The sequence below is a fragment of the Triticum aestivum genome, chromosome 1A (assembly GCF_018294505.1).
Source record: "Triticum aestivum cultivar Chinese Spring chromosome 1A, IWGSC CS RefSeq v2.1, whole genome shotgun sequence".
In the NCBI taxonomy this organism is placed as follows: Eukaryota; Viridiplantae; Streptophyta; class Magnoliopsida; order Poales; family Poaceae; genus Triticum; species Triticum aestivum.
Genome location: NC_057794.1, coordinates 16683446 through 16755534, shown reverse-complemented (window position 1 = coordinate 16755534; position 72089 = coordinate 16683446). Strand labels below are relative to the sequence as shown.

The 72089-nt window shown below is 46.4% G+C and overlaps 3 protein-coding genes across 3 annotated transcripts; all 3 read right to left on the bottom strand.

Annotated features, from left to right (window-relative positions):
* Positions 1–30421: 30421 nt before the first annotated feature.
* LOC123186983 (replication protein A 70 kDa DNA-binding subunit C) lies at positions 30422–35410 on the bottom strand. Its single transcript, XM_044598728.1, has 2 exons — positions 34951–35410; positions 30422–33680 (listed from the first exon to the last, which is right to left on the bottom strand). Exons 1-2 carry the CDS (start codon positions 35241–35243, stop codon positions 30890–30892), a joined length of 3084 nt encoding a protein of 1027 aa, XP_044454663.1. The 5' UTR covers positions 35244–35410; the 3' UTR covers positions 30422–30889.
* A 2349-nt stretch (positions 35411–37759) lies between these two features.
* LOC123186991 (uncharacterized) lies at positions 37760–39647 on the bottom strand. The gene is made up of 2 exons (XM_044598739.1): positions 39341–39647; positions 37760–39205 (listed from the first exon to the last, which is right to left on the bottom strand). Exons 1-2 carry the CDS (start codon positions 39617–39619, stop codon positions 38066–38068), a joined length of 1419 nt encoding a protein of 472 aa, XP_044454674.1. The 5' UTR covers positions 39620–39647; the 3' UTR covers positions 37760–38065.
* A 2958-nt stretch (positions 39648–42605) lies between these two features.
* On the bottom strand, positions 42606–49395 carry LOC123187002 (uncharacterized). Its single transcript, XM_044598749.1, has 2 exons — positions 48783–49395; positions 42606–44280 (listed from the first exon to the last, which is right to left on the bottom strand). Exons 1-2 carry the CDS (start codon positions 49082–49084, stop codon positions 43719–43721), a joined length of 864 nt encoding a protein of 287 aa, XP_044454684.1. The 5' UTR covers positions 49085–49395; the 3' UTR covers positions 42606–43718.
* Between the last annotated feature and the right edge of the window lie 22694 nt (positions 49396–72089).

Below are 72089 nucleotides of genomic sequence, written 5' to 3'. Positions count from 1 at the left end.
CGAAGTGGCTTCACGCATGTACTGGTGGCAGTCGACAAGTTCACCAAGTGGATTGAGGCTAAACCAATAAAGAACCTTGACGCCGGTACTGCTGTTAGCTTCATCAGGGAACTAATATTCAGATATGGAGTCCCGCACAGCATCATTACGGATAATGGGTCGAACTTTGACTCGGAAGAATTCAGAGATTTCTGTAACTCTCAAGGCACACCGGTCGACTACGCTTCAGTCGCCCATCCGCAGTCGAATGGACAAGAAGAGCGAGCCAATGGCCTGATTCTCAAGGGATTGAAACCCCGACTGATGCGTGATCTCAAGCATGCAGCTGGAGTTTGGGTCGACGAACTTCCCTCAGTGCTTTGGGGACTTCGGACCACACCTAATCGGTCGACCGGAAGAACTCCATTCTTCTTGGTCTACGGAGCTGAAGCAATCTTGCCGAGTGATCTTCTCCACAATGCTCCTCGAGTTGAAATCTACAACGAAGCAGAAGCTGAACAAGCACGGCAGGACGCAGTCGACCTTTTAGAGGAAGAAAGGGAGATGGCTCTGATCCGGTCGACCATCTACCAACAAGATTTGCGTCGTTTCCACGCCAGAAATGTGAGAGGTCGAGCCTTCCAGGAAGGAGATTTGGTTCTCCGAGTGGATAAGCACAAACCACACAAGCTTGCTCCTTCTTGGGAAGGTCCCTTCATCGTCACCAAGGTTCTCCACAATGGGGCGTACCGTCTTTACAACATCGAGCATAATATCGACGAGCCCCGAGCTTGGAACGCGGAACTACTCCGCCCATTTTACACTTAAGTTTTATCACTCGAATGAGTTGCAATCAAGTACTTCTGTAGTTCATGGACCTCAAAATAATAGTGTCATAGTTCCTCCATAATTTTTGTCACTTTTTATTTTGTCTAATAAAATTCCCCCTCAGTGGGTGACTTAGCTGCGAATCCGTTTCGCCTAAGTTATGAAAATCCTACCGAGTGAAGAACAAACCTCTCACTCGGAGGCTTAGCTGCGAATCCGTTTCGCCTAAGTTATGAAAATCCTACCGAGTGAAGAGCAAACCTCTCACTCAGAGGCTTAGCTGCGAATCCGTTTCGCCTAAGTTATGAAAATCCTACCGAGTGGTAAGCCAGACTTCCACTCGGAGGCTTAGCTGCAGTCCAAGTACTCGCCTAAGTTATCAAAAAACCTACCGAGTGAAGAGCAAACCTCTCACTCGGAGGCTTAGCTGCAGTCCAAGTACTCTCCTAAGTTATCAAAAAACCTACCGAGTGAAGAGCAAACCTCTCACTCGGGGGCTTAGCTGCAGCCCAGTGCTCGCCTAAGATATAAAAAACCTACCGAGTGAAGAGCAAACCTCTCACTCGGAGGCTTAGCTGCAGTCCAAGTACTCGCCTAAGTTATCGAAATCCTACCGAGTGAAGAGCAAACCTCCCACTCGGGGGCTTAGCTGCAGCCCAGTGCTCGCCTAAGATATAAAAATCCTACCGAGTGGTAAGCCGGACTTCCACTCGGAGGCTTAGCTGCAGTCCAAGTACTCGCCTAAGTTATCGAAATCCTACCGAGTGAAGAGCAAACCTCCCACTCGGGGGCTTAGCTGCAGCCCAGTGCTCGCCTAATATATAAAAATCCTACCGAGTGGTAAGCCGGACTTCCACTCGGAGGCTTAGCTGCAGACCAAGTACTCGCCTAAGTTATCGAAATCCTGCCGAGTGAAGAGCAAGCCTCTCACTCGGGGCTTAGCTGCAGCTCAGTGCTCGCCTAAGATATAAAACCCTACCGAGTGAAGAGCAAACCTCTCACTCGGGGGCTTAGCTACAGCCCAGTGCTCGCCTAAGTTATCAGAAATCCTACTGAGTGAAAAGTAAACCTCTCACTCGGGGGCTTGGCTGTAGCCCAGCGCTCACCCAAGTGGACTAAGGAATAAGTCGATTGCAGTAAGTGCCCTGCTTTGAACCTGCAAAAGACATTTCGAGCCAAAAGCAATCACATTCAAACGACAAATTCAAGTTCGGATAGATACCTAAAGGGACCGAAAGTGCTCGGGTGCTAAGCCCGTTAAGGTTTATCGGTTACAACTCCACTCGGCATACCGAGGCAAATTTAAAGCGTCGAGCTTAGAAGAGGTTTTTTACCCCTCCAGTGGAGGGCTGGAAGGTGCAACAAACTCATCAAGATCAATTCCATCGGCGATCCGAGTGGCAGCCGCAAGGAAAGTTTCCATAAAGGACCTGAAGTCGTGTTTTTTGGTGTTGGCCACCCGAAGGGCCGCCAGCTTCTCTTCTCGCGCATCTTTGTAGTGGACTCGAGCCATACAGAGAGCAACATCTGCACCGCACCGAGCCGAGGACTTCTTCCACTCCTGCACTCGACCAGGAATCGTGTTCAAGCGAGCCATCAGCGACTCAAGGTCATTCTGAAGTGTCTCCCCGGGCCAGCGTGTCGAGTCGATGCAAGATGTGGCGACCTTCAGCCTTGCAAGATAGTCCACGGCAGCTGCAACACGGGACTCCAGTCGGAAAATGTTCATGGCAACTTCGTCGTTCACCGGAGAATTGACGGGGTCGAGGTTTGGTTCCAGCCGGCTAGTTTCTTCTTCAAAGTTTTGACAAAATTCTGCAAGGACGATCACCGAGTCAAGGTGATGGTCGAATGGAAAAACCACGATTGGAAATAATTGCCGAGCATAGAGGTTTACCTTCAAGCATAAGAAACAGCTTCTTGGCAAGACCACTCAGGAAGGCCTCCAGATCATTTTTCTTCCCAGTCAACTTACTGACTTGATCGGTCAGGGCAGCTTTATCAGTTTTCAGCCGACTGACCTCCTTGTTGGCGATCCCAAGAGCAGCTTTCAGATTGGTATTGTCTTGTTCAAGCTTGGTGACTGAAGCTAACTTCTCGTCAGCAAGCTTGATCTTCTCAGCTAGTTCAAGGTCTTTCTTCTGTTGGGCCTCCCTTACCTTACCTGCAAGTTACAGCAAGATCAGATCTTGAAACAAACAAAGGGAAAAGCAGTCGTCAAGGTCTCACCAAACATACCTTCGGTCTCCTCCTTTGCCTTCGTCAGTTTCTCCTGAACCAGCTTCAAGTTCAGCTCGAGCTGAGTGTGCTTGTTTTCCAGCTCAAAGTAGCGAGCCACAAGATCACAGGAGTTCTATGAAGAACCAATCGACTAGATGTCAAATATAATTCACTTCCGAGTGAAAAAGGAAAAATCACACATTTCTAAGACTACAGCCGAATACAAGCATTCGACCGTAGTCTCGGGGACTACACCCAGTGGGTGCACTCAGCGTGCCCCCACTAATCCTATCAAAGATAGAGTCGACCAGTCGACCTAAAAAAAAGAGAGAGGGATGTATTCTTTAAGACTGTAATCGACTGCAAGCAGTCGACCACAGTCTCGGGGACTACACCCAGTGGGTGCACTCAGCGTGCCCCCACCGGTTTGCGAAATCCATTCGACATAGTTGAATGACGCAAAGACTGAAATTATAAAGCCTAAGGCCGACTGCCAGCAGTCGACCTTAGCCTCGGGGACTACACCCAGTGGGTGCACTCAGCGTGCCCCCACCGGTTTGCGAAATCCATTCGACATAGTCGAATGACGCAAAGACTGAAATTATAAAACCTAAAGCCGACTGCCAGCAGTCGACCTTAGCCTTGGAGACTACACCCAGTGGGTGCACTCAGCGTGCCCCCACTGATCCTATTGAAGACAGAGTCGACCAGTCGACCAGTTTGCGAAATCCAGTCGACATAGTCGAATGACGCAAAGACTGAAATTATAAAGCCTAAGGCCGACTGCCAGCAGTCGACCTTAGCCTTGGGGACTACACCCAGCGGGTGCACTCAGCATGCCCCCGCTAACACGGAGTCTAAGTCGACACACCCAGTGGGTGACTACTATAAATTCTGGAAAGAAAAGTTTTTGATAGCATATCTTAACAGAACAGGCGGTGGCCGACTGACCTGAACATTGCTTTGAAGGGCGGAACTAGCGTCGTAAGCTGCCTGGCTCGCATCCCGGATGGTCCTTAACTGCTCCATCATGATCCCTGCCTGGCGTATCGCCTCCTTCGCGGTGCCAGCTTGATCCTCTGGGACATGGTGCGTCGTGAAGAAGGAGGGCTGCTGAGCACTCGTCAGTGGATCTGCGAAGGACACAGTGTGTCGAGTGGTGTTCTCCTCCTCCGCAACCAGAGTCTCAGGCACCGTCACATCCTGGGGCACCCTGCTGGCAGACGCTTTCCTACTTCTTCTGTGCTTCAGCGGTTCCTCATCTTCATCATCAGGGAGAGTGATAACAACATTCGGTGGAGCTACAGAAAAGAATCAGAATTAGAGATCATGAGTCAGTCGACTAAAAATGGCGTTAAGAGTATAGTACCTGGTTTTGAGGTTGCTGCGTCCTCCATCTCATGGTCATCAGCCCGGGCTGAGGTCTCAGAAGTAGCAGCACTGCAACTCCAAAGAATCAGTCGACTAACTCCAGAGCCAACCAGAGACAAAGTTCACACAAAATAGGAAGCCTTAAGCAACATGATTACCCTGATATGGTGGGGATGGACACCTTCATCTTCGGCAGGAGCTTGGTCGGCTTTGACGAAGCCGCCCTGGGATGCTTCGACGCCTTTTCAGTCGGCGCCGGAGAGGTGGTCCGAGGGCGTTTGGTCGACTGAGCAACGGACGCAACCCCCTTGCCACGTTCAGTCGCAGGGTCGTGGACAAGCTTCGACCGCCTTTCCGAGCGCGGTGGTACGACCTCCTCCTCCTCTTCTTCTTCGTCTTCAGCATCATCTTCATCACCGTCATCGTCGTCATCGTCATCATCATCCTCAGCAACGTCCGAGTCCCACTCCTTCTCCTGGCTCTCGCCCCCACTCGCCTCACCCTCCTCAGTCGGAGCCTGTGCTCCATTGGGCATCGAGTACAGCTCGGTGAGGGCCTGGTAGACATCAAGACAAGGATCAATCGACCAATTGGCAGAATAAATAGAAATGAATATGACAAGAACACAGTGGAGAGCAGAGCAGACATACCTTGTTTGGGTCACTGTGGTGGTCGAGTGGAGGAATGCTTCTGGCTCCGCGTGGGTTATCCTTGTTTCCGGTAATGGCGGCCATCCATCTTTCCAGAGTGACATCGTCGACTGCTTCTGGATGGACCCGAGTCTCGTCCTCAGTCCCACAGTACAACCACATGAAGTGGCTCCGGAACTGAAGGGGCTGGATACGACGCCTAAGGAAAACCTCCAGGAGATCCATGCCCGTCACTCCCTCCCGAACCAACTGTACTACGCGCTCCATCAACATCTTCACGTCAGCTTTCTCCTCCGGAATCAACTTCAGAGAGGAGGGCTTGTTCACTCGGTCCATGGTAAACTGAGGGAGACCACTCGACTGCCCCGGCGTCGACTGATCCTGGCAGTAGAACCAGGTCGACTGCCAGCCTCTGACTGACTCGGGAAAAGTCATGGCTGGGAAGGTGCTCTTATTCCTCACCTGGATCCCCAGGCCCCCACACATTTGGACGACTCAGGTTCTTTCGTCGCCTGGGCTCGCCTTCTTCACGGTCTGAGAGCGACACGTGAATATATGCTTGAACAAGCCCCAGTGCGGTCAACAGCCCAGAAAACCCTCACACATGGACACGAACGCGGCAAGATAGGCGATAGAATTTTGGGTAAAGTGGTGGAGCTGCGCTCCAAAGAAGTTCAAGAAACCACGGAAGAAAATACTCGGCGGCAAAGAAAATCCACGGTCGACATGGGTAGCCAGGAGCACGCACTCACCCTCTTCTGGCTGGGGCTGCCACTCCTTCCCCAGAAGCCTCGCAGCTCCATGAGGGATCAGACCCTCGTTGGCCATGTCGAGGAGATCTTTCTCCGTGATGGTCGACTGGATCCAATCTCCTTGGACCCAGCCCTTCGGCAGGCGGGATCTAGACGAAGACCCGCCGCGGCTGGTGGATCTCCCCTTCGCCTTCTCCGTCGCCGACGCCTTCTTCGCGCGTTCCAGCGCCGTCGTCTTCTCCTTGGCCATGGTTGCCGGTGAGACGCGCGAGGAGAAGTTGTGCGGAGGCGAGAGCGAGCGCGCTGGACGGAGACGAAGGGAGCAAAGAAAGAGAATGCTGAGGCACTGTACAAAAAACCCTCGCCAGGCGTATTTATAAGGTCCCTTCCGAGTGAATGACAGGTGGGCCCGGTCGATCTAATCATATCCAGGAACAGTTATGCAGGCGAGATACGTGGCGAAGAAAGCGGCGCGGGGATCGAGGCGTCTATGTCCCGTCCCATCTGAACGCCGCGGTCCGCTCCGCTTCGCGCGCTTCCCCAAATTTCGCATCCCGCGGAATCCGCGAACGGCAGATCGGTCTGTCAGACGCGGGATTTCCTGCGATCCGTCGCTCGGAAACCGTCGAAGCCCGAAAGATCACTCGACGAAAGAAGAGAATGGATCGAGTCGACTGAAGACAAGTTGCTCACTACCAACGAAGAGATTCTTTGGTCCAGAACAACGCACGACCAGTGTGCAAAAGTTAATCGAAAACAACATCAACTCCTTCCTCACTCGAAGCCTCAATCCATTCGGGGGCTAATGATGGGGTCATGTACCTAGGGTAGGGCCACAGACCTGATCTAAGTACCCTGCCCAAGGACACCCTTAGAAGAGGTCACCTTCCAGTCGACCAACGAGAGACACACTTGACTGCCTTGAAGGACTCGACCACGAAGACTCACTCGACCACCAGAAGGTCAAGAGGCACTCTGCACTGCAACGGCCTGTAATTAAGTAGACTTTATGATAGTAAAGACACTTTATGTGGGGCGTTACCAGTAACGCCCTGGACTTAACTCACCTTAAACCCTCTCCTACGTGGGCTGGCGGGGGTCCTGGCGCACTCTATATAAGCCACCCCCCTCCACAGGTAGAGGGGTTCGGCACCCTGTAACTCATATACATATAATCCACTCGACCGCCTCCGGGCTCCGAGACGTAGGGCTTTTACTTCCTCCGAGAAGGGCCTGAACTCGTACATCTCTTGTGTTTACAACCTCTCCATAGCTAGGACCTTGCCTCTCCATACCTACCCCCCACTCTACTGTCAGGCTTAGGACCACGACACCGGGGAGTTACGGGAATACGAGGAAGAAGAAATGGGCCTTAATGGGCCTTAGTGGGAAGGACCCGGAGGTGGCGCGCGCCCCTCCCAGGCCCAGTCCGAATTGGCAAGGGGTTTGGGGTGCGGCCGCTCTCTCCCTTCCTTCCCCTCTTCCCCCCTTTCCCCCCTTCTCCTAGTTGGACTAGGAAAGGAGGAAACCTACTCCAACTAGGAGTAGGAATCCTACTCCCCTGGCGCGCCCCTCCTAGGGCCGGCCTCCTCCCCCCTTACTCCTTTATATACGGGGGCAGGGGGCACCTCTAGACACACAAGTTGATCCTCGTGATCGTTTTCTTGGCCGTGTGCGGTGCCCCCCTCCACCATACTCCTCGATAATATTGTAGCGATGCTTAGGCAAAGCCCTGCGACGGTAGTGTTGGGGAACGTAGTAATTTCAAAAAAAATCCTACGCACACGCAAGATCATGGTGATGCATAGAAACGAGAGGGGAGAGTGTGATCTACGTACCCTTGTAGACCGACAGTGGAAGCGTTAGCACAACGCGGTTGATGTAGTCGTACGTATTCACGGCCCGACCGATCAACCACCAAAACTACGGCACCTCCGAGTTTTAGCACACGTTCAGCTCGATGATGATCCCCGGACTCCGATCCAGCAAAGTGTCGGGGAAAAGTTCCGTCAGCACGACGGCGTGGTGACGATCTTGATGTTCTACCGTCGCAGGGCTTCGCCTAAGCACCGCTACAATATTATCGAGGATTATGGTGGAAGGGGGCACCGCACACGGCTAAGAATATGATCACGTGGATCAACTTGTGTGTCTAGGGGTGCCCCCTGCCCCTGTATATAAAGGAGCAGGGGAAGGTGCGGCCGGCCAGGAGGAGGGCGCGCCAGGAGGAGTCCTACTCCTACAGGGAGTAGGATTCCCCCCCCCCCCTTTCCTAGTTGGAATAGGATTCGGGAGGGGGAAAGAGGAGAGAGAGAAGGAAGGGGGGGGGGCGCCGCCCCCCTCTCCTTGTCCTATTCGGACTAGGGGGAGGGGCGCGCGGCCCAGCCCTGGCCACCTCTCCTCTCTTCCACTAAAGCCCACTAAGGCCCATATACCTCCCGGGGGGTTCCGGTAACCTCCCGGTACTCCGGTAAAATCCCGATTTCACCCGGAACACTTCCGATATCCAAATATAGGCTTCCAATATATCAATCTTTATGTCTCGACCATTTCGAGACTCCTCGTCATGTCCCCGATCTCATCCGGGACTCCGAACTCCTTCGGTAAATCAAAGCTCATAAACTCATAATATAACTGTCATTGAAACCTTAAGCGTGCGGACCCTATGGGTTCGAGAACAATGTAGACATGACCGCGACATGTCTCCGGTCAATAACCAATAGCGGAACCTGGATGCTCATATTGGCTCCCACATATTCTACGAAGATCTTTATCGGTCAGACCGCATAACAACATACGTTGTTCCCTTTGTCATCGGTATGTTACTTGCCCGAGATTCGATCATCGGTATCTTAATACCTAGTTCAATCTCGTTACCGGCAAGTCTCTTTACTCGTTTCGTAATACATCATCTCGCAAATAACTCATTAGTTGCAATGCTTGCAAGGCTTATGTGATGTGCATTACCGAGAGGGCCCAGAGATACCTCTCCGACAATCGGAGTGACAAATCCTAATCTCGAAATACGCCAACCCAACATGTACCTTTGGAGACACCTGTAGAGCTCCTTTATAATCACCCAGTTACGTTGTGACATTTGGTAGCACACAAAGTGTTCCTCCGGTAAACGGGTGTTGCATAATCTCATAGTCATAGGAACATGTATAAGTCATGAAGAAAGCAATAGCAACATACTAAACGATCGGGTGCTAAACTAATGGAATGGGTCATGTCAATCACATCATTCTTCTAATGATGTGATCCTGTTAATCAAATAACAACTCTTTTGTTCATGGTTAGGAAACATAACCATCTTCGATTAACGAGCTAGTCAAGTAGAGGCATACTAGTGACACTTTGTCTATGTATTCACACATGTATTATGTTTCCGGTTAATACAATTCTAGCATAAATAATAAACATTTATCTTGATATAAGGAAATAAATAATAACTTTATTATTTCTTCTAGGGCATATTTCCTTCAGGTAGAACATCAAGATTGTCACCACGCCGTCGTGCTGACGGAACTCTTCCCCGACACTTTGCTGAATCGGAGTCCGGGGATCGTCATCGAGCTGAACGTGTGCTAAAACTCGGAGGTGCCGTAGTTTCGGTGCTTGATCGGTCGGGCCATGAAGACGTACGACTACATCAACCGCGTTGTCATAACGCTTCCGCTGTCGGTCTACGATGGTACGTAGACAACACTCTCCCCTCTTGTTGCTATCCATCACCATGATCTTGCGTGTGCGTAGGAATTTTTTTGAAATTACTACGTTCCCCAACAGTGGCATCCGAGCCTAGGTTTTATGCGTTGATGTTGTGCACGAGTAGAACACAAGTGAGTTGTGGGCGATATAAGTCATACTGCCTACTAGCATGTCATATTTTGGTTCGGCAGTATTGTTGGACGAAGCGGCCCGGACCGACATTACGCGTACGCTTACGCGAGACCAGTTCTCCCGACGTGCTTTGCACAAAGGTGGCTAGCGGGTGACAGTTTCTCCAACTTTAGTTGAACTGAGTGTGGCTACGCCCGGTCCTTGCGAAGGTTAAAACAGCACCAACTTGACAAACTATCGTTGTGGTTTTGATGCGTAGGTAAGATTGGTTCTTGCTTAAGCCCGTAGCAGCCACGTAAAACTTGCAACAACAAAGTAGAGGACGTCTAACTTGTTTTTGCAGGGCATGTTGTGATGTGATATGGTCAAGACATGATGCTAAATTTTATTGTATGAGATGATCATGTTTTGTAACCAAGTTATCGGCAACTGGCAGGAGCCATATGGTTGTCGCTTTATTGTATGCAATGCAATCGCGCTGTAATGCTTTACTTTATCACTAAGCGGTAGCGATAGTCGTGGAAGCGTAAGATTGGTGAGACGACAACGATGCTACGATGGTGATCAAGGTGTCGCGCCAGTGACGATGGTGATCATGACGATGTTTCGAAGATGGAGATCACAAGCACATGATGATGATGGTCATATCATATCACTTATATTGATTGCATGTGATGTTTATCTTTTATGCATCTTATATTGCTTTGATTGACGGTAGCATTATAAGATGATACCTCACTAAATTATCAAAGTATAAGTGTTCTCCCTGAGTATGCACCGTTGCGAAAGTTCTTCGTGATGAGACACCACGTGATGATCGGGTGTGATAGGCTCTACGTTCAAATACAACGGGTGCAAAACAGTTGCACACGTAGAATACTCAGGTTAAACTTGACGAGCCTAGCATGAAGGAAATATGCCCTAGAGGCAATAATAAAGTTATTATTTATTTCCTTATTTCATGATAAATGTTTATTATTCATGCTAGAATTGTATTAACCGGAAACATAATACATGTGTGAATACATAGACAAACATAGTGTCACTAGTATGCCTCTACTTGACTAGCTCGTTTATCAGAGATGGTTATGTTTCCTAGCCATGGACAAAAGAGTTGTCATTTGATTAACGGGGTCACATCATTAGGAGAATGATGTGATTGACTTGACCCATTCCGTTAGCCTAGCACTTGATCGTTTAGTATGTTGCTATTGCTTTCTTCATGACTTATATATGTTCCTGGAACTATGAGAATTGTGTAACTCCCGTTTACCGGAGGAACACTTTGGGTACTACCAAACATCACAACGTAACTGGGTGATTATAAAGGAGTACTACAGGTGTCTCCAAAGGTACATGTTGAGTTAGCATAATTTAAGATTAGGTTTTGTCACTCCGATTGTCGGAGAGGTATCTCTGGGCCCTCTCGGTAATGCTCATCACCTAAGCCTTGCAAGCATGTAACTAATGAGTTAGTTATGAGATGAAGTATTACAGAACGAGTAAAGAGACTTGTCGGTAACGAGATTGAACTAGGTATTGGATACCGACGATCGAATCTCGGACAAGTAACATACCAATGACAAAGGGAACAACATATGTTGTTATGCGGTTTGACCGATAAAGGTCTTCGTAGAATATGTAGGAACCAATATGGGCATCCAGGTCCCGCTATTGGTTATTGACCAGAGATGTGTCTCAGTCATGTCTACATCGTTCTCGAACCGTAGGGTCCGCACGCTTAAGGTTTCGATGACAGTTATATTATGAGTTTATGTATTTTGATGTACCGAAGGTTGTTCGGAGTCCCGGATATGATTACGGACATGACGAGGAGTCTCGAAATGGTCGAGACATAAAGATTGATATATTGGACGGATATATTTGGACACCGGAAAGGTTCCGGAGAAGTTTGGAGCCCCGGGAGGTTACCGGAACCCCCCGGGAGGTATATGGGCCTTATTGGGCCCATGTAGGAGGAAGAGAGAAGGAGCAAGGGAGGGGGGCGCCCCCCCCAAGCCCAATTTGGGGAGGGGGCCGGCCCCCCCTTTCCTTTCTCCTTCCCCCTCTTCCTATTACTACTACTAGTACTACTTCCTAATACTAGTACTCTTTCCTTCCCCCTCCAAATAAGATAAGGAAAAGAGAGGGAAACCTACTTGGAGTAGGTTTCCCCCTCCTCATGGCGCGCCCCCCCTAGGGCCGGCCACCTCCTCCCTCCCTCCTTTATATACGGGGGTAGGGGGGCACCCTAGGACACACAAGTTGATCATTGATCGTTCCTTAGCCGTGTGCGGTGCCCCCCTCCACGATATTACACCTCGGTCATATTGTAGCGGTGCTTAGGCGAAGCCCTGCGATAGGAGAACATCAAGATCTTCACCACGCCGTCGTGCTGACGGAACTCCCCCTCGGCACCTCTGCTGGATCGGAGATCGAGGGTGCGTCATCAAGCTGTACGCGTGTCAAGAACTCGGAGGTGCCGGAGTAACGGTACTTGGATCGGTTGAACCGGAGGACGTACGACTACTTCCTCTACGTTACATCAACGCTTCCACTTCGGTCTACGACGGTACGTAGACAACACTCTCCCCTCGTTGCTATATCATCACCATGATCTTGCGTGTGCGTAGGAAACTTTTTGAAATTACTACGTTTCCCAACAGTGGCATCAGAGCCTAGGTTTTATGCGTTGATGTTATTTGCACGAGTAGAACACAAGTGAGTTGTGGACGATATAAGTCATACTGCCTACCAGCATGTCATACTTTGGTTCAGCGGTATTGTGAGATGAAGCGGCCCGGACCGACATTACGCGTACGCTTACGCGAGACTGGTTTCACCGTTACGAGCACTCGTACTTAAAGGTGGCTGGCGGGTGTCTGTCTCTCTCACTTTAGTTGAACCGAGTGTGGCTACGCCCAGTCCTTGTGAAGGTTAAAACGGAGTCTATTTGACAAACTATCGTTGTGGTTTTGATGCGTAGGTGAGATTGGTTCTTGCTTAAGCCCGTAGCAGCCACGTAAAATTTGCAACAACAAAGTAGAGGACGTCTAACTTGTTTTTGCAGGGCATGTTGTGATGTGATATGGCCAAGACATGATGCTATATTTTATTGTATGAGATGATCATGTTTTGTAACCGTAGTTATCGGCAACTGGCAGGAGCCATATGGTTGTCGCTTTATTGTATGAAATGCAAACGCCCTGTAATTGCTTTACTTTATCACTAAGCGGTAGCGATAGTCGTAGAAGCAATAGATGGCATAACGACAACGATGCTACGATGGAGATCAAGGTGTCGCGACGGTGACGATGGTGATCATGATGGTGCTTCGAAGATGGAGATCACAAGCACAAGATGATGGCCATATCATATCACTTATATTGATTGCATGTGATGTTTATCCTTTATGCATCTTATCTTGCTTTGATTGACGGTAGCATTTTAAGATGATCTCTCACTAATTATCAAGAAGTGTTCTCCCTGAGTATGCACCGTTGTGAAAGTTCTTCATGCTGAGACACCACGTGATGATCGGGTGTGATAGGCTCTACGTTCAAATACAACGGGTGCAAAACAGTTGCACACGCGGAATACTCAGGTTATACTTGACGAGCCTAGCATATACAGATATGGCCTCGGAACACGGAGACCGAAAGGTCGAGCGTGAATCATATAGTAGATATGATCAACATAGCGATGTTCACCATTGAAACTACTCCATCTCACGTGATGATCGGACATGGTTTAGTTGATTTGGATCACGTGATCACTTAGATGACTAGAGAGATGTCTGTCTAAGTGGGAGTTCTTAAGTAATATGATTAATTGAACTTAAATTTATCATGAACTTAGTCCTGGTAGTATTTTGCAAATTATGTTGTAGATCAATAGCTCGCGTTGTTGCTTTCATATGTTTATTTTGATATGTTCCTAGAGAAAACTGTGTTGAAAAATGTTAGTAGCAATGTCGCGGATTTGATCCGTGATCTGAGGTTAATCCTCATTGCTGCACAGAAGAATTATGTCCTTGATGCACCGCTAGGTGACAGACCTATTGCAAGAGCAGATGTAGACGTTATGAACGTTTGGCTAGCTCAATATGATGACTACTTGATAGTTTAGTGCACCATGCTTAACGGCTTAGAATCGGGACTTCAAAGACGTTTTGAACGTCATGGACCATATGAGATGTTCCAGGAATTGAAGTTAATATTTCAAGCAAATACCCGAGTTGAGAGATATGAAGTCTTCAACAAGTTCTATAGCTAAAAGATGGAGGAGAATCGCTCAACTAGTGAGCAAGTGCTCAGATTGTCTGGGTACTACAATCGCTTGAATCAAGTGGGAGTTAATCTTCCAGATAAGATAGTGATTGACAGAGTTCTTTAGTCACCATCACCAAGTTAGTAGAACTTCGTGATGAACTATAGTATGCAAGGGATGACGAAAATGATTCCCGAGCTCTTCGTGATGTTGAAATCGACGAAGGTAGAAATCAAGAAAGAGCATCAAGTGTTGATGGTTAACAAGACCACTAGTTTCAAGAAAAGGGCAAAGGGATAGAAGGGAACTTCAAGAAGAACGGCAAGCAAGTTGCTGCTCAAGTGAAGAAGCCCAAGTCTGGACCTAAGCCTGAGACTAAGTGCTTCTACTGCAAAGGGACTGGTCACTGGAAGCAGAACTACCCCAAGTATTTGGCGGATAAGAAGGATGGCAAAGTGAACAAAGGTATATTTGATATACTTGTTATTGATGTGCACTTTACTAGTGTTTATAGCAACCCCTCGGTATTTGGTACTGGTTCAGTTGCTAAGAGTAGTAACTCGAAACGGGAGTTGCAGAATAAACAGAAACTAGTTAAGAGTGAAGTGACGATGTATGTTGAAAGTAGTTTCAAGATTGATATGATCATCATCGCACACTCCCTAAACTTTCGGGATAAGTGTTAAACCTAAATAAATGTTATTTAGCATTTGCGTTGAGCATGAATATGATTTGATCGTGTTTATTGCAATACGGTTATTCATTTAAGTAAGAGAATAAACTGTTGTTCTGTTTACATGAATAAAACCTTATATGGTTACACACCCAATGAAAATGGTTCATTGGATCTCGATTTTAGTGATACACATATTCATAATATTGAAACCAAAAGATGCAAAGTTAATAATGATAGTGCAACTTATTTGTAGCACTGCCGTTTAGGTCATATTGGTGTAAAGCGCATGAAGAAACTCCATACTGATGGACTTTTGGAACCACTTGATTATGAATCACTTGGTACTTGCGAACCGTGCCTTTTGGGCAAGATGACTAAAACACCGTTCTCCGGAACAATGGAACGAGCTACTAACTTATTGGAAATAATACATACCGACGTATGCGATCCAATGAGTGTTGATGCTCGTGGCAAGTATCGTTATTTTCTGACCTTCACAAGATGATTTGAGCAGATATGGGTATATCTACTTGATGAAACATAAGTTTGAAATAGTTGAAAGGTTCAAAGAATTTCAGAGTGAAGTAAAAAAAATCATCGTAACAAGAAAATAAAGTTTCTGCGATCTGATCGCGGAGACGAATATTTGAGTTACGAGTTTGGTCTTCAACTAAAACAATGTGAAATAGTTTCACAGTTCACGCCAACGGAACACCACAACATTATGGTGTGTCCGAACGTCGTAATCGTACTTTATTGGATATGGTGCGATCTATGATGTTTCTTGCTGATTTACCATTGTCGTTTTGGGGTTATGCATTAGAGACAGCTGCATTCAGGTTTAAAATAGGGCACCATCTAAATCCGTTGAGACGACACCGCATGAACTATGGTTTAGCAGTAAACCTAAGCTGTTGTTTCTTAAAGTTTGGAGTTGCGATGCTTATATGAAAAAGGGGTTTTCAACTTGATAAGCTCGAACCCAAATCGGAGAAGTGCGTCTTCATAGAATACCCAAAGGAAATTGTTGGGTACACCTTCTATCACAGATTCGAAGGCAAATTTGTTGCTGATAATAGATCCTTTCTAGAGAAGGAGTTTCTCTCGAAAGAAGTGAGTGGGAGGAAAGTAGAGCTTGATAAGGTAATTTGTACCTTCTCCCGAATTGGAAAATAGTTCATCACTTAAATCAGTTCCAGTGATTCCTACACCAATTAGTGAGGAAGCTAATGATGATGATCATGAAACTTCAGATCAAGTTACTACAGAACCTCATAGGTCTTCCAAAGTACGGTCCGCACCAGTGTGGTACGGTAATCCTGTTCTGAAAGTCATGTTACTAGACCATGATAAACCTACGAACTATGAGGAAGCGATGATGAGCCCAGATTCCGCGAAATGGCTTAAGGCCATAAAATCTGAGATATGATCCATGTATGAAAACAAAGTATGGACTTTGATTGACTTGCTCGATGATCAGCAAGCCATGTTAAATAAATGGATCTTCAAGAGGAAGACGGACACTGATAGTAGTGTTACTATCCACTAAGCTCGACTTGTTGCAAAAGGTTTTTCAACAAGTTCAAGGGGTTGAATACGATGAGATTTTCTCACTCGTATCGATGCTTAAGTCTGTCTGAATCATGTTAGCAATTGCCACATTTTATGAAATCTGGCAAATGGATGTCAAAACTGCATTCCTTAATGGATTTACTAAAGAAGAGTTGTATATGATACAACCAAAAAGGTTTTGTCAATCCTAAAGGTGCTAACAAAATGTGCAAGCTCCAGCGATCCATCTATGGACTGGTGCAAGCATCTCGGAGTTGGAATATACGCTTTGATAAATTGATCAAAGCATATAGTTTTATATGGACTTACGATGAAGCCTGTATTTACAATAAAGTGAGTGGGAGCACTATAGCCTTTCTGATTAGTATATGTGAGTGACATATTGTTGATCAGAAATGATGTAGAATTTTTCTGCAAAGCATAAAGGAGTGTTTTAAAGGAGTTCTTTAAAAAGAAAAGACCTCAGTAAAAGCTACTTACATATTGAGCATCAAGATCTATTGAGATAGATCAAGACGCTTGATAAGATTTTCAATGAGTACATACCTTGGCAAGATTTTGAAATAGTTCAAAATGGAACAGTCAAAGAAAGAGTTCTTGCCTGTGTTGCAAAGGTATTGAGTAAGACTCAAATCCCGACCACAGCAGAAAATAGAAAGAGAATGAAAAGTCATTCCCTATGCCTCAGTCATAGGTTCTATAAAGTATGCTATGTACCAGACCTATTGTATACCTTGCTCTGAATTTGGCAAGGGAGTACAATAGTGATCTAGAAGTAGATCACTGGACATTGGTCAAGAATATCCTTAGTAAGGACTAAGGAGATGTTTCTCGATTATGGAGGTGATAAAAGAGTTTATTGTAAAAGTTACATCAGTGCAAACTTTTACACTGATCCAGATGACTCTAAGTCTCAACCTGAATACATATTAAAAGTGGGAGCAATTAGCTAGAGTAGCTCCGTGCAGAGCATTGTGGACATAAAATATTTGCAAAATACATACGGCTCTGAATGTGACAGACCCGTTGACTAAGCTTCTCTCACGAGCAAAACATGATCACACCTTAGTACTCTTTGGGTGATAATCACATAGCGATGTGAACTAGATTATTGACTCTAGTAAACCCTTTGGGTATTGGTCACATGATGATGTGAACTATGGGTGTTAATCATATACAGATATGAATATTGGTGTTAAATCACATGGTGATGTGAACTAGATTATTGACTCTAGTGCAAGTGGGAGACTGAAGGAAATATGCCCTAGAGGCAATAATAAAGTTATTATTTATTTCCTTATTTCATGATAAATGTTTATTATTCATGCTAGAATTGTATTAACCGGAAACATAATACATGTGTGAATACATAGACAAACATAGTGTCACTAGTATGCATCTACTTGACTAGCTCGTTTATCAGAGATGGTTATGTGTCCTAGCCATGGACAAAAGAGTTGTCATTTGATTAACGGGGTCACATCATTAGGAGAATGATGTGATTGACTTGACCCATTCCGTTAGCCTAGCACTTGATCGTTTAGTATGTTGCTATTGCTTTCTTCATGACTTATACATGTTCCTGTAACTATGAGAATTGTGTAACTCCCGTTTACCGGAGGAACACTTTGGGTACTACCAAACGTCACAACGTAACTGGGTGATTATAAAGGAGTACTACAGGTGTCTCCAAAGGTACTTGTTGAGTTAGCATAATTTAAGATTAGGTTTTGTCACTCCGATTGTCGGAGAGGTATCTCTGGGCCCTCTCGGTAATGCTCATCACCTAAGCCTTGCAAGCATGTAACTAATGAGTTAGTTATGAGATGAAGTATTACAGAACGAGTAAAGAGACTTGTCGGTAACGAGATTGAACTAGGTATTGGATACCGACGATCGAATCTCGGACAAGTAACATACCAATGACAAAGGGAACAACATATGTTGTTATGCGGTTTGACCGATAAAGATCTTCGTAGAATATGTAGGAACCAATATGGGCATCCAGGTCCCGCTATTGGTTATTGACCAGAGATGTGTCTCAGTCATGTCTACATCGTTCTCGAACCGTAGGGTCCGCACGCTTAAGGTTTCGATGACAGTTATATTATGAGTTTATGTATTTTGATGTACCGAAGGTTGTTCGGAGTCCCGGATATGATTACGGACATGACGAGGAGTCTCGAAATGGTCGAGACATAAAGATTGATATATTGGACGGATATATTTGGACACCGGAAAGGTTCCGGAGAAGTTTGGAGCCCCGGGAGGTTACCGGAACCCCCCGGGAGGTATATGGGCCTTATTGGGCCCATGTAGGAGGAAGAGAGAAGGAGCAAGGGAGGGGGGGCGCCCCCCCAAGCCCAATCCGAATTGGGGAGGGGGGCCGGCCCCCCCTTTCCTTTCTCCTTCCCCCTCTTCCTATTACTACTACTAGTACTACTTCCTAATACTAGTACTCTTTCCTTCCCCCTCCAAATAAGATAAGGAAAAGAGAGGGAAACCTACTTGGAGTAGGTTTCCCCCTCCTCATGGCGCGCCCCCCCTAGGGCCGGCCACCTCCTCCCTCCCTCCTTTATATACGGGGGTAGGGGGCACCCTAGGACACACAAGTTGATCATTGATCGTTCCTTAGTCGTGTGCGGTGCCCCCCTCCACGATATTACACCTCGGTCATATTGTAGCGGTGCTTAGGCGAAGCCCTGTAATAGGAGAACATCAAGATCGTCACCACGCCGTCGTGCTGACGGAACTCCCCCTCGGCACCTCTGCTGGATCGGAGATCGAGGGTGCGTCATCAAGCTGTATGCGTGTCAAGAACTCGGAGGTGCCGGAGTAACGGTACTTGGATCGGTTGAACCGGAGGACGTACGACTACTTCCTCTACGTTACGTCAACGCTTCCGCTTCGGTCTACGAGGGTACGTAGACAACACTCTCCCCTCGTTGCTATATCATCACCATGATCTTGCGTGTGCGTAGGAAATTTTTTGAAATTACTACGTTTCCCAACATAGCATATAACAGATATGGCCTCAGAACACGGAGACCGAAAGGTCAAGCGTGAATCATATAGTAGATATGATCAACATAGTGATGTTCACCATTGAAACTACTCCATCTCACGTGATGATCGGACATGGTTTAGTTGATTTGGATCACGTGATCACTTAGAGGATTAGAGGGATGTCTATCTAAGTGGGAGTTCTTAAGTAATATGATTAATTGAACTTTAATTTATCATGAACTTAGTCCTGGTAGTATTAGCATATCTATGTTGTAGATCAATAGCTCGCGTTGTTGCTTTCATATGTTTATTTTGATATGTTCCTAGAGAAAATTGTGTTGAAAGATGTTAGTAGCAATGATGCGGATTGGATCTGTGATCTGAGGTTTATCCACATTGCTGCACAGAAGAATTATGTCCTTGATGCACCGCTAGGTGATAGACCTATTGCAAGAGCAGATGTAGACGTTATGAACGTTTGGCTAGCTCAATATGATGACTACTTGATAGTTTACTGCACCATGCTTAACGGCTTAGAATCGGGACTTCAAAGACGTTTTGAACGTCATGGACCATATGAGATGTTCCAGGAGTTGAAGTTAATATTTCAAGCAAATACCCGAGTTGAGAGAAATGAAGTCTCCAACAAGTTCTATAGCTAAAAGATGGAGGAGAATCGCTCAACTAGTGAGCATGTGCTCAGATTGTCTGGGTACTACAATTGCTTGAATCAAGTGGGAGTTAATCTTCCAGATAAAATAGTGATTGACAGAATTCTCTAGTCACCATCACCAAGTTAGTAGAACTTCGTGATGAACTATGATATGCAAGGGATAACGGAAAAGATTCCCAAGCTCTTCGTAATGCTGAAATTGATGAAGGTAGAAATCGAGAAAAACATCAAGTGTTGATGGTAGACAAGACCACTAGTTTCAAGAAAAGGGCAGAGGGAAGAAGGGGAACTTCAAGAAGAACAGCAAGCAAGTTGCTGCTCAAGTGAAGAAGCCCAAGTCTGGTCCTAAGCCTGAGACTAAGTGCTTCTACTGCAAAGGGACTGGTCACTGGAAGCGGAACTATCCCAAGTGATTGGCGGATAAGAAGGATGGCAAAGTGAACATAAGTATATTTGATATACATGTTATTGATGTGTACTTTACTAGTGTTTATAGCAACCCCTCAGTATTTGATACTAGTTCAGTTGCTATGATTAGTAACTCGAAACGGGAGTTGCAGAATAAACAGAGACTAGTTAAGGGTGAAGTGACGATGTGTGTTGGAAGTGGTTCCAAGATTGATATGATCATCATCCAACACTCCCTATACTTTCGGGATTAATGTTGAACCTAAATAAGTGTTATTTGGTGTTTGCGTTGAGCATGAATATGATTTGATCATGTTTATTGTAATACGGTTATTCATTTAAGTAAGAGAATAAATTGTTGTTCTGTTTACATGAATAAAACCTTATATGGTTACACACCCAATGAAAATAGTTCATTGGATCTCGATCGTAGTGATACACATATTCATAATATTGAAACCAAAAGATGCGAAGTTAATAATGATAGTGCAACTTATTTGTGGCACTGCCGTTTAGGTCATATTGGTGTAAAGCGCATGAAGAAACTCCATGCTGATGGGATTTTGGAATCACTTGATTATGAATCACTTGGTGCTTGCGAACCATGCCTTATGGGCAAGATGACTAAAGACTCCGTTCTCTGGAACAATGGAGCGAGCAACGGACTTATTGGAAATAATACATACTGATGTATGCGATCCGATGAGTGTTGAAGCTCGTGGCGGGTATCGTTATTTTCTGACCTTCACATATGATTTTCTGACCTTCACATATGATTTGAGCAGATATGGGTATATCTACTTGATGAAACATAAGTCTGAAACATTTGAAAAGTTCAAAGAATTTTAGAGTGAAGTGGAAAATCATCGTAAAAAGAAAAATATGGTTTCTACGATCTGATCGCACAGACAAATATTTGAGTTACGAGTTTGGTCTTCAATTAAAACTATGTGGAATAGTTTCAAAAATTCGTGCCACCTGGAACACCACAGCATAATGGTGTGTCCGAATGTCATAACAGTACTTTATTGGATATAGTGCAATCTATGATGTTTCTTACAGATTTACCAACATCGTTTTGGGGTTATGCATTAAAGACAGCTGCATTCACGTTTAAAAGGGCACCATCTAAGTCACCATCTAAGTCCGTTGAGACGACACAATCTGAACTGTGGTTTGGCAAGAAACCAAAGTTGTCATTTCTTAAAGTTTGGGGTTGTGATGCTTATATGAAAAAGTTTCATCCTGATAAGCTCAAACCCAAATCGGAGAAATACGTCTTCATAGGATACCCAAAGGAGACTATTGGGTACACCTTCTGTCACAGATCCGAAGGCAAGTTATTCATTGCTGAGAATGGATCCTTTGTAGAGAAGGAGTTTCTCTTGAAAGAAGTGAGTGGGAGGAAAGTAGAACTTGATGAGGTAACTGTACCTGCTCCCTTATTGGAAAGTAGTTCATCACAAAAATCTGTTCCTGTGACTACTAGACCGATTAGTGAGGAAGCTAATGATGATGATCATGTAACTTCAGATCAAGTTACTACCGAACCTCGTAGGTAAACCAGAGTGAGATCCGCACTAGAGTGGTACGGTAATCCAGTTCTGGAGGTCATGTTACTTGACCATGACGAGCCTACGAACTATGAGGAAGCGATGATGAGCCCAGATTCCGCGAAATGGCTTGAGACCATGAAATCTGAGATGAGATCCATGTATGAGAACAAAGTATGGACTTTGATTGACTTGCCCAATGATCGGCGAGCTATTGAGATTAAATGGATTTTCAAGAGGAAGACAGACGCTGATAGTAGTGTTACTATCTACAAAGCTAGAATTGTCGCAAAAAGGTTTTCAACAAGTTGAAGGTGTTGACTACGATGAGAGTTTCTCACTCGTATCTATGCTTAAGTCTGTCTGAATCATGTTAGCAATTGCCGCATTTTATGAAATCCAGCAAATGGATAAACAAAACTGCATTCCTTAATGGATTTATTTGTATATGATACAACCAGAAGGTTTTGTCAATCCTAAAGGTGCTAACAAACTGTGCAAGCTCCAGTGATCCATCTATGGACTGGTGCAAGCATCTCGGAGTTGGAATATGCGCTTTGATGAGATGATCAAAGCATATAGTTTTATACAGACTTGCGGTGAAGCCTGTATTTACAAGAAAGTGAGTGGGAGCACTACAGCATTTCTGATAAGTATATGTGAATGACATATTGTTGATCGGAAATAATGTAGAATTATTCTGCAAAGCATAAAGGAGTGTTTTGAAAGAAGTTTTTCAAAGAAAGACCTCGGTGAAGTTGCTTACATATTAAGCATCAAGATCTATAGAGATAGATCAAGACGCTTGATAAGTTTTTTCAATGAGTACATACCTTGACAATATTTTGAAGTAGTTCAAAAATGGAACAGTCAAAGAAAGAGTTCTTGGTTGTGTTACAAGGTGTGAAATTGAGTAAGACTCAAAGCCTGACCACGGTAGAAGATAGAAAGAGAATGAAAGTCATTCCCTATGCCTCAGCCATAGGTTCTATAAAGTATGCCATGTTGTGTACCAGATCTATTGTATACCCTACACTATGTTAAGCAAGGGAGTACAATAGTGATCTAAGAGTAGATCACTGGACAGCGGTCAAAATTATCCTTAGTGGAATAAGGAAATATTTCTCAATTATAGAGGTGACAAAAGGTTCGTCGTAAAAAGTTACGTCGATGCAAGTTTTGACACAAATCTGGATGACTCTAAGTCTCAATCTAGATACATATTGAAAGTGGGAGCAATTAGCTAGAGTAGCTCCGTGCAGAGCATTGTAGACATAGAATTTGCAAAATACTTACGGATCTGTATGTGACAGACCCGTTGACTAAAATTATCTCACAAGCAAAACATGATCACACCTTAGTACTCTTTGGGTGTTAATCACATAAACGATGTGAACTAGATTACTGACTCTAGTAAACCCTTTGGGTATAGGCAACATGACGATGTGAACTATGGGTATTAATCACATGGTGATGTGAACTATTAGTGTTGAATCACATGGCGATGTGAACTAGATTATTGACTCTAGTGCAAGTGGGAGACTGAAGGAAATATGCCCTAGAGGCAATAATAAAGTTATTATTTATTTCCCTATATCATGATAAATGTTTATTATTCATGCTAGAATTGTATTAACCGGAAACATAATACATGTGTGAATACATAGACAAACAAAGTGTCACTAGTATGCCTCTATTTGACTAGCTCGTTAATCGAAGATGGTTATGTTTCCTAACCATGAACAAAAGAGTTGTTATTTGATTAACGAGATCACATCATTAGAAGAATGATGTGATTGACATGACCCATTCCATTAGCTTAGCACCCGGTCGTTTAGTATGTTGCTATTGCTTTCTTCATGACTTATACATGTTCCTATGACTATGAGATTATGCAACTCCCGTTTGCCGGAGGAACACTTTGTGTGCTACCAAACGTCACAACGTAACTGGGTGATTATAAAGGAGCTCTACAGGTGTCTCCAAAGGTACATGTTGGGTTGGCGTATTTCGAGATTAGGCTTTGTCACTCCGATTATCGAAGAGGTATCTCTGGGCCCTCTCGGTACACTAGTAGAAAACAGGGCTTTGGTCCAGGCCGGGTCAGCCCATTAGTCCCGGTTCAGTCCAGAACCGGGACCAATGTGGGCATTGGTCCCGGTTCGTGAGCCCAGGGGGCCGGCCGGGCCACGTAGGCCATTGGTCCCGGTTCATCTGGACCTTTTGGTCCCGGTTGGTGGGATGAACCGGGACCAATGGGCCTCGCTCCTGGGACCAAAGGGTCTCCTACCTGGGCTCCGCGCACAGGCCACATGGAGGCCCATCTGTCCCGGTTCTGGATTGAACCGGGACTAAAGGGACAGGGCATTAGTACCGACCCTTTAGTCCCGGTTCCAGAACCGGGACAAAAGGCCCTTACGAACCGGGACAGCAGGCCCTTTTTCTACCAGTGGTAATGCACATCACATAAGCCTTGCAAGCATTGCAACTAATGAGTTAGTTGTGAGATGATGTATTACGGAACGAGTAAAGAGACTTGCCGGTAACGAGATTGAATTAGGTATTAAGATACCGACGATCGAATCTCGGGCAAGTAACATACCGATGATAAAGGGAACATTGTATGTTGTTATGCGGTCTGACCGATAAAGATCTTCGTAGAATATGTGGGAGCCAATATGAGCATCCAGGTTCCGCTATTGGTTATTGACTGGAGACATGTCTCGGTCATGTCTACATTGTTCTCGAACCCGTAGGGTCCGCACGCTTAAGGTTTCGATGATAGTTATATTATGAGTTTATAAGTTTTGATGTACCGAAGGAGTTTGGAGTCCCGGATGAGATCGGGGACATGACGAGGAGTCTCGAAATGGTCGAGACATAAAGATCGATATATTTGACGACTATATTCGGATATCGGAAAGGTTCCGAGTGATTCGGGTATTTTCGAAGGTACCGGGGAGTTACGGGAATACGAGGAAGAAGCAGTGGGCCTTAATGGGCCTTAGTGGGAAGGACCAGGAGGTGGCGCGCGCCCCTCCCAAGCCCAGTCCGAATTGGACAAGGGGTTTGGGGCACGGCCCCTCTCTCCCTTCCTTCCCCTCTTCCCCCCTTTCCCCCCTTCTCCTAGTTGGACTAGGAAAGGAGGAAACCTACTCCAACTAGGAGTAGGAATCCTACTCCCCTGGCGCGCCCCTCCTAGGGCCGGCCTCCTCCCCCCTTCTCCTTTATATACGGGGGCAGGGGGGCACCTCTAGACACACAAGTTGATCCTCGTGATCGTTTTCTTAGTCGTGTGCGGTGCCCCCCTCCACCATACTCCTCGATAATATTGTAGCGGTGCTTAGGCGAAGCCCTGCGACGGTAGAACATCAAGATCGTCACCACGCCGTCGTGCTGACGGAACTCTTCCCTGACACTTTGCTGGATCGGAGTCCAGGGATCGTCATCGAGTTGAACGTGTGCTAAAACTCGGAGGTGCCGTAGTTTCGGTGCTTGATCGGTCGGGTCGTGAAGACGTACGACTATATCAACCGCGTTGTCATAACGCTTCCGCTGTCGGTCTACGAGGGTACGTAGACAACACTCTCCCCTCTCGTTGCTATGCATCACCATGATCTTGCGTGTGCGTAGGAATTTTTTTGAAATTACTACGTTCCCCAACAATAGTGAACCTTATAGTTGGCTCTATTGTATGAGTAATTAATACTGCTAACTTTTGATGACATGTCATGTTTATATAGCCAATTGTTGGCTATATATTATTAACCATGCTCTCATGCAAGGAAGGGAAGGGAAGGAAGTAGTACATTGTTATTATGACTGCATGCATACAAGTATTAAAAGTGGTTTTCTCTTGGTCAGGTTGTGATACGGGTATTTGAGAGAAACCAAAATATCCATCAAGAAAGCAAAAGTGTGTGTGCTTGGATAATCTTTCTAACATGTGATCAATAAAACAAAGGGTAATGATTCTTTATAGTGGCTTTATTTAATTTCCTAAAACCAATTACCATTCTGTAACCGGTCACAATTCTGTGTGCGATAAGATCATTTTTATCATTAGGAGGCAAATCAATTTACTTAGATATGCTCGTATAAACGCATGCACAGTTATTGTTATTTTTTTGCAGGAGGCAACTTTACTTAGATACGCTGAACACTTCTAGAAACAGCACAGCTAATGCATGCACAGTTATGAGCACACGAATTGTACGTTGTACATGGAACAAGGCAAGAGCGAGGATTTTATTACTCCCCACGTCCTTTTTACTTTGCATATAACTTTTGTTTAAAGTCAAAGCATCAATGATTTGATCAAACTTATAAAGAGAAATACCAATATTCATAATATCAAATTAATATTATTAGATTCATTATGAAATGTAGTTTCATATTTTGCTGCAAGATTAGCGTTTTGAGCAGTGGGCCTCGCTCGTGGGTGACCTCGCACCGCTAACTGTCGCCGTCTGTTCTGTTTGGGTCATTTTATTGTGCGTTTCCTATTTTTGTAAAGCACTGCACGTAGCGCATGCCCCCTCCACCCTTCCGATCACCATTTGGGCCGGCCATTAACGGATTTCTTACCCGTCCGGTTTTGGGAAAACTTCCCTGAACCGGTTTTTTCTTTTTTTTTGCAGCTATGTTTTATTTTTTATTTTTCATTTACCATTTTTTATATTTGTATTTTCTAATTTTTCAATTTCCAAACATATTTAAAATGCGTGAATTTTCTAAAAATTGTGAAATGTTTTGGAAATTATGAACATTTTTTCAAATACATTTACATTTTTTAAAATTCATGAATATTTTTCACAAATTTGTGAACATTTTTTAAATTATTTAATTTTTAAATTTTCAAATTTTGTGATAATTTCCTTTTCAAATTCAGGAACATGTTTCCAAAAAAATGTTCATCTATGTAAAAAATTGTCAATTATTCAGAAACTGTTCAAATTCAAATTTTGTTCATCGGATTTAGAAAAATGTTCATCAAATTCCAAAATTGTTCATTAATTCTGAAAACATGTTCATCAAATTCCAAAAATATACATTATTTTGTAATCGCAAATATTTTAAGTCAAGTTTTTTTTTAATTCGGCATTTTTAATTCCGTTAGTATTTATCATTTCCCAAACATGTTCCTAAATCATGAAAAAAATCAAATTCATAAAAATTTCAAAATTTGTAACTTTTTTGAAATCCCAAATTGGTTTTGCAACGGCAAATAGAAAAAAAAGCAAAAAAAATGCTTGCCGCTTCCCGCCCCACACATGGGCCGGCCCATGAGGACGCGCGGGGGAGCGGGGGTTGCGTGCTCCCTCCGTTGTTGGCTGGTGCGTACAGCAATAAATATGAGGTCCTCATTTTATCGCCTAATTATGTTGTTTGGTGCACGCCCTATCACAATATGGACCAGTCCGCGGACACAGATGCGATGTCGACATCCAACCGTAGCTACATACATCCGGCTTTCCGGATTTTTTCCGCGGTCTGCACAATCAAGTAGCCGCATGCAGCACTAGTTCATATTTATAAAAGTTCAAATATTTACATCCAAACATTGTTGTCCCCTTTCACCGTCCACTGATGCTCGATCAAATCTTCCTTGAACTGCTCGTGAGTTGGTCGATGCCGAATTTTTTGATGCATTTGAATAAACTCCTCAAAGCTGGACGGATTCTGGTTCGGAAGTTGGACGGGCCCATGTTCTCAAATTTCAGAGTTGCGACAACATCGTCACCCTTATCCTCGACGATCATTGTCTTCAGATCCCATTGCTTTGCAGGTCCACGGACACTTGCAAAACGGGTATGAAGAACTCCAAATGCCCTCTCGACATCCTTTCTATCTGCTTATCTTTGGGCAAAGTGAACCTTTTTCTAGCAAAGTGGGTTTGAGATGGTGTTGACAAAGGTAGCCCATGAAGGATAGATACCGTCAACCAGATAGTAGCCCATGTTGTACTCATGTCCATTGACAGTATAGAAGCAGCCTCGCAAACAACAACGATTGTTGCAGCATATTGATCTCATTGTGAGATCCAGACATGCAAAAGAAAGCGTGTCAAATCCAAAGATCCTGTGATGCAACTGCTTCAAGAATGATTGTGGGCTTCTTAACATACCCCCTAATATTGCCCTTGTAAAGCCTTCGCGTAGTTCTTCCATTTCCAATACATGCAGTTAAGAGATCCAAGCAAACCTGGCTACCCTCTTGCTTCTGAGATTGTCAGGAGCCTCTCCGTGTCTGCTACAGTTGGTTCTCTCAGGTACTGAGGTCCGAACACCTTGACCACGGCAGTTGCAAACCTGATCGTGGCATCTCCGCATGTGCTCTCAGACATTCATAGGTACTCGTCCCACGAATCAGCGGTCGTGCCATATGCAAGCATCCGGAGTGCGGCCGTGCACTTCTAGTAACCAGAGAAGCCAATCGTTCCCACGGCGTCCTTCTTCAGGATGAAGTAGTCATCATAGGACCGGGCGCCATGGTACAAATGATTGAAGGTAGTCTTGCGCATCTGAAAATGCCGGCGAAAATGGTCAGCAAATAGTGCATCAGGGGTAAAGTAGTCAAATGCCCGTGCGTCCTGTTGCGGTTGAGCACTAGATGACCCTTGATCGAGCCCTTGAAATTGAGAACATGCTCCTCCGCACGCTCCGCGGGTCTCCAAGGACCACCTACATCATCGCCGTCTCATCGGAGTACTCCTTGTCCGACGAGTCGTCGGTGGACTCAACATATTGTTCGTATATGTACTCTAAATCGGAATCCATTGCTATAAACAAGAAGGGACAATTGTTTTCAACTCCCGGGATTAATCAAATAGTAGCCAAGCATGGTAAAGGATGGTACCTGGCGGGGCAGTTGGAGGAGAAGCGGCGGGGAGCCATGCTAGATCGTCGGAGGTGCCGGAGACGCAGATTTTCAGCAGAGGTGTGGCATGGAAAAGGGGAGGATGGAGTCGCAAGGGTTTTGGGTACCCCCCCCCCCCGGCATGTGCTCTCAGACATTTCGTGTGTCCAGACTCCAGCATGGTAAAGGATGGTACCTGGCGGGGCAGTCGGAGGAGAAGCGGCGGGGAGCCATGCTAGATCGCCGGAGGTGCCGGAGACGCAGATTTTCGGCAGAGGTGTGGCATGGAAAAGGGGAGGATGGAGTCGCAAGGGTTTTGGGTAGGCCTGGGGTGTCGAATTCGTACATTTCGTGTGTCCAGACTCCAGCACCCCCCCCCTGCATGTCCTCTCCGTGTCTGCTACAGTTGGTTCTCTCAGGTACTGAGGTCCAAACACCTTGACCACGGCAGTTGCAAACCTGATCGTGGCATCTCCGCATGTGCTCTCAGACATTCATAGGTACTCGTCCCACGAATCAGTGGTCGTGCCATATGCAAGAATCCGGAGTGCGGCCGTGCACTTCTAGTAACAAGAGAAGCCAATCGTTCCCACGGCGTCCTTCTTCGAGATGAAGTAGTCATCATAGGATCGGGCGCCATGGTACAAACGATTGAAGACAGTCTTGCGCATCTGAAAATGCCTGCGAAAATGGTCAGCAAATAGTGCATCGGGGGCAAAGTAGTCAAATGCCCGCGCGTCCTATTGCGGTTGAGCACTAGATGACCCTTGATCGAGCCCTTGAAATTGAGAACATGCTCCTCCGCACGCTCTGCGGGTCTCCAAGGACCACCTACATCATCGCCGTCTCATCGGAGTACTCCTTGTCCGATGAGTCGTCGGTGGACTCAACATATTGTTCGTATATGTACTCTAAATCGGAATCCATTGCTATAAACAAGAAGGGACAATTGTTTTCAACTCCGGGGATTAATCAAACAGTAGCCAAGCATGGTAAAGGATGGTATCTGGCGGGGCAGTCGGAGGAGAAGCGGCGGGGAGCCATGCTAGATCGCCGGAGGTGCCGGAGACGCAGATTTTCGGCAGAGGTGTGGCATGGAAAAGGGGAGGATGGAGTCGCAAGGGTTTTGGGTAGGCCTGGGGTGTCGAATTCGTACATTTCGTGTGTCCAGACTCCAGCAACCCCCCCCCCCCCCCCCCCCCCCCCCCCACACACACGCACACTTTTGTCTCCCTTTTGCAACAGAAATCGCGTCCTAACCACCCCACGGACCAATACAGCACCACGTTTGATGACTTTCGCGGTTCAGATGGTTGCGGGAGGCTTACAGGTCGGCCTTGGAGATGCCCTAATAGAGTATTACTCATGTTGTAGTACAAATCAGTCAGACATCCTATTTGATCTACTTATGTTATTACTACAAAAAAAATATGTATCTAATCTTACTATAAATATTTTTTCTAATAAGCAAGATTTAAGCATGCCTACTATATACTCCCTCCGTTTCTTTTTAGTCTGCATATAAGATTTGGTCAAAGTCAAACTTTTTTAACTTTGACGAAGTTTATAGAAAAAAATATCAAGATTCACAATATGAAATCAATATCGTTAGATGCATCATGAAATTAATTTTCATACCATATAGATTTACTAGTATTGTAGATGTTGATATTTTTCCCTACAAAGTTGGTCAAACTTTACCAAGTTTGACTTTGACCAAATCTTATATGCAGACTAAAAAGAAACAGAGGGAGTACAAATTAATAGCCCGACTTCATATCAAAGGAATAATAATAGGTGTTCACACACACACACACACACCGCTTTCTGGCTATTGAACAAGTGACGACCAAAACACTGCAAACGCATTAACAGAACAGAACAAATAGGATGCCAAAGATCAGAACAGAACAGCAAACCACAAGTAATTTGCAGCTCACAAAACTAACCAGAAAGGCAATATTATACCTAACACACACTGATTTATAAAGACTTGAAAGTAGTAGCACAAGGTCCAGACGCCACTGCCACGCAGAGACACAGCATGCAGATTTTTTTTAACAACTATACATAAAACGCTGCGATGCCATCGCCGCACAACTAAAAACCGAACCAAGATGCTATTGGGTCGGCCAAAATACTCAAGAAGCCACCAGCAAAGGGCTGCCAGTTGTAGACATCGCCGCGCAACTAAAACCGAAGCAAGATGCTATCGGGTCAGCCGAAATACTTCAGAAGCTACCGACATAGGACTGCCGGTTGTACCCTCCTGATGCGGCACCGTTCCCGTAAGCCTGGCGCTGGGGAGCAGCAGCCTGCGCCTGACAGTCTCTGGCAAAGTGCCCAGGCTGGTTACACTTGTAGCACAGGCCAGCTGCGCCGGCGTTGCCACCAGCTGAGGCCCCATAGGAGTTAGCCACCTGCCCTGGGCAGTCTCTGGAGAAGTGCCCAGGCTGATTGCATTTGAAGCACAGGCCACCTGCGCCGGCGTTGCCACCAGCTGAGGCGCCATAGGAGTTAGCCGCCTGCCCTGGGCAGTCTCTGGAGAAGTGCCCAGGCTGATTGCATTTGTAGCACAGACCCGAGTTGGCATTGGCGTTGGCGGCTGGAGACCTGTAGGAGGTAGCCTCCTGCTGTGGACAGTCTCTGGAGAAGTGCCCGGGCTGGTTGCATTTGAAGCACAGACCCGAGCCGGCATCACCAGGTGAAGAGCCATAGGAACTAGCCGCGTAGCCGCTTGCTGCTGGTTGCTGCATATCCATGGCCACTGCAGGGCAGTTCTGCACACTATGCCCAGTGGACCCACAAATACTGCAGTTCTGTGAATATCGTGTCGCTGATGGTGTGGCAGGCACCATGCTAGATGAGCTCGTTCGCTGCCCAAACTGATTTGGGCCACTCATATTCGTGCTGTAGGTACCAGTGTTGGAGGTGAAACCAGTGTTGACAGCAGCAGCACCACTCACCCCAGGGGTTGGACCTAAGCCATCGTCCACCAAAAGGCTATCAATTGGTCCCAGTAGAAAGCGAGACTCTTTCGACGTGTCCTCCAATTTCTGAGCATTAACAATGTAGCATTTCACCCGAGGTTCATCATTAAACACTTCTTCCTTGACTTTCAGCTTGAAAAGGAATAGCTCAAAACGGACCTTCTGTATGATGTCTGCGAATTTCTCATCATCTTGCTCTTCATGTTTTATCCTGTACAGATCTTGTGCTGGGAGGCCAATTATATCCTTGCCAGCGTCATGGAATGCAGTTGCATAGCTGGTCCCGGTATAATCCTGGATTTGACACTGGAGCATGTACCTATACTCGCAATTTGGAGTGCTCTGCTCACATTTGTCACATTGCCACATACCATCGCCATTATTCGTGACCTTTTTGTTGCAGCGTGTACCATTAACCTCCGTGGTGCAAGCTGGGTAACAGAAGTTGTCGGTGCTGATGTGTGAAATTGCACCCTTAACAGTGATCCAATCAGGCTTCTCTGATCTCCCCAAGTTTTCAGCCTTGATCTGCTCAACAGTTTTTCGGTCATCAGTCCGGCCCATGCCTGACCCTCCCATAGATAAAGAAGTGCAAGCAGCGTTTTTCCCTTCAGTTATGTACCACTGCCTCAGACTTTCGGCAGCAGGGAAGTCTGGATTTATTTTTAAGAAGCTTGAGCCAATTGTGCTTACATTTCTGCCCTTGAATTCACCAACACGGACAGATCTCAGGGCAAGCACAGGATTTGAACCAGAATCACACAGCGACTGCAGCTGCTGTCCTTCAGCATTACAGAAGCCACCCCAAAAGGTTATTTCCACACTGCAACCAGACATGTCCCTCAGTTGAAGGACTCTTTTCTGGGTTTCCACACCATCCTTCCGTGTAAATGGAGAAGAAGGGCTAACTGATGTAACAACCCCAAGCAAATCCACCATGGTGTCTTTATCCATGTTAGCTATTTCGCTGATCTGTCGGAAATCAAACTGCTGCCTAGGGATGCTGCTATCATCATCAGAACAAACTTCTATGGTTGTTGCACCATCCAGAGTGACTTCGTAGTCATTGTTCAAATGGTTAAACTGCTTATTTGCAGGTTTCAGCGACCCTCTAGATATCAAGTACACTTTATCAACCTCAATCAGGTCATAGAACTGATCCAACTGTGTATTAAAGCATACTGCACGAATTTCTCCACCGTGTGCATCACGGAGATCAAAGTTGAAGAGTTTGCCTGGACCTCTTGCATTGTTGTAGTGCTTGACCTGACTCTTGGCAGCCACCCTAGCCTTTATTGTCCATGTACGTTGGTAAGGGTTGAGTGCAGAAATCGGGACGGTGCGAAGGGCAGCTCCGTTCTTAGCAGCTGGGCCACTATTTGTATAAACTGGAGGTGGCTGCTGATACGAAGGCTGAGCGGGACGCCCATAAACATTGCCAGGGGGGCTTATGCCCCCACCTGCGCCAGGAACTGCAAATCTTTGGTTTTGATGAGAGTTCACTAAAGGCCGCTGGGAGTTTGGCTGCACCATATTGCCATTCATTGTGTTCTGCGCTGACATTGCACCATAAGATCCACCAGGCGACACATTGTTAGGTCCAGGTTGGACTGTCTGACCAATAGAAGGGCCCACTGGGCTGTGAACACCATTGTAAGGCCGCTGAGAGTTTGGCTGCGCCATATTGCCGCCATTCATTGTGTTCTGTGCTGGCATTGTACCATAAGATCCACCAGACGACACATTGTTAGGTCCAGGTTGGAGTGTCCGGCCAATAGAAGGGTCCGCTGGGCTGTGAACACCATTGTAGGGTCCACCATACGACTGATTGTTAGTACTCTGCTCCACCCTTGGGGCTACACCATTGCCAAGCATGCCTGGACCATTGGAATGGTTTCCACTATTTGCTTGAGCAGCACTGGCTGGTAAGTTAGGCACATGTCCCGCAGGTAAGCTCTTGTCATAAATCTTTGGCTTCCCGATCAAATCACACTCACTTAGCAGAATATCAAGTTCGACAACAATAATGATCCTGAATGCAACAGAGAAAAATTGTCAGCTACCGGAAGTTCCCTGAAAGATATCTGTTAGTTATACCATAGGATTTTAGTTTTATATATAGAAACAAAGTCAGGTCGTACAATGGTACTACCTCTGTAACTTAATACAAGACGTTTTTTAACACTGTGACAATGTCAAAAAAAATGTCTTCTATTTTGATACGGAAGGAGTAGTTACCAAAAAAAAGGCAATTTCAAGAAGTGATTGCAGAATATAACTAGACACACCTTTAGAATTTAGAAAATCCAGCCTGCCCATTCTACTTGCTATATTCTGGAATTATGCATGTTTACTCACGGACACAAGAACAAACAAGGTTCCAAACACTTATGGCGTGTTTGGTAACGACAGGTTACGGAAATCCTACACCAGCTCAGATCATGACAACACATGATGTAAACTGTTTCATTGGTTCTATTTTGCTTTAGCAGCAGCATTGACACAAAATACAACACCCTTTTTACTGCACCAAGCAAAACTTAAAAACATGACACACATGGGCTGATAAAATCCTAACACCGCAAGGGTAGTTCTTAAAAAAGTTGTGTATCACATACTAGGAGCCTGTGGCTTTCTTGGCACTGGTACTTGTTAATTAAGACATGAAAAGCAAAGTGCATTTCATTGGGTCAGAGTACACTCGCAAAAAGACAGCGGCATGTCCAATCACGGTGGGATAGGAAACCAAATTGTTTTTACAGGCCACGGAAGAGCGAGACTGCAGCTCGCAGACTAATTCTGCACGCACCAGCAAACATGAAAAGTTAAAAACATTCATCTAAATAACACGGAATCAAACACTCCCCTCATTTTCTTGAGCAGTATGCAGACCACACCAGAGATAACTTACTCTGCTGGTACTGAATGAAGGCTCAAAACTGAATCAGCAGTGGCATATATGTTCTGCTACCTAAAAAATACAGTCAACTGAAGCTGAACTTCAGGGCCAGTGCATTGCTTGACGCTTTAGATTAAACCCAACTTATCAATGTAAACATTGGTGTGCGCTGTAAATGTGGTCTTAGAGATCATTACGGCGGAGAGTGTAGATTTGATGAAATCCCTAAATCTTGATTCAGAAGTTGCAAGACAAGCAACTCTGAAACCCCCATCGTGCGCAAACAATCCACTGTAGAACCCAAGAATCTACCGCAAGATCCCATCTTGGATGAGCAAGAATCGAACCGAAGCAAGCGGAGCAAGATCCAATCTTTCTCGGGGGGAGGAGGGGGAAGACGGACCTGCGGTTCTGGATGGTGTTGCAGGTGATGTCCTGGAGGTGGACGATGGAGCCCTGGCGGAGGGCGCCGGTCTTGACGAGGTGGTTGTGGTTGGTGGAGAGCATGGACTGCTGGGAGTGGACGCCGTCGGAGAGCAGCATGCGGTAGCGCTCCGACTGGTGGCCGACGGGGTTCTTGGTGGTGACGGCGCGCAGGTCCGCCACCTGCAGCACCGGCTGGATGGTCCCCGGCCCGTCCGGCAGCTCCCATATCTCCCTCACCGCCCCCGCCGTCAGCCGCGGCGCCCCATCCATCCCGTCGCCGGCTGGATTGGATTGGATTGGGTTCGGATTTGGGTGGAGGGAACCCTAGGGGGGGTTGTGGGAGAGGAGGAGGCGGGGCGGCGGCGGCGGCGGCGGCGGCGGGTGGTGTGCGGGGGAAGGAAGGAGGAGGCGGTTCGCGAGGTGGGGTCTATGGACCGGGTGCAGGGGGGGTTCTCGATTTAAGTTTCCGGGTGGAGCGCGGTAGTGGAGGGGAGCGTTTTCGGTGGCGAGGGAAACTGAAAATTTCGATCGATTCGCCGCTTCAAGCAACTGTTTTTTTTTCTTTTTTTTTGGTTTTCTCGTCTTCTGCCTCCCCGGCGACTGTCGTGGGTCGATGCCTGCAGGCCGGACGGAGGCGAGTTTCTAGGGTTAGATCATGAGTGCGCAAAGATAAAGCCGGAGAAGGGCCGAGGGGAAGCCTTTGGCGGGCAAGGATGTTCATAGGGGCAATCTTCGGACCTGACGGGGAGGTGTCGATGGTTTGGTGTGTCGAGTCTTTGCGCGGCTCTACTGGAATTTCATGTGTCAATGGTCGTTTGGCATTTCGGTACCCCCGCCTTTACTGGAATTTCATGTGTTAATGGTCGTTTGGCGTTTCGGTACCCCCGCCTCTACTGGAATTTCATGTGTCAATGGTCGTTTGGCGTTTCGGTACCCCCGCCCCCTCCCTCTTGGGCCTTGTTTGGCGCGGGAGGTTTTTTCAGACCCCATGGTGGCCGACGGTGGCGGAGCGTGAACAAAATCCAAGGTGGGGCCAAGCGAGGGCAAACAACTAGGATGATTAAAACGCCGGAAAATTAGAAGAGAGATTGTGCTTTCCATGGCAATTTTGTATGGGGGGAGGGGGGCCCGCTGACGCTCCACCAATAGTGGGTGATTTGGTGAATCCCTCTCCTTCACCAAATCCCCGACTCACCCCCACCCCCATCCCTCCTTTCTCATCTCTAATCCATTTTCTACAGTAGTGTGGTTTTATACACAAAGGGGGGCGAAGGGCAAGTACGAGGAAGATAATCGTAGTAGAGAGAAGGTCACTGCTGCCAGGAAAAGAGTGTGGCGGTAGGAGTTGGGTGTCGTCTGGAGGTAACTGTGGCATGGAGATTTTGTTGGGCATCGCCTTGCCGTGGCTAACGCTAATAGAGATCCATGACCCTTAGCTCGTCGCTTCGTTTCCACGGGGCATCAAGGGTTTCACACGGGAAAATGGGGGGGAATTGGGGTTGACCTAGCACAATTCCCGCGTACCAAACAGCCCACTTGGGACTATTAGGGATGTTCAATCTGAGCGGGATAAACCCTTAGAAACCCTGCCAATACCCGCCTGCCAAACAAGGCTTTATATGGAAGGCCGGCGAAAGGCAGCTGACCGGCTGTGAAGGTTATGCAATTGTAGTGTTGAACATATGAACAAGTAATCAAGCAAATACTAGTTATATCCAGTTTTTTTACATACTATAGCAGTTATATCATCACCACATATTCTAGAGTAAGGGAAGCTGATGTCATACTAAAAAACCTAGCAGAACGGTAGGCAAACACCACATAGCCTCATAAGTTCATACTGAAGTTCTGCTTGCCATAACACTAAGCAAAGGCAAAGCATCATACGTTGAACAACTGAACCAACAAACATCATTTACGCAAAACGACCAATTAACAACTTAACATAATCAATTTAACCATGACCAGCGCTACACTTTCAGTGCACCGCTTTTCCTGCTACTTTGTTAGGAACAAACAATGGATTCCAAGCTATCACACAATCTGACAACTACCCTCAACAGCAAGCTATTCGTCAATAGGCAGAGATACCACATATTCATGTTTGATGAAACATACTCGTATGGTTTGACTTAAAGGAGTTAAAGGTATAATTCAGCAGGAAATCACGGTGACAATTAATCAAGCTCTGCACTTTACAAGAGACATAGATCATCCTCGCTCAAAAAAACAGAGGAAAACAAGATAGACCACACTGCTTATCTTGTTTTCCTGCTACTGTATACCGCACCGATGTGGCATGAGAATATTTAAGTCATGTACAGTGGAATTGAATGATTCACAGGGGAAAACTATTATCCAGCATGCACAGCAGATAAGGGTTTTCCTGCTACTGAATACCGATCATACCCTACTTTTAACACCTCTGATCTGGAACAAAATTAACAAGACTTCGAGTTCAAACCCACCATTCGGATCTCTGCAGTCTTAGAAAGAAAAGGGGATACTGCAAAGTGTAGAGTTTTCAAACATTTAACTTCATTTGCAGCTGGGCATTTTGTTGACTAATTGCCAACCATTGCTGGACAGATTTCCTCCGTTGACGTGAGATATCTACCATCAATATCAGTTTAGGAAGCTAAAACTACCAACGAACCAGAGAGATACATGCTTTCCTGCTACTGTATATCGATCATATGATACTTTAACACCTTGGATCTGATGCAACACTAGGAACCCAACAGTCTTAGAATGAAAAAGAGAAACTGAGAATGCAGACACATCAATAGTTTTGAAATATTTAACATTTTTTACAACTGAGCAAGTAAGCATTTTTTACATCTCTATCATCAATATCAGTTTAGGAAGCTAAACTTACTAACACAAGAACTTTGAACTATTGGAAACCAGCACTTTTGAGGTCGAAACACTGTGACTTCACAACTGCACGAGAAAATAAGCCATCAACAAAGATAAAAAGTGCATACTGTGGCATGGAGTAATTACAGAGTGGATTCTCAACATACGGTGTAGAACTCAGTACTTCATTACGGTTTGTATGAGATGCATTTCCATCACCATACGTCTTCTGGTTAACTGTTTTGTTGGATGCCTCCACCACCATAATACTGTTTTGTTGTCTGCCTAGAAAACTCTGCAAACGTCATTCCTTCTTTCAGCCTTGACGACAGCGGGGGGATCTTCTTCAGAATCTCCTGCATCAGTATATGTTCACCACAACACCCGGCTGGTCCATCACCCCTGAAAGCCAATTCCATGTGATCACTTGAATCATCTTCATCGGCACAAGAGTAACCCGAGAAAGGTAGAGTTTTGTCCCATGACGGCTGTAGGAAAACCACGAAAGTCTCTCGGCTGATGTTTGGCAAGCCTAAAGGTCTACTGACAGCATGAAGCGTAGATCTCAGTTTCCCCCCTGACAGGATGCCTGCTGCCTCCCCAACCTGAACAATAAAGCTCTCCTGGGAGCATCTCACTGAGAAAATCCTCCTTTTACTGAAGAGCTGCAGGTGTGAGTGCCCATCAGGAACAGAGCATTCTTCGCTGACCGGGCATTCCTGTCCGAGAGCAGAGCGCAAGAATAATGGCGCTGTTAAGACTGTCAGCACTCCATAGTCGTAGTGCCACTCTTGCCATAAGTTCACAAGAGAAATCGTGCTGACATGACCTTGTACTGCGGCACCTTGGGACTCATTTTCTTCGGCTGACTTTACAACGGCCATCCCATCTTTTTTCGATCTTTCTGATCCTGGCATTTGATATGTATCCATGTGATCCGATACAGGTCTTGCTGCTGCTGCATTGTTTGCCAAGTTTTTCCTCCTTGTGCTGCTCATCTCCTTGATAATCCTGTTATCCAACTCAGAGTGGTAGTGGATGAGCCTCGCCTTTGCGCTTCCAGAGTCGGTAATGCTCTGCTCCAGCTGATTCCCACCGATAACAATGTCGCAGGCCCGGGCAACCAAGATGCCAAGCTCCATCATGCACAGACCCAGCTCCTTGAAAAGATCACCAAGGTTCTCCATGTCATCATCAGCATCACCCTTTTGTTCCCCGTCCGGACAACCAGGCCTGATCTCGGTGTCTCCGGTGGCTTCGCACATCGACTCCAGGGAGTGGAGCTTGCCTGAATCGTGCCTTAGGAGCCGCGCGAAGGAGGAGACGGACCTGTCGGGCTTCTTAAGAGGCACGTCGCTGCCCAATCCGTACTTCTGCAATGGAATCAAATCCCCATTGAAGGAAATCACTGTCAATCCACGGCCGCCGCACTGCAATCGCAGTTTGGGAAGAGGAACAGGGGGCGGGAGGAGGAAGACGATGAGACTACAGAGGGAGGGGTTGGTTACCTTGAGGAGGTGGGCGCGGGAAGGGTGGTCCATGATTGCGAGGCGGCGGGCCAGGGGGAGGAGCCGGCGGCGGAGGTTGGCGGCGCGCGGGACACCGGAGACGGCCAGAAGCCCGGTGCCGCCTGGGCCGAGCGCGGCCCAGACGGTGGCCAGGAGGCGGCGCCGCCGGCCATCGGCGTCGCCCGCTGCTGCCGCTTCCGGCGAGAGCAGCAGGAGGAGGAGGTCGGCGAAGGGGATCTCGTCGATGTCCAGCGCCGTCGCCGGCACCGTCTCCGCCATGGGCTCGAGCCCGGAACCTTCCAGTCCAGGGTGGCCCAGCGTGTTGCTCTTTGACTTTTTTGAGTCTTTGTTTAAATTTAAAAATCAATCAAGTTCCTTCCAAGGAAGGAATCTTTTGAAACCGCGTATAAATGATTCAAAAAAAAACTTATATATGCGCATCATTTGTTTAGGAACATTCTATAAGCCTCTTGTACTATGGGTCGAACTTTGACCATAATTTTAGGGACTCAAATATCCTGCTATCGTCAAAGTTTTAGATATGACAAATCGAATGTTTTTTATGGCAACATATATTAGCTAAGGATAGCAAGTTTAGCTGAAGGGCATGGCAAATCCTCCAACCCTGGTCCAATTTGAATTGGGCTTTGGGGGTGGGGGGGGGGGGGGGGGGGCTCCACCTGGCCGCCGCCTCCTCTCTTCCACCAGGGCCCATGAAGGCCCATTAACCCCCCGGGGTTTCGGTAACCCCCGGTACTCCGGAAAAATGTCCGAACCTATCCGAAATCATTTTGGTGTCCAAACATAACCTTTCAATATATCAAACTTTATGTTTTGACCATTTCGAGACTCCTCGTCATGTCTGTGATCTCATCCGGGACTCCGAACAAACTTTGGTACATCAAATCACATAACTCATAATACAAATCGTCATCGAACGTTAAGCGTGCGGACCATGCGGTTTCGGGAACTATGTAGACATGACTGAGACACATCTCCGGTCAATAACCAATAGCGGAACATGGATACTCATATTGGTTCCTACATATTCTACGAAGATCTTTATCGGTCAAAACCGCATAACAACATACATTATTCCCTTTGTCATCGGTATGTTACTTGTCCGAGATTCGATCGTCGGTATCATCATACCTAGTTCAATATCATCACCAGCAAGTCTCTTTACTCGTTCCGTAATGCGTCATCCCCTAACTAACTCATTAGTCACATTGCTTGCAAGACTCATAGTGATGTGCATTACCGAGAGGGCTCAGAGATACCTCTCCGATACTCGGAGTAACAAATCCTAATCTTGATTTATGCCAACTCAACAAACACCATCGGAGACACCTGTAGAGCATATTTATAATCACCCAGTTACGTTGTGACGTTTGTTGGCACACAAGGTGTTCCTTTGGTATTCGGGAGTTGCATAATCTTATAGTCAGAGGAACATGTATAAGTCATGAAGAAAGCAATAGCAATAAAACTAAACGATCATTATGCTAAGCTAACGGATGCGTCTTGTCCATCACATCATTCTCCTAATGATGTGATCTCGTTCATCAAATAACCACCGGTTAATACAATGTCTATGGTCAGGAAACTTAACCATCTTTGATTAACGAGCTAGTCAAGTAGAGGCATGCTAGGGACACTCTGTTTTGTCTATGTATTCACACATGTACTAAGTTTCCGGTTAATACAATACTAGGATGAATAACAAACATTTATCATGATATAAGGAAATATAAATAACAACTTTATTATTGCCTCTAGGGCATACTTTCTTCAACCACATGATGATAGCCCCAGCCGCACCCGCGGTCCATCCGTCATGGACCCCCGAGGGACGTCGCCCAGGTGCGCGCCACCATGGAATGGACGGCGTGGAGGGCACTCTCTCCCGAAAAAGCTCTTAGGAGGAGGGTACTCCAATATTCTTTATAGGAGTAATATATTGCTTGATATGAAAAGTCGCCTTCTACTCCCCAGCTCATACTCCCATCTAAAGAACGCCGCAACAAACCCCGTGTCGTCCTCCTGGTTTTGGATGAATCGTGCCGAGCAGGAGGGATAAAATGTTGACAAAAAAGACCCATACACATACTATGTGCAAAATTAAGGGACAGCGTGAAACGAACAACGCGGAGGGCCTCGGGCCTCCTCGCTGAGCCAGTCTCTCGCACTGGCCGGCTGGCGCGACACACACCCCGCCTGTTGTGATTGAACTAGCAGAACACGAGACGAAGATGCCGACAGGCGGGTCTGACCCGTCTCTCGTGCGTGGGTCAGATGACAGGACGACATACGTCGGCGCAGCCGAAGTTACCACATGACGATTGCCCTGGCCGCACCCGCGGTCCATCCGTCATGGACCCCCGAGGGACGTCGCCCAAGTGTGCACCACCGTGCAACGGACGGCGTGGAGGGCACTCACGCCCGTGAAAGCTCGCACGAGGCGGGTACTCCAACATTATTTGTTGGACTAATATATCGCTCGATATGAAAGTCCCCTTCTACTCCCGAGTTCAAATGAGCTCGGGATGAATAGTAAATCCGAAAATTGAAAACGAAGTAAAAAAATTTGGTGCAAACTTTGAGAATTTTTCTTAGTGCTTGCTAATTTTCATCTCAAAATAACATTCTTGGAAGTCATGAAAAAAGAAACAACACTCTAAAATGCTTTCGAGAATAGCATTTTGGGAGTGTCGGTTTTTTACCACGACTTTCACAAATGTTATTTCGAGATGAAAATATTTCAAGCACCGAGAACATTTGTCACAATTTGCACACAAAAAGATATATTCAGTTTTTAATGGTTTTACTATTTATTTTTATTTTACTGTTTGTTACTGAGCATATGAGCTCGGGACTAATACTCCGCGTCCTTGCTCGATATGGTTTTGGATGAATCGTGCCAAGCAGGAGGGATAAAATGTTGACAAAAAAGACCCAAACACACACTTTGTGCATTAAGGGACTAAAAACATATTTTTTGCTAAACCAAAATCTTGCTGACTTGAGATGGTTTGTTGCTTCTTTGAGCTAATGCCGCTGTATACCATGGACCAATAACAAGTTAAGCGAAATCCAGGGGCGCAACGGAAACAGGAACACCAACACAAACAAACGAAAATAGATAGATCGAACCCTACAAAAATCTTAGGAATGAGTGACAGAAGAAAGACCATCGATCAGCCCATCAGCCAAGATCAGAATAGGAGTATAAAAAAAATTTCAAAATAACAAAACAAAAACAACACGAGCATAAAAGGCACACACTGATCAAAACGATAGCTTGATGTTACTCAAGTTACTAGCAGAAGTTCGATAACACGGAAGCTGAGGCCATATAAACCCAGAACAGGATGAGGCACTTCGCCCCATACCCACCGTCCACATAAATAAAATTCCACACACTAGCACCACTCAAAGCAAACTTCATATGTTCATATATAAATATAACTAAGCTGACAAGCAGAGTTGTCTGGCAGCCTCCGACGCGAGGCTGCCTCGTTGCAGTGGATCATCGTTGAGCCATCCCTTGCTGCGCCTGTTCCATCCGAAATATTAGCTCCTCCTACATGATTCTTGTTCCTAACAGTGGAGCAGGAATCTATGGAAGATAACCTTCCCAAGGCCAATAGCTTGCGTCACCGGTGCTCATCATGCTGCCATAGGCTGATGGTGGGGTAGACATCTGTGGAAGCTGCCATGTGCCGATAGGTCGCACCACACCCATGCTCATCATGCTGCCATAGGCTGATGGTGGAGTAGAGATATGTGGAAGCTGATCTGACGTGTGCTGATAGCTTGCGCCACCCGTGCTCATCATGCTGCCATAGGCTGATGGTGGAGTAGAGAAATGCGGAAGCTGATCGGCGGAGTGTAGATAGCTTGCGCCCCTGGTGCTCCTCATGCTGCCATAGGAGTTGTTGGAAGTTCCAAAAGTGTGTTGTGCCTTCAGATTTGTGGGACGACGGGCGGTTGGGGCCACGCCACATTGCACCCATGGAGTTGAGGACGAATCACTCTTTAACAGGTTGCCGATCACCCCTAGGAGATGGCTCGTATACGGTGACTCCAACTTCTCAGCCTCAACTATGCTGCGTTTCGTTATCACACCATGCCCCTCGACTCTCAGCTTAAGTACATACTGACGCCAAAGGATCCCCTGCATGATTTCCTCAAATTTTACACCGTCTTTCTCGACATCTTTTATCATGAGGAGTTCTTGTGCTGTGTGGCCAATTATTTCCTCGGCAGCCTCTTGCAAGACTGTAGCATTGGTTGAACCAGTATGGTCACTGATTTGGCAGTTCAGCATGTACCGGTACTCGCAGGTCTGGGACCTCCAGAGGCATCTCGTGCACCACTACCCATCACCATCAACTTTCAGCTTGTTATTGCATTTCTCACCGTCGAACATCAAGGCGCAAGATGGGTAGCAGAAGGCACCACTGTCTACATGTGAAACTGCAGCCACAACCGTGATCAAGTCAGGTTGACTGGACATCCTAAAGTTCTCATCCTTGATCTGTGCAATGGTTTGGTATGTATTGCCGGTACAGTCGAAGCCTTCCCAGTTTGTCGGAGGAGCCGCGAGCCCTTGGCCTTGATTCCTCAGTGAAAGCTGCTGCATATTGGCATCTATTGTGTTCTGGGCTGACACTAAATCATAAAATCCATGCAGATTGTTCACAGCATGCTCTACCCTTGGAGCACGAGAGGAACCTGCCAAGCCTTGATCACGAGAACATGCTATGTTGGTAACACCTTGCTGAACCTTTGAGATCATGTCAGGCCTATATATGCCCAGTCTATCAGAATAGCATCCGTTCTTCGGCTGAGCGGCGTCACTGACCTCATAAATTGTGGGACTCCCGATCAGCGTGCACTCAGCTTGCAGTATCTCGAACTGGAAAACAACGAAGGCCCTGAACAGAAAATTAAAAGAATACATAACAGAAAATATTATATAATTGTGGACGGATAAAACACACATAAGTAGTTCAATTGAAAGAAAAGTTGCGTGGAAGTGGAATAGACTGCATTGACAAAAACAGAACCGTTAAATGAAAATCAACCAGAGCAAAGGAGTAAACAAAAGAATTGAACCAGAAATAACATTCATGCAGACTATGATAATTGATAAAAACAAGTGAAAACTCGCAAAATAACCAGTAAAAGTAAAATCAATCTGTAGCTCGGAAATTTGCAGTCTTAAGAAAAATAATCACAAAACAACATATGTACACTATTACAAACTCAAGACAAGGTATTTATAAATTTGTCCATTAGTCCGTAGCACTTAAACCTGTAATAGTGTGTGAATCTAACGGGTGACATAACATTGTTTCACCACATTTTTTAAAGTACTGCTCTGATCGTTACAAGATTTTCCTATTCATAGAGTGGTGCATGTTGTTGGGACACACCCCAGACCAACTCTCTCTCTCTCTCTCTAACACAGACGAAGGTGAAGGAAGGAGCACACTGATATTTTTTTCCGACGCACAAATGCCAATGCTACACGAACGGCGCCATGCCACGCAAACGGCAATTTCTTTTCAGGGAACATACCCGGCTCGAAAACAAACCGTAGCACTTACATGGGAGACTACATGCCCTGGAGACTAAATCGGGCTACTACTCGTCATGGTGAGCGCACACACGCACCTGAAGACTACATCTCTCCTCAGGCTCCTCACTGATGGCCTCACAGCCGAGTACACTTTATAAAGCAATACAGGAGGGAGGGTTTTATACCTGTTCGCACGCACCCGCACGCATGACCAGGCCACACGAGTTGCTTGCGGTGTCGGCTGTTAGTGGATGGCATGCATGCATGTGATGCAGCCATGGCGAGAGGAGTGGCTGAGTCCTGGCGCCGTGTGAGTCGTGCTGGTAGTGCGGCCGGGTTAGTTGGTTAGCTTTGTACGTGTGCTTGTGGCCTGGTCATGCGTGTGGGTGTGTGTGCACGCGTATAAAACCCTCTCTTGTGTGAGACGGTATGAGCCGAGTCACAGCGGAGCCAGAGATGAGGTAGACGTATGGTTTGTGACTAACTTTGTCAAAGATTGCTACATCTAAGATTAGGCAAGTTTGATCAATTTAGGTGAGTGTTTGGTTGAAGCCACACCTTAGGCAAGCCATACTTGGGCCCCATATAGCATACCCATAAAAAGTGTGGCAAGATTTCCTTAGGCTTGCCAACTTGTGGCTCTTATTTTAATGAACTAAACTTAAGCAAGTTTGGCAAAAATTTATGGCAAAGTGTGGCAATGGTAGTCCTAGAACCAAACAGCCCCGTAGCCTCCGTCGGAACCGTGATATGCGCCCGGCCGGCAGGAGAGCTCCTCTGTGTAGTACTGTGTGTACCTCCATCTCCATGTATGTGTTCGAGTCGTTGTGAGAAATAAAGCCAAGATACATGCGTTCGTGTGCCGCAGCGTTCGTCGCCGGAAAAATTATGGTGTCTCCTTTGTCTGCCTCTGTCCGGCGTTTGTGTCGCTGGGAGGCCGCTCGGCGTGTGTGACCGAGAAGGGTTAATTTGTCCGAACACATGTTGTTAAAAAACAAAGGTACATTTGCTCTGGTAAATCAAGAGAACCTGCGAGATCGGAGACACCAAGATAACTAGAGGAAAATCGCAAAAAATATTCCTGGTGATAGTTAAAAAGCAGGTCCTCAAATTAACACTTAACGTTATAGTGTTAGTTTGATGATTAAGTTATAGTGTTAGAGATGTATTCCTAGAAAAGTATACGATCTACAGAAGGAGATGCAAATACACTTCACGTTATAGTGTTAGTTTGATGATTAAGTTATAGTGTGTTAGAGACGTATTCCTAGAAAAGTATACGATCTACAGAAGGAGATACAAATTGTGTACTAGTTGAAAATCCATGTCGGCTATTAAAAATTACTGTGCTTGTTACTAATATTGATGTTGTCTTGCCTGAGATGGCACCACAGTACTGTTTTTTTCTAGTTAAACGTTAGTATTGCGAAGCATTTATGTTGAAAAATCTAGTCTTGGTGTTTTCACACGAGCCACATGTTAATCTGTATATCTAGTTGTTAATGTGATAATAGTTTTTGCTTTCACGGATTTTGCGACGAGAGACATGTTTTTGTAAAAAAAACATCTCTTTATTGGATTTTATGACAAACAGTAAAAAATAGCAAACAAAAAAAATTTCTGAAAATTTTGTGGCTTCAAACTTGACCAAATGTTTTAGTTGCTCTCAAAAGCACAACGACATGTGTATCCCTTTATTGGATGAAGTTCTTTGAAATGTATCTCTTTTTTTTTGCTTTGCGCCCCAATAGTACTTTAGCCACAATCTTCATCCAGTTAGCATGCATTTCCTGGGAGAGGTTGGACCTTCAATCTACAAAATATGCAATTTACATGTGGGCAGTAGGACAGTACTTTTTGCTGAAGATGGCATGTGGTTGTACATGGGGGCCATGACAAATTTTAGTAAAGTTTTTGTTCAAGCCCATGGCAATTTTCTCAGCAAATGTCTTCTTAATCATGGCAACTTTCTAGAATCTTGTTTTATTTGTAGCGATCACATGCAAGTGCTTTGGAGTTTGTCCCTATGTCTCATGGTAAAGTATTACCACGTTTTTACACAACACAATGGCAAAATTTAATTTGCCATGGCAAGTTTCTTTTTTCACAACAATGTCAAAAAATTGTTAGTGATTTTGCCATGGTAAATTCACTAGATGTCCTACGGCAAATTGAATTTAGTGTTTTTTTCACGATGATATCATTTTTTTAGTGATTTTGCCATGCCAAATTCACTAGATGTCCCATGGCAAATTCACTTTAATGCGCATGGCAAGTTTCTTTTTTCACGATGATGGCAAACTTTTTTTTAGTGATTTTGCCGTGGCAAATTCACTAGATGTCCCACGGCAAATTCACTTAATGCCCATGGCAAGTTCACTTAGTTTCCTAGGCAAGTTCTTGTTTTTTCATGATGATGTCAAACATTTTTTAATTACAAACTATGGTAAATTTGCTTTATGTACCATGGCAATTTCATGTTATGGACCATGGAAATTTTTCTTGGGATAATGGCAAAATTTTTCCTCCAACATGGCAATTTTTCACTTTATGGACCATGGTAATTTTTTTGGTTGGATTATGGCTAACTTTTTCTTTATTGGACCATGGCAATTTTCACCCAATTTTTCATAAGTCTACAAAATTGCCATGGCAATTACTACTCCGTTTTTGCCATGAGCTTAGAACATTTTTTATATGTTCTTTTTTTTAAAACCATGGTGAATTTTCTCTTCGCAACAAGGCAAAAATACCTCTTTTCTATGTGCACATGGCATTTTTAGTTTTATGGATCAGGCAAATGTAGTTGATACAAAAATGACATTTTTCACTTTTTCTGAACCATAGGATTTTTTCATTTGTTTTTCATCCATGGCAAAATTTAATTTTTTCCCACAGCAAATTTACCTTCATTTTTCTCGCATGGCTAATCTTCCTGTATCGCAATGGCAAATTACTATAACATACACGGCATTTTTTTAAACGCTCATGAAAAATTTCTAGTTTCTATTTTTCTTCTGCTACGATAAATTTACTTTTCTGGACAATGACAAATGTAGTTTTTTTGCCATGGCAAAATACGACAAATGTATTTTATAAAGCTCAGATTTTGCTGTGACTAATAAAGCCCAGTTTTTTTTAAGGACAATGGCAAATGTAGTGAAAATCTGGTCTTTTCTTTTATTGGTCTTTTATTTTTTGGAGGGGTTTTTACACGAAAAAGGCCTGTAGGGACCGATGAGCAGAGCGTTTGGGCTGTGGTGTTTCCTTATCGAACGAAATTGTTCGGTAGGTTGACAGCTGGTACCAAGCAACTCGTTCGGTCTGGGGTCCCCAGACCGAACTTGTGGGCGTTATTGTCATCCAACAAGAAAGGCTAAACCCACAAGCAGATAAAGGAAAAACCAGAATTCCGATCTTCCAAATAAACTTCTGCTATCAGGTGGGTTTGCGTGCAGCCAGCACTATTTGGAATTGCTGTGGAGGATTTATGTGATACATATACAGACATAATAAAACACTCTCGGTACGTGATTGATCCGAGCACAAAATAACTATCCCTACAGACAAGTCTAGCCCTAGCAGGTTGTAATTTTGGAAACACCGGCCGATCCCAGTTTACCAAAAATAGATGTCAGGTTACTTACTCCAGATTTGTAAATTGCATGGGGTCCTGCCTGAATGGTGAAAGTTAATTCCACCGCATGAGCCAGTTAGACTTAGACTGGATGCGAAACCCTAACGCATGATTAGAATCACGGCAACACGCACAAAAACCTTGCAAAACCCTAATCCATCTAGCACCGATCGATGTGGGGAGAGGGAGTTAACGATCCGTCGCACGGTGATCAGTACCTTCGGTTCGTGGCATAGCTGTAGCGGTAGTCGAGGACTCGGACAACGGAGCCGGCGCGGAGGAGGCCGGCGGTGACGAGGCCGTCCATGGTGACGTCCATGGTGACGTCCAGCACCGCCTCCAGCGAGTGCACGCCGTCGGAGAGCACGAGGCCGAACTGCCCCGTGCCGGCCACGGTTCCCGCCGGCGCTGGCCCCGGCGCGCCCACAACCTGCAGCACGGCGCCCATCACCTGCCCCAGCCCCGACACCAGCGCCGCCACCGCCCCGTGCGTCAGGTCTGCTGCCATCCCTCCACCCATCGCCGGCCGGGCTGCGAGGAGAAGGCGATCCCGAGGAGAGTGGGGGGCAGGGGGCAGGGTTCAGGGGTTGGGATTGGGTGCAGCGAGGTCTTCTCAAGTTCTTGGGACGGTTAGTTATTTGATTTGACGAGGCGTGCTAACTGCTAAGCGGTGGGGAGCAACCGTCTCGTGGCCAGATAAGATATATACGTTTGACTTGGGCTAAACTCTACTGGATATATTCTTTTTTTTTTGCGACTGGATATATTCAACTGACCATTTTTTAGGTTCCGTTTGGGTATTATTTTATATGATAATACGTGTCTCATTTATATCATAAAAAACAAATTAGAATTAGAAGTCACGTAAATACCGACGTGACAAAACTGAAAAGATAATAGAACATCTCTGAGTTTGACACCAACGCCGGTAACCTGCCTCTCGCACCCCCACAACAGCCACCGAAGAAAAAAATGTCGGATCACCTCCTCACCCGAGCTCGACGCGGCTCCATCGATGATATACAACTTTGCGGATCTCCAAGGTGGCTCACCAAAAGTAAAGCCATTGCCGTTGAACGAATTAGACCGGGGCTACACCCCGGACACGTCATCGGACTCCAGATCTGGCACCCCACCACGACTAAAACGCCGAAGGAGGAAACCATACCTGTCATCCACGAACCACGAACCCAGCACACATTCCGTCTTATAGATGTCTGTAACATCCCAATTTTTGAATTTCGAATGTTATACAATAGATCATCACCGCATATCATATTTATTTGCCTTTTGGGTTGATCCTAGAAATTCTACGCAACTCAAGGACCCTCGGAGAGAGTTGGGGATTTCATTATTTTCATATTTGAGTTTTCTCAAATTTTGAAAATAGAATCATTTGATTTTATTTATTTTATCTTCAATTATTTCTATTATAAAAATATGAGAGAGGGAATAAAATGACTTTCCCAAAATAAAGAAATATTGAGGATTTAATAAAAAAATCAAATAAGGTTTTATTCTGGAGTTTTTTCGTGGTTTTATTTGAATTTAGGAAAAATTGCACGTTTTGAAAAATTGCATTTAGAGCCAAGAAAATGTTCATCCTGTTCTAAATATTTTATTTAGACTGTGATTTTTTTTGGCAATTTTAGATTTTTATTTATTTTTCTAGAATTTTTCTTAATTTCAACGAAATTGTTTAAAAAAAACCTGCGCTCGACTAGGCCAAAGGCCCAGCCGAGCCAGGTCGGCCCGCGAGGCCACCGCCTCCCTCGCCGAGCTGCCGCCGGACTCGGGGAGACCGAGCCGGGCACGCCTCCGCCACCGACCCCCTCCCCAAGCAAGGCCCCCCTTCCCTCCTTAAATAGCCACCCCGGGGCCCCCCTGGGAGCCCCGAGTCGCCCCGCCCGCACCGCCGAGCCGCGCCGCACGTCGCCCCGCCGCCGCTGCTGCCGCCACCGCCGCCTGCCGCCGCCGCTGCCCCGCCGCCGATGCTGCCCACCGCCCCGCCGCCGATGCTGCCCACCGCCGCCGCCCGGAGCCCCGCCGGACCGAGCCGAGGTAGCCGCCCCGCCGCCCGGTTTTTTGATAAAAACCGATTCGGTTTTTTTAGAAAACCCTAGTTTTCGTTTTTTTAAATAGATCATTTTTTTCCGGTTTATTTATTTAGCGAGCGTTCGCTCGTCCGTTCGTTTTAACGAACGCGTTCATCGTTTAGTTCCAGAAAACGAACGTTCGTTCGTTATTCTATCCATCGTTTTTCTTTTTCTCGGATTATTCCGCGATTATTTCTGATCGCGATTTCTGATCCGATTTTCGTTCTAATTTAACTTTTCGCTCGTTTATCGGAATCAGGCGATTCAAGCACCTGGAGTTTCTTTTCGAAACCCTCTTTCCATTTAACGAAGTCAAACAAGTTTTTGCCTCTGTAAAATTTGACCTAGATCCAGAATAGTAAACGAAGCTTGTTTCTTTCGTCGTTTGTCTTTCGTTGCTTCGTTTGATTTGATTCTTTTTGCCAACCGGAGTTCTTAAGTTGAACTATCTAGTTAGATCTCTTATTCGAGTTTTACCTGTGCATTAGATGAGTACTTATTGTATACTTGTTTGTTTGCGATAGAGTACCCGGAGTGCGCCGCTTGCTACTTCGAATTGCTAGGTTTTGCGGATCATCAGCAAGGCAAGTAACTCTTTGATCATACCTCCTACTACCCAGTTTTATTGCATTAGATCAATCCTCACACCATTGCATGATTAGGATCTAATTAAATTATGGGTTTGGGAAGTCGATGAGGTAGTACCTATTACCTGTTTTATTATCAAACCTTTGGGAGTTACTTCTACGTTTGCTTGTTATTCCATGCGATGCCAGTAGACGTGGATTGGGTGAGTGTATCCACGACAGATGTGAGATTTTTAAATTAATGGTTTACTTAAGGTGGCAACCTAAACACACATCTGGGTGGATTGAGGCACGTGGGTATTTCAGCGATTGCCTGTTTTTCTTTTGGACCGCCACCCAGGCTCAAAGGGATCATGAGATTTTTCATACTAGAAACTTCCATGTGCAGCCACAAGCTACTATAGGCTCTAGCATAGTTGACTAAGTCGTGCGAACTCTTACAGTGGTAGACTAGCAGATGTAGGGGATGTCGGTTGGTACGGTCTACCCGTTTGTAAGGTGCAAGCACTTCTGAAAAACTATGTCTCGGTCATCCGTTTCTCAAACATTATATAGTGCGAGAATCCCAACGAAGGAGATCGAGTCTTGTGGGGAAAAGTGCGCAAACCTCTGCAAAGTGTATATACTAATCATGGTTAGCCGTGTCCCCGGTTATGGACATCTTGAGTATCTAGTACTTGGATTATCATGTGAATCTCATCATGTCACTCTAAATTAATTTTGTTGGGTTTTAATGATGATGCTTAATTGGGATTGAGAGGGTGTCTACACTCTCAATGTTTAACAACTACCATGATAGTTAAATAAAATTTATTCCTTTGCAGCAGGGAAAAATTGGCTTTACGCAAAACTGTAACCATAGAGTTTACCACCAGCCAAATATGCATGTAGTATAGCCTTATTCTTTCATTGCTCTCTATGTGTTACTTTGCCAGCATATTCCATGTGCTGACCTGTTTCGGGCTGCAACGTTCATATTGCAGACTTTTCAGACGACGAGTAAGGTGCTTTTAGGTCGTGGTTCTATACTCAGTGATGCTGTTGGAGTTGATGTACTCACTTATCTTCCAAGCCTTCCGCTGTTATCGTGATTAGATGGCCTTAAGCCATATTTATTGTAATAAGTTCTCTTTTGAGACACTCGATGTAATAAGTGTGTGATTGCTACTCTGTTATAAATCCTTCAAGTACTATGTGGTGTCAGTATTACTGATCCAGGGATGACACCGGAGCACAGAGATTGGACCGTTTGAGGTCTGGTCGCTACAAGATGGTATCAGAGCACACTTTGACTGTAGGACACGACCACTAAGCTAAAGCCCTAGATCACTACTCACTCTTCTCATTCTGACTCCTCATCTTTTCTACTCTTTTAGGATGGCGGATGCAATGAACAAGTTCACACAGCTGGATGAAGATACACCCTTTGGACGTCACCTGAAGGAAGTCACTAAGTACCTAAACATCGGAGTACCAAGCTTCACCGGAACCTACAACGCCACTTTACCTGAAGAGGAGCGCTGGATGATTCAAGTTCAAGTTCCAGGAAGGACGTTCATGCCAGTCACCGAGCCCATAGAGTTTTCCTTTGATGCACCGACATGGAGTCTAGGAAGGAGCATGGCAGCTCACATCGCCATGGGATGTATTGGAGAAGTCTACCGCAATGATCTCAAGGATACTATCTACCAGATTTGTGGGCGCCGAGATGAGCGCACTAGGAGATGATCAGCACCAAGAAGGATAGATCAATTACAGCTTTTATCCAGGAGTTAAACCAGCACATTCGACGTCAGGAGAACCAGATGTGCGCCGACATGATAGATCTGAAGAAGGCGAGGACAAGAATCAAGGAACTGGAGGAAGAACTCAAGGCTACACGTGAAGATTATGAAGAGGAAATCGAAGTACTAGTGGAGAAGAATGACTACCTGATCAAGAAGATTGGAATATTTATGGGAGGCCCTACATCAGTAGAAGAAGACGAAGAACCCAAGGAGATTCGCCCTGAAGACTACATCATCATCGACGACACCGACTCGGATCCAGATAATAGTGATGATGACTATGTTGATGAAGCTGGAGCAGATATCATGGAGTCTGCAACCGAAGAATATTTCTAGTAGACCACCTCATCAGTAGTAGTAGTCCACCATGTAAATATAGTAGTCCGAGCACTGTTGCGACAGTTAGATCGATTTGTATGCCCTTGTTTGATTGAATGCAGTGAATTGTTTGTTTTGCCTCATGTGCATATGGGTAGTGTTTTCTCTCTAGACCCCCTCTATTCTTAATCTCATATTTTCTAAACCCTCAGATGCCTCCGAGATGTGACCCCGGAATTACCTTCCCACCGGAGCTCACTCAGTTGATCCAGCAGCAGAACACATTGATGCAGTTGCTAGTCCAGAATCAGAATCAGGGGAACAACAACAACAACCCACCACCACCACCACCACCTGTTGACCACTTAGCCCATTTTCTTAGGCTGAATCCGCCGGTGTTCTCTAGTAGCACCGAGCCGATAGTAGCAGATGATTGGCTCCGCAAGACAACTAGGGAGTTGACCACAGCAGGATGCACAGATGCGGAAAAGGTGAATGAGGGAGTCCTGGATTAGGGGGTGTTCGGGTAGCCGGACTATACCTTCAGCCGGACTCCTGGACTATGAAGATACAATATTAAAGACTTCGTCCCGTGTCCGGATGGAACTTTCCTTGGCGTGGAAGGCAAGCTTGGCGATGCGGATATTCAAGATCTCCTACCATTGTAACCGACTCTGTGTAACCCTAACCCTATCCGGTGTCTATATAAACCGGAGGGTTGTAGTCCGTAGGCAATCAACTCCATACACAACAATCATACCATAGGCTAGCTTCTAGGGTTTAGCCTCCTTGATCTCATGGTAGATCTACTCTTGTACTACCCATATCATCAATATTAATCAAGCAGGAGTAGGGTATTACCTCCATCGAGAGGGCCCGAACCTGGGTAAAAACATCGTGTCCCTTGTCTCCTGTTACCATCCGGCCTTGACGCACAGTTCGGGACCCCCTACCCGAGATCCGCCGGTTTTGACACCGACATTGGTGCTTTCATTGAGAGTTCCTCTGTGTCGTCGCCTTTAGGCCCGATGGCTCCTTTGATCATCAACAACGATACGGTCCAGGGTGAGACTTTTCTCCCCGGACAGATCTTCGTCTTCGGCGGCTTCGCTCTGCGGGCCAATTCGCTCGGCCACCTGGAGCAGATCGAAAGCTACGCCCCTGGCCATCAAGTCAGGTTTGGAAGCTTAAACTACACGGCTGACATCCGCGGAGACTTGATCTTCGACGGGCTCGAGCCACGGCCAAGCGCGCCGCACTATCTCGAGGGGCATGATCTAGCTCTGCCCCGGACAGTGTCCTGGAGGCCGCACACGCATCGGTTCCGACCCCTAACTCGGAGCCTATTGCGCCAATGAGGATGAGCGGTTGGACGTCACCTCGGGGGCTGCGATCCCGAAAGCGATCGAGCCGAACGCTAGCCCCGCACTCTGCACGACCCGTGACTCCGAGGATCCGGACTCCTCCCGGACTCCGAACCCCCCGCGCCCCTGCCAATCGAATCCGATGGGGCGCCGATAATGGAGTTCACCGCCGCAGACATCTTTCAGCACTCGCCTTGTGGCGATATCCTGAACTCTCTCAAGTCTCTCTCCTTATCAGGAGAGCCCTGGCCGAACTACGGTCAGCGAGGATGGGATACGGACGATGAAGAAATTCAAAGCCCACCCACCACCCACTTGGTAGCCACTGTCGACAATTTAAACGACGTGCTCAACTTCGACTCCGGAGACATCGACAGCATGGATGACGATGCAGGAGATACCGACGAACCAACGCCCATAGGGCATTGGACAGCCACCTCATCTCACGATGTGTACATGGTGGATACCCCTAAAGGAAGCGACAACGAGGAAAAAGGGGATGGGACGGGAGATCGACCCCCCGAAAAGCAATCAAAGCGTCGGCGTAAACGCCGACCCAAGCCCCGCCTCGACAAAAACCCAGCCATAGAGCAGGACGAGCCGGTAGACGACGAGCAGGCCTTAGAGCAACCGTCCGAACAGGGCAACACGGATAGAGAAACCGAACATCCCTCCTCCGGCGAAAACGGCATTCCGGACGACCTCACGCCGAATAAACCTATGGAGCAGAAGAATCTCCACGAGAGGCTCGTTGCAACTGCACGCAGCCTAAAGAAGCAGAAGCGGAAGCTAAAAACAGCGGAAGACGCACTCCGGATTAGATGGAGCAAAGTAATCAATACCACAGATAAGTACGGCGACAGTCGCCGCACTAAAAGCTATCCGAAAAGAAAGCTACTGCCTGAATTCGACGAAGAGGCCCTAGAGCCCTCGCATTCAAAAAATGAAAAAGCCACACGGTCGGATAGACGACCCCATAAAGCGGCAAGCGGCGCCGCACCTAAATCGGCATGCGACCCACTTAAGGATTCGCATCATGGCCCAGTCAGGTCCATTTATGGGCCAAGAAAGCAAGCTCTCGTAAGCAACGCTATGAAGCCATCATCAGAATCCGGCACACCCAAATACAGGGGCGCCGCACACCCCCTATGTTTCACCGATGAGGTCCTGGACTATGAATTCCCAGAGGGATTCAAACCCGTAAACATAGAGGCATATGATGGAACAACAGACCCTGGAGTCTGGATCGAGGATTATATCCTCCACATACACATGGCTAGAGGAGATGATCTCCATGCCATAAAATATCTACCCCTTAAGCTTAAAGGGCCAGCCCGGCATTGGCTTAAAAGCCTTCCCGAAAACACAATTGGAAGCTGGGAAGAGCTCGAGGATGCTTTCCGAGCAAACTTTCAAGGGACCTATGTCCGCCCTCCGGATGCAGACGATCTTAGTCACATAACTCAACAACCCGGAGAATCAGCTCGGCAGTTCTGGAATAGATTCCTCACTAAAAAGAATCAGATAGTCGACTGTCCGGACGCCGAAGCCTTAGCAGCTTTCAGGCATAACGTCCGAGACGAATGGCTCGCCAGACACCTCGGCCAAGAAAAGCCAAGAACAATGGCCGCACTAACAAGCCTCATGACCCGCTTTTGTGCAGGGGAGGACAGCTGGTTGGCAAGGTGCAGCCCCAGCGACCCAAGTACATCCGAAACTAGGGATGGAAACGGAAAACCGCGACGCAACAAGGACCGTCGCTGGACTAAGGACAAAAGTCCAAAGAGCACGGCAGTCAATGCCGGATTCAAAGGCTCACGACAAAATCAGGAAAAATCGCCCCCCAGGATAACAGGGACGATCCATCCAACCTAAATAAAATCCTGGACAGGATATGTCAGATACACAGTACTCCCGGGAAGCCTGCTAACCATACCCACAGAGACTGTTGGGTTTTCAAACAATCCGGCAGACTCAATGCCGAACACAAGGGGCTCGACACACCAAGCGAAGACGAGGACGAACCCCAAAAGCAGAGCACCAGGAAACAAAAGAACTTCCCACAAGAAGTAAAAACAGTGAACTCACTTCACATAACAAAACGTGCGGCGCCCGTAAAGGTACGCACCACACGGCCCATCCCCAAAGGGTCCTGCCACTGGTTGTCAAAACCGATCATCTTCGATCAGCTAGATTATTCTAGGAATATCAAGAATGTAGGCTGGACTGCCTTGATACTCGATCCAATAATTGGCGGACTCCAGTTTTCAAATGTCCTTATGGACGGCGGCAGTGGACTAAACCTGATATATCAGGATACAATCCAGCACATGGGGATAAACCCAGCAAGAATCCGCCGCAGCAAAACCTCCTTTCAAGGGGTAATACCTGGTCCGGACACCCATTGTATGGGTTTTCTCCGGCTCGAAGTCATATTCGGCTCTGCCGATAACCTCCGCCGCGAAAAGCTGACCTTCCATATCGTCCCGTTCTCAAGTCGCTATCAAGCACTACTGGGACGCGAAGCTTTCGCTCGCTTTAACGCAATACCGCATTATGCATCTCTTACGCTTAAGATGCCCGGTCCACGAGGCATCATCTCTTTGAAGGGGAAGCACTAAAGTGCGCCTCCCCAAGCGGAGGACTGTGCGGCCGCTTTGACAGCCCCACAGCAAAATGGCCTCACCGGCCAAAAAACTTCGAAATAGGTCATTCAAGACCACGAACGCGGATAGACGAGTTCGGTGCAAAATCATCATTGATGCAGGCCTAGAAGCCATATACCCCCGCACTAGGGGCTCCACGCATATACAATAAGAGACAATAAAGCTCAATCTTATATATCTTACTTTATACTTTGCTTATTTTAAACTTTTTCGGCACGACCCGTTTTCAACTCAGTTCCTCTCTTTTACAGATGAACGTCGTGCGGCGCCCGTCCAGGATACGGCACAACGGAGACACAGGCGCAGACGTGCAGTAGGGACCCGTCCTAAAGGATTCTTTTTAGATTAAGACCCTGCGTAAACCTTTTTTACTGTCTCTTGTTGCTACACATCCCCTGGTTTTTCTTTCTGATATAACCAAGGAGGAGGCTGGCGTCTTGGCATGTGGCCACGTCAGAATTTTTGCACGTACCTGGACACTAGGGGCTTTTTTTAATAAAGAGTGTTGTTTCGCCCGCACTCATAAAGACCGAACACCTTAGGGAGTGTTCGGCGTCGCGAGTTTTGGCATTATATGCATCAGCTCCAAATCATGTCTTTGGTCAAATGTTGGGTTGCCCGGCTCCTGAGTTCGGCTACCTTACGTTCCGCTCTATCGGCTAAGGTAGCACCAGGAGAACTACTGCGATTGTGCCCCCGGTTCGGCCGGGCGAGCACCTCAGTAGAGAAAGCCGAAAACTGACTGTCATGATGTAGCGTGAGACTGGTCAGCCACTCGATGACCTATCGGAATCTATCGGATTCCTCCGCTTTAACGAAGGGCCGCTTCCCGGTCAGGCACATATGCGCCCCGAATTCGGACGAGCGCAGTTGCCACCAAGGAGCTACCTAAAGAGTCTCATTGTCAAACTCCTATGGCTAAGTGAAAGTGTTAAAGCATTATAGTCTGGTTGCCTGGCCCGCTGCGCTATCACCTCCTTTGTAGGACCAAGACGTTGGGTTAAGTGTGAAAATGCGTCTTCTGCGAGCACCCCCGCACTATGTGCGTGGGGGCTGAAGCCAACGACTGCCATCTTTCAGATTCTATATATATATATATATATATATATATATATATATATATATATATATCTTAAAACGGCCGCACAGGAGGTGTTCCCAATACTTGGAGGCACAAGTATAAAAAAGGCCACTACAGTTTATCAAAATATTACTTTATAATTACATATGCTATCATAACATAGCATCTTTCGGGCACTGCGTCTCTATTACACGAGCGCCTTCAAGAACTTCCTGAAAATAGTGCTCGGAGGGTACTCGGCTTTTGTCCGAATCTCGGGACGCAACAACGGTGGTCTCCATCTCTGCCCAGTATGTCTTAACACGGGCAAGAGCCATCCTAGCGCCCTCTATGCATGCTGACCTCTTCATTGCATTTATACGCGGCACCGCGTCAAGGAATTGCTGCACCAAGCTGAAATAACTCTTCGGCTCCGATCTCCCCGGCCACAGGTGACCCATGACGTACTTCATGGCGAGTCCAGACAACCTATTCAGTTCGGCCCATTGAGCCAAACGATCATCCACTGCCAGTGGACGCTCTGGATTGTGAAACTGCGACCAGAAAAGCTTTTCCACTTCGCGATCTTTCTGATCTCGAAAGTGTTCGGTCGCATCAGCAGCACTCGCTGCCAAGTCCAGATAGGTATCCTCCACACTCCACATCCAGTCCAACGGAGCAAACTTCGGATCACAAAATTTCCTTCGCAGCATAAAGGGTTTTCCAGCCGCAATCTGTTCGGCCTGACGCAGCTCCTCCTTCGCAGCTCTCATTGCAGAGCGAGCATCCTTGGCATCGGCAACGGCCTTCTCTAAGTCCGTCTGTCTCGCCCGGTCTTCTTTCTCAAGAAGTTTGCAACGGTCTGCAGCGCTCTTTAACTTCTCGGCCATCTCTTCTTTGCTTCGGCAGTGAGCAGCCTGTTCGGCTCTCAGCTCTTCAAGGGCCTTCTCGGCAGCCGCATCGCTTTTTCTGGCTTGCTCCTTAGCTCAGGCAAGTTCTGCCCTAAGATTCTCCACGGCGGCCGTACCATCTGCGTCAAGCACACACATTGTAAGACACTGGCATGAAGCTCCTCTTACCTGATGCCGCCCGAAGAATTACATACCTTGAGCCTCATCAAGCCGCTTGTTGACAAGCGCGATGTCGGCATCTGCCACGTCCAGTTGCCGCTCTAGTTCGGCTACATCATCAGGTCGGCTAGATTCCGGACACCTCGCCACCTACATTCAAAGGCGACATCTTAGACCTGGGATTATGATCCTCTGCGTGCCGTCATTTCTTGACAACGGCAGAGTCTCAGGGGCTACTATCTACACAGGGCGCATCTTACTTATGCGCAACTGACAAAAGTGTACACTATCTAACGTACCTCAAAACCCGTCAGTAAACTTTTGACGGCCTCATGCAATCCGCTTTCTGCGGATGAAATCCTTTCAATCACCGTGCCCATCAACGCACGGTGCTCCTCTGAGATAGAAGCTCGCCCCAGCAGAATCTTTAGCTCCTCCGGCCGAGCACCAGACGGTGCCGGACTTGTCCTATGGCCTCTTTCGAAGGCCGCACGCGGAGAGCCTTGGGGGGCCACATAGCTATCTTCCGCCCCTGCCGGATTCAGAGAAACCCTCCGCGACGACACCTCAGGGTCGCCCGCCTCGCTAGGCGGTACGGCAGGGGGAGGCGTCCCGCTCTCCATCATCTCCGGAAGAAGATCCCCGAAGACGAGCTCTGCTGAGAAGGGCTGAGGTCCGAGCTACAAGGTAAAATTTCGGTTAATCTTCTCAGATATAAATCAAGGATTTCTTTCATCCCTCAAAAGGAAAACCTCTCTCTACTTACGGCTCGCTGGAGGGCTGATCCCTTTGAGGGCGTAGTTCGGCCGAGGAACTCCCCGGCGTCGGACCCTCTGACGAGGATTTTCTCCCCCGCTTCGGGGCCATGGTCTCCGGGTCGTCAGAGGCGGCCCTCTTCTTCCCCTTGGGAGAGGAATTGTCGGTTCCTCCCTTCGGAGCAGCCTCCTTCGAGGAGGCCATAGTTCCCTTGTCCTTCCCCTTACTTCCCTCCAAAGGCATTATCTTCAACATCCTGACAAGCACGGGATCCGGCCTGGTTTCGGGAAGGGGAGCCGGACACTTGATCAGCTTTGCCTTCGCTATCCACTCCTGTTTAAAAGGACAGCTCTTTTAGGGGCAAGTTTATGACGATTATATGGATAGTAGGTCCGGGCACAAGGTTACTTACTTCGGTATCCGGGCGATTGCAGCTTAGGCCTGCGTCCTCGGTCAAATCCGGACACATCATTTGTGATCCGAAGAATAGTTTATACATCTCCATGGGCGTTGTGCCCATAAAATGATGGAGAGCTCGTGGTCCCTCCGGATTAAACTCCCACAAACGAAGGGAGCGACGTTTGCCGGGTAGTGTTCGGCGAATCAGCATGACCTGCGTCACCTTGACCAGGTTGAGGTCTCTTTCTAAGAGATCCCTGATGCGGCCCTGCAACAAGGGCACGTCTTTGGATAACCCCCAATCTAATCCTTTGTTGACCCATGATGCTAGCCGTGATGGGGGACCCGAGCGAAAGGCAGGAGGCGCCGACCACTTTGCGCTCCTGGGAGCGGTGATATAGAACCATTCTCGTTGCCACAAACCAAGCTCCTCTTGAAAGGAGCCCTCGGGCCATGGAGCATCAGCATTCTTACTTATGACAGCGCCTCCGCACTCTGCGTGCCGTCCCTCGATCATCTTCGGCTCCACTCCAAAAGTCTTGAGCCATAATCTGAAGTGAGGAGTGACACGGAGGAACGCTTCGCACACGACGATGAATGAGGAAATGTGGAGGATGGACTCCGGAGCTAAGTCATGAACTTCCAGCCCGTAATAAAACAGTAGCCCCCTCACGAAGGGATCCATCGGGAAGCCTAACCCCCGAAGGAAGTGAGACATGAACACTACGCTCTCACCGGGCTGGGGACTGGGAATAGCCTGCCTTTGAGCAGGCAACCTATGCGAAATTTCGGCGGTCAAGAACTTAGCCTCTCTCAACTTTAGCACGTCCTCCTCCGTGACGGAGGAGGGCATCCATCGGCCTTGAAGGTCGGAACCGGACATTGTCGAAGGTCCGAAGCGCCTGGAATCTGGAGCCTAGGGTGTTGGAACTCGAGGCGACGGGCGAACTCGTTTGAGATTGGAAAAAGGAGTAAGGCCTTGGTCTCTTTATAAGAGGTTGAATACCAGGAGCCCTCCCCGTAACCGTTTAGGACTCGCTTTTAATCGAGAAAACATGCTAACGGGCACGATTGGGTTACCCACGTCCGTATTGATGAGAATCCCGTAAAAGGGGGGCACACGATCTCTGCTTTGACAAGACGTGCCAAGGAAACCGCCTCGCAAAACACGCTGAGGTGGAAAAGTGAAAACGATTCGAGTAAAGGACTTGGCTGTAGTGTGATGACGCACTGCGGAATACGTCAGCAGATTTGATTTGTGTTAATATTATTCTCTCTATGGCAATATGTGGAAGCTTATTTTTGCAGAGCCGGACACTACTCTTGGTGTCTACAATCTTCTATGAAGGACTTGGAGGAGGAACCCGCCTTGCAATGCCGAAGACAATTTGCGCGCCGGACTCGTCGTCATTGAAGCCTGGTTCAGGGGCTACTGAGGGAGTCCTGGATTAGGGGGTGTTCGGGTAGCCGGACTATACCTTCAGCCGGACTCCTGGACTATGAAGATACAAGATTGAAGACTTCGTCCCGTGTCCGGATGGGACTTTCCTTGGCGTGGAAGGCAAGCTTGGGGATGCGGATATTCAAGATCTCCTACCATTGTAACCGACTCTGTGTAACCCTAACCCTATCCGGTGTCTATATAAACCGGAGGGTTGTAGTCTGTAGGCAATCAACTCCATACACAACAATCATACCATAGGCTAGCTTCTAGGGTTTAGCCTCCTTGATCTCGTGGTAGATCTACTCTTGTACTACCCATATCATGAATATTAATCAAGCAGGAGTAGGGTATTACCTCCATCGAGAGGGCCCGAACCTGGGTAAAAACATCTTGTCCCTTGTCTCCTGTTACCATCTGGCATTGACGCACAGTTCGGGACCCCCTACCCGAGATCCGCCGGTTTTGACACTGACAGTGAAGTTTGCCGCACATTAGCTTGAAGGACCCGCATCATCATGGTGGGAGAATTTCACAGCCACTTTCCCTATCGACACTATCACATGGGACCAGTTTCAGCAAGCTTTCCATACTGCCCATGTTTCAGCAGGAGCTATGGCCATGAAGAAGCGTGAGTTTCGCAACTTGCGTCAAGGAGGATGGACAGTTGGCCAGTATGTGGAGGACTTTAGTAAGCTATCATGTTATGCCCCAGATGACGTTGCTACGGATGCAGCTAAACAGGAGAAGTTTTTGAAAGGACTGAATGATGAGTTAAGCATGCAGTTGATGGTAGCCACCTTCAACAACTACCAGGAGTTGGTAGATCGTGCTCTTATGATTGAAGGGAAGCAACAGCAGATTGAGAAACGCAAGAGGAAGTATGGACAAGGGAAGTACAATTCTGGAGCTCAGCAGAAGCCACGTTTTACCCCTAGATCGGGAGGACACTTTCAGCATACCCATGGAAGAGGTAGCTCGCACAATCATAATGGCCCCAAGAATGGTAATGGGAATGGAGGAAGCAACGGCCAGAACCGTACCAACCCATCAACCCCAGCCAAGAGAGACCTAAGCCAAGTCACTTGTTTTAAGTGCCAGAAGACCGGACATTATGCCAATGAATGTCCTAAATCCCAGAATGGAAATGGCAATGGAAGCTCTGGGAAGAAGCCGAACCCTTTCAATAGGGGACAGGTGAACCACGTTAACGTGGAGGAGGTTGAAGAGCAGCCGGATGCAGTAATCGATAAGTTTTTGGTTAAGTCATTTACTGCACTCGTTCTTTTTGATACTAGTGCATCGCATTCATACATCTCAAGGGGATTTGTGGATAAGTATAAACTGCCAACCCAAGCCCTTACGTCACCCATGTTAGTAACCTCGCCTGGAGCAGAGTATATGGCTAGTCTATGGTGTGATAGGTTACCATTAAGGATTGGTAACTATGTATTTCCCTCGGACCTAATAGTATTGGAATCCCAAGGATTGGATGTGATATTAGGCATGGATTGGTTATCGAAGTATGAAGGGAATATTGAATGCGTCAGTAAGTCAATTTTGCTTACAACGCCAGAAGGAAGAAGGATCAAGTATGTATCCCGGCATGTGCCAAAGAGGACTCAAGTAAATTCCCTAACAGGAGTTGTGCAGGAGGAAGTACCAGTGGTAAAGGACTTCCCTGACGTATTTCCAGAGGAGTTGCAAGGCATGCCACCGGATAGAGATATTGAGTTTTTGATTGAGCTTTTGCCAGGCACAGGGCCAATATCTAAGAGACCATATAGGATGCCCGCAAACGATTTGGAAGAGATTAAGAAGCAGATTAAAGAGTTATTGGATAAGGGCTATATTCGCCCAAGTTCTTCACCTTGGGGATCGCTGGTACTTCTAGTGGAGAAGAAGGATGGTATTGGGGAACGTAGTAATTTCAAAAAAAATTCCTACGCACACGCAAGATCATGGTGATGCATAGCAACGAGGGGGGAGAGTGTTGTCTACGTACCCTCGTAGACCGGAAGCGGAAGCGTTAGCACAACGCGGTTGATGTAGTCGTACGTCTTCACGGCCCGACCGATCAAGCACCGAAACTACGTCACCTCCGAGTTCTAGCACATATTCAGCTCGATGACGAACCCCGGACTCCGATCCAGCAAAGTGTCGGGGAAGAGTTCCGTCAGCACGACGGCGTGGTGACGATCTTGATGTTCTACCGTTGCAGGGCTTCGCCTAAGCACCGCTACAATATTATCGAGGATTATGGTGGAGGGGGGCACCACACACGGCTAAGAGAACGATCACGAAGATCAACTTATGTGTCTAGAGGTGCCCCCCTGCCCCCGTATATAAAGGAGCAAGGGGGGAGGCCGGCCGGCCCTTGCAAGGCGCGCCAGGAGGAGGAGTCCTCCTCCTAGTAGGAGTAGGACTCCCCTCTTTCCTACTCCTACTAGGAGGGGGAAAGGAAGGGGGAGAGGGAGAAGGAAAGGGTGGCACCGCCCCCCCCTCTCCTAGTCCAATTCGGACCAGAGGGGGAGGGGGCGCGCGGCCCATCCTGGCAGCCCCTCTCTCTCTCCACTAAGGCCCATAAGGCCCATTACTTCTCCGGGGGGGGGGGGGGTTCTGGTAACCCTCCGGCACTCCGGTTTTCTCTGAAATCACCCGAAACACTTCCGGTGTCCGAATATAGCCGTCCAATATATCGATCTTTATGTCTCGACCATTTTAAGACTCCTCGTCATGTCCGTGATCACATCCGGGACTCCGAACAACCTTCGGTACATCAAAATATATAAACTCATAATGAAACTGTCATCGTAACGTTAAGCGTGCGGACCCTACGGGTTCGAGAACAATGTAGACATGACCAGACACGTCTCCGGTCAATAACCAATAGTGGAACCTGGATGCTCATATTGGCTCCTACATATTCTATGAAGATCTTTATCGGTCAGACTGCATAACAACATACATTTGTTCCCTTTGTCATCGGTATGTTACTTGCCCGAGATTTGATCGTCAGTATCTCAATACCTAGTTTAATCTCATTGCCGGCAAGTCTCTTTACTCATTCCGTAATACATCATCCCGCAACTAACTTATTATTTGCAATGCTTGCAAGGATTTATGTGATGTGCATTACTGAGAGGGCCCAGAGATACCTCTCCGACAATCGGATTGACAAATCCTAATCTCGAAATACGCCAACCCAACAAGTACATTTGGAGACACCTGTAGAGCACCTTTATAATCACCCAGTTACATTGTGACGTTTGGTAGCACACAAAGTGTTCCTCCGGTAAACGGGAGTTGCATAATCTCATAGTCATAGGAACATGTATAACTCATGAAGAAAGCAATAGCAACAAACTAAATGATCAAGTGCTAAGCTAACGAAATGGGTCAAGTCAATCACATCATTCTCCTAATGATGTGATCCCATTAATCAAATGACAACTCATGTCTATGGTTAGGAAACATAACCATCTTTGATCAACGAGATAGTCAAGTAGAGGCATACTAGTGACACTATGTTTGTCTATGTATTCACACATGTATTATGTTTCCGGTTAATACAATTCTAGCATGAATAATAAACATTTATCATGATATAAGGGAATAAGTAATAACTTTGTTATTGCTTCTAGGGCATATTTCCTTCAGTCTCCCACTTGCACTAGAGTCAATAATCTAGATTACACAGTAATGATTCTAACACCCATGGAGCCTTGGTGTTGATCATGTTTTGCTCGTGGAAGAGGCTTAGTCGGCGGGTCTGCTACATTCAGATCCGTATGTATCTTGCAAATTTCTATGTCTCCCACTTGGACTAAATCCCGAATGGAATTGAAGCGTCTCTTGATGTGCTTGGTTCTCTTGTGAAATCTGGATTCCTTTGCCAAGGCAATTGCACCAGTATTGTCACAAAAGATTTTCATTGGACCCGATGCACTAGGTATGATACCTAGATCGGATATGAACTCCTTCATCCAGACTCCTTCGTTTGTTGCTTTCGAAGCAGCTATGTACTCCGCTTCACATGTAGATCCCGCCACGACGCTTTGTTTAGAACTGCACCAACTGACAGCTCCACTGTTTAATGTAAATACGTATCCGATTTGCGATTTAGAATCGTCCAGATCAGTGTCAAAACTTGCATCAACGTAACCATTTATGATGAGCTCTTTGTCACCTCCATATACGAGAAACATATCCTTAGCCCTTTTCAGGTATTTCAGGATGTTCTTGACCGCTGTCCAGTGATCCACTCCTGGATTACTTTGGTACCTCCCTGCTAGACTTATAGCAAGGCACACATCAGGTCTGGTACACAGCATTGCATACATGATAGAGCCTATGGCTGAAGCATAGGGAACATCTTTCATTTTCTCTCTATCTTCTGCAGTGGTCGGGCATTGAGTCTTACTCAACTTGACACCTTGTAACACAGGCAAGAATCCTTTCTTTGCTTGATCCACTTTGAACTTCTTCAAAACTTTGTCAAGGTATGTGCTTTGTGAAAGTCCAATTAAGCGTCTTGATCTATCTCTATAGATCTTAATGCCCAATATGTAAGCAGCTTCACCGAGGTCTTTCATTGAAAAACTCTTATTCAAGTATCCCTTTATGCTATCCAGAAATTCTATATCATTTCCGATTAGCAATATGTCATCCACATATAATATCAGAAATGCTACAAAGCTCCCACTCACTTTCTTGTAAATACAGGCTTCTCCAAAAGTCTGTATAAAACCAAATGCTTTGATCACACTATCAAAGCGTTTACTCCAACTCCGAGAGGCTTGCACCAGTCCATAAATGGATTGCTGGAGCTTGCACACTTTGTTAGCTCCCTTTGGATCGACAAAACCTTCCGGCTGCATCATATACAACTCTTCTTCCAGAAATCCATTCAGGAATGAAGTTTTGACATCCATCTGCCAAATTTCATAATCATAAAATGCGGCAATTGCTAATATGATTCGGACAGACTTAAGCATCGCTACGGGTGAGAAGGTCTCATAATAGTCAATCCTTTGAACTTGTCGAAAACCTTTTGCGACAAGTCGAGCTTTGTAGACAGTAACATTACCATCAGCGTCAGTCTTCTTCTTGAAGATCCATTTATTCTCAATTGCTTGCCGATCATTGGGCAAGTCAACCAAAGTTCACACTTTGTTCTCATACATGGACCCCATCTCAGATTTCATGGCTTCAAGCCATTTTGCGGAATCTGGGATCACCATCGCTTCTTCATAGTTCGTAGGTTCATCATGTTCTAGTAGCATGACTTCCAGAACAGGATTACCGTACCACTCTGGTGCGTATCTTACTCTGGTTGATCTACGAGGTTCAGTAGTAACTTGTTCTGAAGTTTCATGATCATCATCATTAGCTTCCTCACTAATTGGTGTAGGTGTCACAGAAACCGGTTTCTGTGATGTACTACTTTCCAATAAGGGAGCAGCTACAGTTACCTCATCAAGTTCTCTTTTCCTCCCACTCACTTCTTTCGAGAGAAACTCCTTCTCTAGAAAAACTCCGAATTTAATAACAAAAGTCTTGCCTTCGGATCTGTGATAGAAGGTGTACCCAACAATCTCCTTTGGGTATCCTATGAAGACACATTTCTCCGATTTGGGTTCGAGCTTATCAGGTTGAAGCTTTTTCACATAAGCATCGCAGCCCCAAACTTACAGAAACAACAACTTTGGTTTCTTGCCAAACCACAGTTCATAAGGCGTCGTGTCAACGGATTTCGATGGTGTCCTATTTAACGTGAATGCAGCCGTCTCTAAAGCATAACCCCAAAATGATAATGGTAAATCAGTAAGAGACATCATAGATCGCACCATATCTAATAAAGTACGATTACGATGTTCGGACACACCATTACGCTGTGGTGTTTCGGGTGGCGTGAGTTGCGAAACTATTCCGCATTGTTTCAAATGTAGACCAAACTCGTAACTCAAATATTCTCCTCCACGATCAGATCATAGAAACTTTATTTTCTTGTTACAATGATTTTCAACTTCACTCTGAAATTCTTTGAACTTTTCAAATGTTTCAGACTTATGTTTCATTAAGTAGATATACCCATATCTGCTTAAATCATCTGTGAAGGTGAGAAAATAACGATATCCGCCACGAGCCTCAACATTCATTGGACCACATACATCTGTATGTATGATTTCCAACAAATCCGTTACTCTCTCCATAGTACCGGAGAACGGCGTTTTAGTCATCTTACCCATGAGTCACGGTTCGCAAGTACCAAGTGATTCATAATCAAGTGGTTCCAAAAGTCCATCAGTATGGAGTTTCTTCATGCGCTTTATACCGATATGACCTAAACGGCAGTGCCACAAATAAGTAACATTATCATTATCAACTTTGCATCTTTTGATTTCAAGATTATGAATATGTGTATCACTACTATCGAGATTCATCAAAAACAGACCACTCTTCAAGGGTGCATGACCATAAAAGATATTACTCATATAAATAGAACAACCATTATTCTCTGATTTAAATGAATAACCATCTCGCATCAAACAAGATCCAGATATAATGTTCATGCTCAACGCTGGCACCAAATAACAATTATTTAGGTCTAATACTAATCCCGAAGGTAGATGTAGAGGTAGCATGCCGACCGCGATCACATCGACTTTGGAACCATTTCCCACGCGCATCGTCACCTCGTCCTTAGCCAATCTTCGCTTGATCCGTAGCCCCTGTTTCGAGTTGCAAATGTTGGCAACAGAACCAGTATCAAATACCCAGGTGCTACTACGAGCATTAGTAAGGTACACATCAAAAACATGTATATCACATATACCTTTGTTCACTTTGCCATCCTTCTTATCCGCCAAATACTTGGGGCAGTTCCGCTTCCAGTGACCAGTCTGCTTGTAGTAGAAGCACCCAGTTTCAGGCTTAGGTCCAGACTTGGGTTTCTTCTCCTGAGCAGAAACTTGCTTGCTGTTCTTCTTGAAGTTCCCCTTCTTCTTCCCCTTGCCCTTTTTCTTGAAACTAGTGGTCTTATTGACCATCGACACTTGATGCTCCTTCTTGATTTCTACCTCCGCGGCTTTTAGCATTGCGAAGAGCTCAAGAATAGTCTTATTCATCCCTTGCATATTATAGTTCATCACGAAGCTTTTGTAGCTTGGTGGCAGTGATTGAAGAACTCTGTCAATGACACTATCAACAGGAAGATTAACCCCCACTTGAGTCAAGTGATTATGATACCCAGACATTTTGAGTATATGTTCACTGACAGAACTATTCTCCTCCATCTTGCAGCTATAGAACTTATTGGAGACTTCATATCTCTCAATCCGGGCATTTGCTTGAAATATTAACTTCAACTCCTGGAACATCTCATATGCTCCATGACGTTCAAAACATCATTGAAGTCCCGATTCTAAGCCGTAAAGCATGGCACACTGAACTATCGAGTAGTCATCAGCTTTGCTCTGCCAGACGTTCATAACATCTGGTGTTGCTCCAGCAGCAGGCCTGGCACCCAGCGGTGCTTCCAGGACGTAATTCTTCTATGCAGCAATGAGGATAATCCTCAAGTTACGGACCCAGTCCGTGTAATTGCTACCATCATCTTTCAACTTTGCTTTCTCAAGGAACGCATTAAAATTCAACGGAACAACAACACGAGCCATCTATCTACAATCAAACATAGACAAGCAAGATACTATCAGGTACTAAGTTCATGATAAATTTAAGTTCAATTAATCATATTACTTAAGAACTCCCACTTAGAAAGATATCCCTCTAATCCTATAAGTGATCATGTGATCCAAATCAACTAAACCATGTCCGATCATCACGTGAGATGGAGTAGTATCAATGATGAACATCAATATGTTGATCATATCTACTATATGATTCACGCTCGACCTTTCGGTCTCCGTGTTCCGAGGCTATATCTGTTATATGCTAGGCTCGTCAAGTTAAACCTGAGTATTCCGCGTGTACAACTGTTTTGCACCCGTTGTATTTGAACGTAGAGCCTTTCACACCCAATCATCACGTGGTGTCTCAGCATGAAGAACTTTCGCAATGGTGCATACTCAGGGAGAACACTTATACTTTGATAATTTAGTGAGGGATCATCTTATAATGCTACCGTCAATCAAAGCAAGATAAGATGCATAAAAGATAAACATCACATGCAATCAATATAAGTGATATGATATGGCCATCATCATCTTGTGCTTGTGATCTCCATCTCCGAAGCATCGTCATGATCACCATCATCACCGGCGCGACACCTTGATCTCCATCGTAGCATCATTGTCGTCTCGCCAATCTTATGCTTCCACGACTATCGCTACCGCTTAGTGATAAAGTAAAGCATTACAGCGCGACTACCTTGCATACAATAAAGCGACAACCATATGGCTCCTGCCAGTTGCCGATAACTCAGTTACAAAACATGATCATCTCATACAATAAAATTTAGCATCATGTCTTGACCATATCACATCACAACATGCCCTGCAAAAACAAGTTAGACGTCCTCTACTTTGTTGTTGCAAGTTTTACGTGGCTGCTACGGGCTTAGCAAGAACCGTTCTTATCTACGCATCAAAACCACAACGATAGTTTGTCAAATTGGTGCTGTTTTAACCTTCGCAAGGACCGGGCGTAGCCACACTTGGTTCAACTAAAGTTGGAGAAACTGACACCCGCCAGCCACCTGTGTGCAAAGCACGTCGGTAGAACCAGTCTCGCGTAAGCGTACGCGTAATGTCGGTCCGGGCCGCTTCATCCAACAATACCGCCGAACCAAAGCATGACATGCTGGTAAGCAGTATGACTTATATCGCCCACAACTCACTTGTGTTCTACTCGTGCACAACATCAACGCATAAAACCTAGGCTCGGATGCCACTATTGGGGAACGTAGTAATTTCAAAAAAATTTCCTACGCACACACAAGATCATGGTGATGCATAGCAACGAGGGGGGAGAGTGTTGTCTACATACCCTCATAGACCGGAAGCGGAAGCGTTAGCACAACGCGGTTGATGTAGTCATACGTCTTCACGGCCCGATCCAGCAAGCACCGAAACTACGGCACCTCCGAGTTCTAGCACACGTTCAGCTCGATGACGAACCCCGAACTCCGATCCAGCAAAGTGTCGGGGAAGAGTTCCATCAGCACGATGGTGTGGTGACGATCTTGATGTTCTACCATCGCAGTGCTTCGCCTAAGCACCGCTACAATATTATCGAGGATTATGGTGGAGGGGGGCACCGCACACGGCTAAGAGAACGATCACGAAGATCAACTTGTGTGTCTAGAGGTGCCCCCTGCCCCCGTATATAAAGGAGCAAGGGGGGAGGCCGTCCGGCCCTTGCAAGGTGCGCCAGGAGGAGGAGTCCTCCTCCTAGTAGGAGTAGGACTCCCCTCTTTCCTACTCCTACTAGGAGGGGGAAAGGAAGGGGGAGAGGGAGAAGGAAAGGGGGGCGCCGCCCCCCCTCTCCTAGTCCAATTCGGACCAGAGGGGGAGGGGGCGCGCGGCCCATCCTGGCAGCCCCTCTCTCTCTCTCCACTAAGGCCCATAAGGCCCATTACTTCTCCCGGGGGGGTTCCGGTAATCCTCTGGCACTCCGGTTTTCTCCGAAATCACCCGAAACACTTCTGGTGTCCGAATATAGCCGTCCAATATATCAATCTTTATGTCTCGACCATTTCGAGACTCCTAGTCATGTCCGTGATCACATCCGGGACTCCGAACAACCTTCGGTACATCAAAATATATAAACTCATAATGAAACTGTCATTGTAACGTTAAGCGTGCGGACCCTATGGGTTCGAGAACAATGTAGACATGACCAGACACGTCTCCGGTCAATAACCAATAGCGGAACCTGGATGCTCATATTGGCTCCTACATATTCTACGAAGATCTTCGGTCAGACTGCATAACAACATACATTTGTTCCCTTTGTCAT

Coding starts and splice junctions, on each gene's coding strand:
- LOC123186983 (XM_044598728.1), bottom strand. CDS start 35,243: ATGGATGGGGCGCCGCGGCTGACGGCGGGGGCGGTGAGGGAGATATGG. Junction 33,681..34,950: donor AACACCATCCAGAACCGCAG/GTCCGTCTTCCC, acceptor TGTTGCATTCAG/GATCATTATTGTTGTCGAAC.
- LOC123186991 (XM_044598739.1), bottom strand. CDS start 39,619: ATGGCGGAGACGGTGCCGGCGACGGCGCTGGACATCGACGAGATCCCC. Junction 39,206..39,340: donor CCCGCGCCCACCTCCTCAAG/GTAACCAACCCC, acceptor ATTCCATTGCAG/AAGTACGGATTGGGCAGCGA.
- LOC123187002 (XM_044598749.1), bottom strand. CDS start 49,084: ATGGGTGGAGGGATGGCAGCAGACCTGACGCACGGGGCGGTGGCGGCG. Junction 44,281..48,782: donor AGCTATGCCACGAACCGAAG/GTACTGATCACC, acceptor TTTTCTGTTCAG/GGCCTTCGTTGTTTTCCAGT.